Source organism: Henckelia pumila, chromosome 4 (genome assembly GCF_033568475.1).
Source record: "Henckelia pumila isolate YLH828 chromosome 4, ASM3356847v2, whole genome shotgun sequence".
NCBI classification, from domain to species: Eukaryota; Viridiplantae; Streptophyta; class Magnoliopsida; order Lamiales; family Gesneriaceae; genus Henckelia; species Henckelia pumila.
This window is the reverse complement of record NC_133123.1, coordinates 16865629-16929560: the sequence shown is the minus strand read 5'-3', so window position 1 is coordinate 16929560 and position 63932 is coordinate 16865629. Positions and strand designations below refer to the sequence as shown.

At 35.5% G+C, this 63932-nt stretch overlaps 4 protein-coding genes across 7 annotated transcripts; 3 read left to right on the top strand and 1 right to left on the bottom strand.

Annotated features, from left to right (window-relative positions):
* Nucleotides 1-18110: 18110 nt before the first annotated feature.
* On the top strand, nucleotides 18111-24017 carry LOC140861613 (ATP phosphoribosyltransferase 2, chloroplastic-like). 2 transcript variants are annotated; one of them, XM_073264635.1, is made up of 11 exons: nucleotides 18112-18371; nucleotides 18476-18535; nucleotides 19057-19170; nucleotides 20781-20846; nucleotides 20940-21047; nucleotides 21139-21222; nucleotides 22329-22430; nucleotides 22561-22674; nucleotides 22738-22818; nucleotides 22948-23067; nucleotides 23605-24016. In XM_073264635.1, exons 1-11 carry the CDS (start codon nucleotides 18174-18176, stop codon nucleotides 23698-23700), a joined length of 1143 nt encoding a protein of 380 aa, XP_073120736.1. In that variant the 5' UTR covers nucleotides 18112-18173; the 3' UTR covers nucleotides 23701-24016. The 2 variants fall into 2 exon arrangements, with proteins under 2 accessions (XP_073120737.1, XP_073120736.1); XM_073264636.1 differs by lacking the exon at nucleotides 22738-22818 and having other exon boundaries at nucleotides 18111-18371; nucleotides 23605-24017.
* An 8556-nt stretch (nucleotides 24018-32573) lies between these two features.
* LOC140861615 (ATP phosphoribosyltransferase 2, chloroplastic-like) lies at nucleotides 32574-38519 on the top strand. Of its 2 annotated transcripts, XM_073264638.1 has the most exons (11): nucleotides 32574-32865; nucleotides 32970-33029; nucleotides 33557-33670; nucleotides 35300-35365; nucleotides 35459-35566; nucleotides 35657-35740; nucleotides 36843-36944; nucleotides 37075-37188; nucleotides 37252-37332; nucleotides 37462-37581; nucleotides 38116-38519. In XM_073264638.1, the coding sequence occupies exons 1-11, from the start codon at nucleotides 32668-32670 to the stop codon at nucleotides 38209-38211; spliced, it is 1143 nt and encodes a 380-aa protein (XP_073120739.1). In that variant the 5' UTR covers nucleotides 32574-32667; the 3' UTR covers nucleotides 38212-38519. The 2 variants fall into 2 exon arrangements, with proteins under 2 accessions (XP_073120739.1, XP_073120740.1); XM_073264639.1 differs by lacking the exon at nucleotides 37252-37332.
* Nucleotides 38520-47618: 9099 nt separating this feature from the next.
* Nucleotides 47619-56259, top strand: LOC140863222 (ribosome biogenesis protein BOP1 homolog). 2 transcript variants are annotated; one of them, XM_073266501.1, is made up of 18 exons: nucleotides 47619-47905; nucleotides 48342-48410; nucleotides 50764-50934; nucleotides 51289-51443; nucleotides 51588-51705; nucleotides 51821-51922; nucleotides 52563-52716; nucleotides 52855-52963; nucleotides 53060-53162; nucleotides 53279-53429; nucleotides 53503-53635; nucleotides 53716-53822; nucleotides 53897-53967; nucleotides 54060-54120; nucleotides 54611-54838; nucleotides 54962-55046; nucleotides 55628-55806; nucleotides 56157-56259. In XM_073266501.1, the coding sequence occupies exons 1-18, from the start codon at nucleotides 47705-47707 to the stop codon at nucleotides 56240-56242; spliced, it is 2283 nt and encodes a 760-aa protein (XP_073122602.1). In that variant the 5' UTR covers nucleotides 47619-47704; the 3' UTR covers nucleotides 56243-56259. The 2 variants fall into 2 exon arrangements, with proteins under 2 accessions (XP_073122602.1, XP_073122603.1); XM_073266502.1 differs by having other exon boundaries at nucleotides 47741-47905; nucleotides 48342-48417.
* Nucleotides 56260-57061: 802 nt separating this feature from the next.
* On the bottom strand, nucleotides 57062-59478 carry LOC140865382 (nifU-like protein 2, chloroplastic). The gene is made up of 4 exons (XM_073270005.1): nucleotides 59266-59478; nucleotides 59071-59158; nucleotides 58125-58435; nucleotides 57062-57622 (listed from the first exon to the last, which is right to left on the bottom strand). Exons 1-4 carry the CDS (start codon nucleotides 59416-59418, stop codon nucleotides 57431-57433), a joined length of 744 nt encoding a protein of 247 aa, XP_073126106.1. The 5' UTR covers nucleotides 59419-59478; the 3' UTR covers nucleotides 57062-57430.
* Nucleotides 59479-63932: the final 4454 nt, after the last annotated feature.

Genomic DNA, 63932 nt, shown 5'->3' with positions numbered 1-63932 from the left:
AAGGATGCTAGGTTTATATGGACCGATGACCATACTAAAGGGGTAAACCAATTAAAAGAGATATGTAAGAATCTCCCAAAAATGGCTATACCCATAGATGAAGATGATTTGGTATTATTTACGGATGCCAGCGACGATTGGTGGGCAGCAGTCCTTACCAAGATCACTCCAGATGGGGAAATACCATGCTAAAATCTGAAGATTTTGTGCTTATTCATGGTACAAAGAATTATTCGTAAAAATGGTATCAAAGCCTTAGGTTAATTATTCAGACATAATATTATTCGATAATTCATGTTTTTCTTTGTTGAGGAGAAGATTTTTTTAAAAAAAAAGATGACTTCAAATGAAGGTTTGAATCAAGAGGATTTTATTCATATGAAATCCTATAAACAAGTTAATCTATTCACAATAGATTACTTACAACAGGTTGTGATTAATGCTCTTAATTTTGAAAAGATAAAGAAAAATGATTTCTAACTCTCAATTTTTAGAGATTACCCCAGATTCCTCTAAACTCTCCGGAGATCTTAGAGAAATTCAAAAGACGGTACAATATTACAGCAATCAGCTGTATGAAATACCTCAGCAAATTGAAGAAATCCTTAAGAAACAAGAAGAAATTCTTGGAAACCTAAAAGATCTTCAAAATAAAATCATAAATCTAGAACACACTTCGGGTTCTAGAAAAGGAAATACAGGAGGAAGGTTACCACTCTCATTTGGTACCGAACCTTTGTTACATCAGAAATGTAAAACCAAAATGGTCCAAAAACCTTTACCAATGATGAAATGATGATTAATCTTATAAAAGCAGTATCAGAGAAAAACACTATCTGATAACTACTTTAGAAAGATTAAATCTCGAGGATCTACAAGATCTTGCGGATTCTTTTGCGAATCTCAAAGTAGTAGATCTAAAAATGAATTCCCCTGAGGGTGAACAACTCATAGGGAATCCCCCAAGATATGTGGTTAAAACAGAAGAACCACGTAGTGAGTTCCAAGTTGGAGAAAATTCACATCCAGCAGGAATCAGATCAAGAAGGAGTAAAATCTCCCTCCATCAAACTCCTTACGGAAAAACTGTTTTAGATCCAATACATCCTTACGGGGTTATGTTAAACCTTGATGTTTTGGACTTCAAAAACAGAGAAGATCTTATAGATGATTGGACGTTAGCTATGAGAATAGCAGCAGGAACATTAGATCTCAATAAAGAAAGATTCATTAAACTTCTAGAAATGAGTCTAATGGGATCTGTTAAGATCGCATGGGAGATGACTATGCCAGAAACTAAGGAATCAATCTTAGCAGGAGAATCCCTCAGCGAGATTGGAGAAAGAATGACCACCCTATTTAAAGCACAATTCATAGGGGTAGACTATTTCAATAATCAAGATACAAAAAAAAAGAGAAGATATACTCAAGCTCTTTATAGCCTCGAGTTACATGATATCTGCTTAGTTGATGAATACATTATGTTATTCACTAAATACAGATCGAATTCGGGAGTCGAGGAAAATATAGCTATTCAGCTATTTTTTGCAAAAATGCCAAGTCCCTGGAGAGAAATGCTGATTAAAGAATATGTTCCAGGCAATCTTGATACATTAGCAAGACGTGCCTCCTTTTTTGAAAGGAAAATTAGCAGAATGGTGCCATATGGCAGCGTTACAGAAGAACTACAAGAAAATAAGGGGTATAGATAAGCGTACACCTTTGTGTTGTAGAGAAAATGATCTTCCAACGATCATTGGAAACAGATCACAGGGATTTAAAAGGAAGAAATTCAGAAATAATTCCTATAATAAAAGAATGAAAAGTTCTTGGAAACCAAGAACATTTTGGTCCAAACAAAAGGTCAGATCCTATAGATCGGGTAGAAGAAGTGGACCTACAAGAACATCCCCAGCAACAGGCTCATCACAAAGCAGGGGAAAAACACCATCAAGAAGAACTTTCAGAAGAACTCATACAAAAGCAAGTGAAAGTTTCAAGGATTGCAACTGCTGGACATGTGGAGCAAGAGGACATATATCTACAAATTGTCCAGAAAACGAGAAAAAAGGAGTTAAACTCTTTGAAGCAACACCAGATATGGATTATGCGGTCTTCTTTCAAGATCTAGTCCAAGTATATCAATTTGAGGATATCCCCTTAGATGAAAGCATATACGAAGAAGAGATATTGTTTAGTCGAGAAGTTTTTGAAGATGAATCAGAATCAGAATCAGAGTAAAGAGGAAGTGTTTCGCCATGAAACACATGAAAGTTTGGCTGGGTTCTTTAGTCAAACCACGATATCTCATAATATGGTCCAAAGGATTATGAGAGAAAATCCAACATTACAGAAGTACCAAGGATTTTCGGCAGGACAAGTTGAAAGAGTCTTAGGAAACCTAGGGCTAAGACAAAGAAGACATAATTTGATTTATAAGGTATCCAGAAGGAAAATGGCGATCGCTATGGAACTAACCAGTAATCAAATTGAAATGCAGTTAATTCCCTTTGAAGAAATTCGAGAAGAATTACAGAAATTAAAAGCAGAAGTAGTAAAGACAATGTCTTGGATTCATATTAGAGCAATCCAGATTATGATCAAGGCTACTTTTAAAGAGGGAATAGATTCACCCATAGATATCGTAGTATGCGATAAAAGAATGGGGAATATACAAGATGCGGTTCTAGGAACTATCTCGGGAAATTTATGTGCAGGAAAAATTGTGGGAGTTATTTATCCAAGAATAGCCTACAATTTAGCTGATAGAGATTTTAGTCGAGCCTTGACTTTGCATCAAAACTTCAAGGAAAAAAGACTAATGAAGGAAGGTAATAGGCCATATTCTATTACGTATCAAATTTCATATGCTCTTTCTAATACTCACCATTTTGAATTATTTATTAGAAATGAGTTCATTGAAATTCCAGAGATCTTTGGGAAAGTTGCTCAAGTAATATATCTGGAAAGAATCGAGTATCCTTTAATTCAAGAAACAGACATTCAAATTCAAGACAGACCGGTTCTATACAGAGAACTTAAAATAGAACCCCTAAGGTTATCTTTCCAAGGAGACAGAATGACAAGCAGGATATGGGACAAATCTCCTATTCAAGAAATTCCACCAAAAGAAAAAGAGTTTTTTATAATAGAAAAACTTAGATCTCCAGAAGGATGGAAAGAAGTGAAAATAGTATTCGAAATTACAAGTCATCGAAACTTGTTCCCTTGTAACTCGATTTACTATTTGGAACAACAGGAAAAAGGAACTTACCAAGGAGTGATAAATATTGGAGAATTGGAAGTTCAAATCTAGGAAATTCCAAGAAAAGAAATAGATCAACTCATTCTTGGTCTAGAATTCATGGATGACCATAAACCATGGAAACGCCTTGAAAAAAGAATAGAGTTAATGACAAAAGAAAAGACTTGGAGAATTCAATAAGAATTCTACAAAATGGAAAACCAAGAGAATTGGATAAGGGACAATCCCTTAATCAGATTCGAGAACTCTGTTCACAGACAGAGGAAGAAGCAACAGTTGAAATTAGTAAGTCATGAACATGATTTATTAGAACGCATTGAAGAAGTAGAAAGGAGTAACCATACTCTACCTTCTGAGGCCTTAGGAAAACTAAAGGTAAATAGTCTTAATCGGATTATTAAGTTACAACACAGTCTGTTAAAAATGGCGGGGCCATTTAGTAATCCCTTTAAAAAATGACAACAAGTCCTTTCTCCATATACATTCCGATAGGGATGTTATATGAACAATATAAGACTGAGTATTTTGCAGCTTATATTGACTCGGGAACAGGAATTTGTACAGCAAAAAGAGGAGTCTTCCCTGAAGAATGTGAAGAGGAATTGCCAAAAATTGCTAGACGAGATTTCTCTCGAAGAAATTTAATTTTTTGCAAAGGAATAAAACAAGCAGAGATTCTTATGGGAGGTGCAGGTCAAACACCTTGGTACAAGGTAAAAACACCACCAATCTATTTCCATGATACATGAGCTGATATCCTGTTAGGAAATAACTTCTTACAAATGTTTAAGAATTACACACAAGACAATGAGTCAAGAAGACTTATGTTCACTACAATTTGTGAGCATAAAATTATCGTTCAAAGACTCAATGTTGCTTTTTATCGACAATTGCCGATAATATTTTGCAGCCAGCGTGGTGATAAAGGACAACTTTTTCACCCAAAAATGAAAGATCCAAGAAGGTTTGGAGAAACCATGTTGAAAATAACAACAGAACAAGAACTCCAAACAGAGGATATGGAGCTTCTCAAGGTAACTCTAAATCACAGAGATATAGAGTTAGAGAATAAAGTATCCCTTAAAGATGTCAAAAAGAGGCTCAAAGAAAGTTACAACGAGCATCCATTGGCATGGTGGGATAGAAATCAACTTAAAGTCAGTCATACTCTAAAGGAAGACAAAGAGTATGAATTCGTCAGATATAAGCCTATCCCGATAAACATAACAGATCAAAGGGATATGAGAATGATTATCAAGGAACATTTGGACCTTGGTTTAATCAAAGAAAGAGTTTCACCATATAGCAGCCCAGGTTTTCTGGTTAGAAATCATGGTGAAATAAAAAGAGGGAAACCCAGGCTAGTTATTAATTATCAAGGTATTAATAAAATCCTGGAGTTTGATGGATACTTCATACCGAGTAGATAACACCTAATTAGTTGTGTACGAAATGCTAGAGTGTTCTCAAAATTTTATTGTAAGTCTGGATTTTACCAGATTCGAATGGAAGAAGGAAGTAAGAAATTCACAGCCTTCTCTACTCCACAAGGACACTATATTTGGGAAGTTATGCCTATGGGATTAGCTAATGCACCCCAGATATTTCAAAGAAAGATGGATAACCTTTTTAAAGATTATTTCAACTTTATGTTTGTTTATATTGATGATATTCTTATAGCATCAAAAAATATAGACGAACACGTTAAACACTTAGAGATTTTCTCTAAAATTTGTAAACAAGAAGGACTGGTTTTATCTGAAAAAAAAAAGCAGTCATAGCAACGAGGAAAATTGAATTTCTCGGTATTGAGATTAATGAAACTGGAATAATTCTACAACCCCATATTGTGGAAAAGGTAAAGAATTTTCCAGATAAACTCAAAGATGTAAAACAACTCCAGAGTTTTCTTGGAGTAGTTAATTTTGCAGGGATGTTCATTAACAATCTAGCAATGTACAGAAAGGTGTTCAGTCCTTTGTTAAAAAAGGATGCTAGGTTTATATGGACCGATGACCATACTAAAGGGGTAAACCAATTAAAAGAGATATGTAAGAATCTCCCAAAAATGGCTATACCCATAGATGAAGATGATTTGGTATTATTTACGGATGCCAGCGACGATTGGTGGGCAGCAGTCCTTACCAAGATCACTCCAGATGGGGAAATACCATGCAGATACTGTAGCGGTCTTTTTTCAGAATCTGAGACCATTAGATGACATATCAACGAAAAGGAATTTTATGCAGTTAAAAGGGCTTTTGAAAAATGGCCATTATTTTTACTTGCTAAAAAATTCACTCTGAAGGTTGATAACACCCAGGTAAAAGCTTTCCTAAAAAATAAGATTGAATCTAAACCTGAAAAAGCTAGGTTATTAAGATGGCAAGCATTATGTCAAAATTATATTTTTGATATTGTTATTATTAAATCTCATGAAAATATTCTTGCAGATTTCTTAACAAGAGATGGAAGACAGTGACGTGGATTTCATCATGAAAATGCAGAGGCATCTCAGGGAATACCTTGGGTTGCTTCAAAACGAGTTCAACCAGTTAGCCATTAATGCTGAAATGGCCGGCAGGTTACAACAAGCTGATCGGATCAAAGTATCTAATCGAATTACAGGATGTATGCAAGCTCAAACACAACTATGAGCTGCTATTCAAGGGCCAATTGTGAAGGCTATAGAAAAACCATTGGTTTCTCATAAACAAGATATGCTAAAACCATTGGTTTTACAAGAACAAGAAATACAACCACCGATTGTGAAACAAGATGTTGAGGAATCCAAAACTCAAAAAACAAGTGCTAATCTATCATCAGCCTTTGATGATCTGGATGAAGCAACAACTGATGAGAATAACTCATCAAGTCAACCCTCCGCCTCTGGAGTAAAAGAGGAAGAGATCAATCTTAGGCCCAACACTGACAAGGGCAAATCTAAGATTGATACTAATTCATCTATTATTTATCCATTCCAGGTTTATCAACAAAGGTGGAAGAAATTGAATACAAAGAGTGAAATCAACCCGAACACTTGCAGGGTTGATGTTGCAGGAATATATCCAAGGGTTTGGCTAAAAAATAATGTCAATCCTAAAGATGTAAAACTCTGGTATGAATTTGGGGCTTTGGCCTCAGTTTATACAACGTCACCAAGCTTCCCGGAGATATCACAGTTACCAAAATGGATCCAGGAAGCAACCCAAGAAACATGGGCAAATAATTATCATTTGTCCAGATGAGATGTGCTTGAGTTATACTTTTTTAGTGCAGCTCCAGAACCAACATTGAAAGGATCACACGAACCCTTTCATTTCATCAAGCTGAGGAGACCTGATATAAACAGTCATAAATTTATCAAGAATCCTAAAACTGAAGAAATATCATTGGTGTCCACTTTCGGGGAAAATGAAATCTCAACCAGAAGGGCATGGGGTATTTGGGTCTGTCTTACTGAGATGGACAAAGTCAAGTTTCCATTCAAATTTTATCAGAATTCTGTGAATGGATCGTTCCTGTTGAACACAATGACAGAAAAAACTACAGCATTTGCGGAAGAACTCTTCGAAAAGAAGAGAAATCGTTTGTGGAACAACAAGCTGCCGGGGAGTAAAGAAACTCGCCGAAAATTTTGTAACATGGCTCATATTGGACGATGGTCAGAGAATATCTGCCCAGAATGTCCAAATCAGAAGGAGCCATAATTTGGAAAAACCTTTAGACCCCGAACGGATCGAAAGAATTTTTCCGAGACAAGCAAAGTGTTACGCCTTAAACGCATACAAATATCGTGTTATGAGATTAATGTTTTTAATGCATTAACAAGTCTCATAATATTATGTTTTGATGGTTACAAAACTCGGTTAATTGTTACTAACCATTTAAAGTGAGATTTTACAGATTAGATTTATTGATGATTAAATTCTTGGAAGCTATTTTGAAGCTATATGTATTTATAAAGTCTTGTATTTCTCATTGAATGGATGAAACATTGTTAAGAGATATGAAGAAATAGACAAGAAGAAGCCAAAGTATGGAGCAACAACTTCCGAAAATTACTGGGAATTTTCTAGGCATTGAAATCCGATCTTCACTAGTCATAATCGTTATGAGGAAGTTTTACATGTGCTGTCCAAATTTGAGAGCAATCCAACGGCTAGATATGAAGTTATGATTTTTCCACAAAAGTTGTGCAGTACCTATTTCTGCAGAACTTGAAGTGAATGATGAAGAATCAACTTCTGAAAATTACTGGATGTGCTTGCGACATCCAAATCAAATCTCCACCGATAAAATCAATATCAGGATATTTTAAAACTTATATTAAAATTTCATATCAATCCAACGGCTAGATATGAAGTTATGATTTTTCCACAAAGGTTGCACAGTACCTATTTCTGCAGAACATGAAGCAAATGATGAAGATTCAACTTCAGAAATTAACTGGGATTGTTTGAGATATCCAAATTAAATCTCCACCAATCAAATGCAAATTTAAGATGTTTTACAACCTCTGTCCAAAATTAAGATCAATCCAACGGATGGATATGGAGATATGAATTTTTCAAATTTGTTGCACAGAACAAGTTCGAAAACTTGATGAAGTGACTTCCGAAATTTACTGGAAATGTTTTACTTGATAAAATCAAATCTTCACTGTTCAAAATGAATATCCAGATGTTTTAAAGCTTCAGTTCAAATTTCAGATCAATCCAACGGTTAGATTGGAAGATATGATTTTTCCACAAAATCCGCTAAGTGCTGGGAAAAAGTAGGCAGCGGCGCCGAACACTTTTTGTCACTCCTTGACTTCTTAATACACGCTCCAAGCACTCAAATATTTGCCAACTATAAATATAGGGCACCCAAGTTCATTTGGAGACATCCGAACTCATCTCTTCTCTCCTTTGCAAGCAATTTCTCACTATCAAAGTGTTTGTGTGATATATTTGAGAGTGTTTGTAAAAATAGTTTGTGAGTTGATTGTGCTATTGTTGTAAAGACTTGAGTGTGAAGCCAAATGTGTTGTGCTATCGTTGTATTGTAAGCACTTGAGTGTGAAGCCAAGTGTTTGTGTTGAGGCTATTCTTGGAGCCCTTAAGGCCAAGAGTATCGAGTTGTATCAGCACGGTAATCGTGTTGAGTTGTACGGCTATCCTTGGAGCCATCAAGGCCAAGACGTTGAAGTGCTAGTGGATCCTTGGTTAATCGATCGTAACCAAGAAGGGGAGACGTAGACGATTTATCGTCGAACTTCCATAAACATCTCTTATCCCTTTTATTTACATTACGCATTTATTTACCGCACTTATTATTAATTGCTTTAAGTCTTCCGCTTGCGTACTAGCATAATCGCTTTAAATTGCTAAAGTTGTCAATAGAACCTAAATCCCCCCCCCCCCATTAGGTTCTAACAAGTGGTATCAGAGCCATCTTTTTCAAAATATTTTCAAAAAGGCTCTATGGCAAATCTAGCGAGCGATTATGCTCAAGGGCAATCAACAAATCGTCCTCCTCTTTTCAATGGCATAAACTACGGGTATTGAAAAAATCAAATGTCCCTATACATCCAATCCGTAGACTATGACCTTTGGAAAGTAACCGTGAAAGGTCCCTACATACCTACGAAAGAGGTTGAGGGAGTCAAAATTTCTAAGGGAATGGACGACTTTTCAAAGGAGGATATGAAATTGATATCTCAAAATGCTAAAGCTATGAATATTCTTCATTGTTCCTTAGATATGAACGAGTACAACCGGATCTCAATGTGCTCATTCTCAAAAGAGATTTGGGACAAATTGGAGATATGCCACGAAGGGACCAATCAAGTCAAGGAGACAAAGATCGATCTACTTCAACTCAAATACGAGACATTTAAGATGGAAGCCTATGAAGATAGCGATGAGGAGGAAGCCAACATATGTCTCATGACCAAGGATGATGACATCGCCTCCGACGATGATGATGAGGTACCATCTTACGATGAATTACTACAAGCTTATAAGCTTATGTTTGACATGGCTAAATCACTTAGAAAAGAAAATAGAAACCTCAAAAATGAATTAGAATCTAAGGAGCATGAAAACCTAAGATTAAAGGATGACATAGCTACCTTAGAAAAATCATTTTATAAATTCAATGTTAGTAGTAACAAGTTGAATAATTTACTAAGCATGCAAAAATGTAGCTTTGATAAGGGTGGAATATGGTATGGTAAGAAATCAATAGATTTTACTAGCCTTATTGCTAAAGCCAAAATGAGATCACCCCCTACATGCTCTTATTGTTGTAAAATTGGTAATGCTAGATATAAATGTAGATCTTTAAGATTTTAATATGATCAAAAGAGCTATATGAAATGGAGGCCTAAGAGTACTTAACAACTCATCAGTCAGCATTATGAGATCATGATCTAAGGGAGTTCATCATAAACCGGTTTAAACTGCCTTGACTTGCGACTGGTCTTCCTGATGAACGCTGCTCTGTCCAAGGAAATAGGTTTTTAAAGAAGCCATAGCCCTACCTACTACTGGGAGCACTCTTAAAAAGTGGCGATGATGTTGCTATGAGAGACTGAACTCTTAGAAGTCTATTTTGTATCTCTCTTTTCTAACACTGTGGACCCAAAAAAACTAAAGGGTACCAAAATCAATTCTTGCAGGAAAATAGAAAAACTGTTCTTCCTAGCATATGGTATCTAGACAGTGGATGCTCTAGACATATGACCGGGAACAAGGAGCTACTCCAATCGGTCAAACCAAAGGAGAAAGGAACTGTCACCTTTGGAGACAACAGCAAAGGAGTTATCGAAGGAATTGGCTCAATAGGTATATCTGAATCCTGCTTGATTGATGACGTACTCCTAGTGAAAGGGCTTAAGCATAACTTACTAAGCATAAGTCAATTGTACGATAGAGGTTATGAAGTCAAATTCACTCCCCAACACTGCACTATATCACTCATGACTGACAAATCCATAAATTTCAAAGGATATAGAAGTGAAAATGTATACAAGGTTTCTTTAAACAATTTATCTTTATCAAATATTAAAAGCCTTGTATCCTTGAATGTTGATGACAACATTCTTTGGCATAGAAGACTAGGTCATGTTGGTCCTAATACCATAGAAAAACTTTTTAAACTTGATTTAGTTGTTGGTATGCCAAAACTCAATTTAAAATTAGATTCTGTTTGTGATGGGTGCCAACTTGGCAAACACACAAGAGAATCTTTTAAAAGCAAAAATTTTGTATCAACTTCTATGCCCCTTGAACTTCTTCACCTAGATCTATGTGGTCCTTCGAGGAATGCTAGTCTAGGAGGGAAGCTTTATGCATTTGTCATTGTGGATGATTTCTCACGTTACACGTGGACATTGTTTTTAGCCCACAAAAATGATGCATTTGATTATTTTAAAACTTTTGTCAAACGAGTTGAGAATGAGAAAAATCTTTCTATCAAACAGATCCGTAGTGACCACAGAACTGAATTTCAAAATGAGAGTTTTACAAATTTTTGTGAAGAGAAAGGCATCGGTCACAATTTTTCTTGTCCTAGGACTCCTCAACAAAACGGGGTCGTTGAGAGGAAAAATAGGACACTTGTGGAGATTGCAAGGACCATGATTTGTGAGCATTCTCTACCAAAATATTTTTGGGCTAAAGCAATGAACACTGCTTGTTACATTATCAATCGTGTATCAATAAGGCCAATTCTCAAGAAAACTCCATATGAATTATGGAGAGGGAGAAAGCCTAACATTTCATACTTTCGAGCTTTCGGTTCCAAATGCTATATTCATAATAACGGTAAGGACAACCTTGGCAAATTTGATGTCAAATCCGACAAAGGTATTTTTCTTGGATATTCTACTATAAGTAAGACTTTTAGAGTATTTAATAAACACACTTTACTTGTTGAAGAATCAATGCATGTAATATTTGATGAATCTATGTCTATAGTTCCTCGTAATACTAACGACGATGTAGAATTACTCGAAGAAGAGATGGCCTCCTCAAGCTTAAATGATATAGATGTTTCTGTTGAGGAAACACCACTTCCGAAGGATTGGATGCTTCACAAAGATCATCCTATGGATCTTATCATTGGAAGTCCTTCGAAGTGAGTAACTACTCGCTCTTCAATTAATAATATTTGCAATCATCTTGCTTTTGTTTCGCATGTTGAACCTAAGTGCATTGATGATGCTTTATTAGATGATTCATGGATTATTGCTATGCAAGATGAGTTGAATGAGTTTAGACGTAATAATGTTTGGAATCTTGTTCATAGTCCGCATGATAGATCTATCATTGGTACTAAATGGGTGTTTAGGAATAAACTTGACGAGCATGGTACTATCACTAGAAATAAAGCTAGGCTTGTAGCTAAAGGATATAGTCAAGAAGAAGGCATAGATTATGATGAAACTTATGCGCCTGTTGCTAGACTAGAATCTATTCGCATGCTACTTGCTTTTGCTTGCTCTAGAAATTTCAAGTTATTTCAAATGGATGTCAAGAGTGCATTTCTTAATGGTGAATTGAAAGAGGAGGTTTACATTGAACAACCTGATGGCTTTGTTGATACTGCTTTGCCTGATCATGTGTTTAGACTTAACAAAGCCTTGTGTGGATTGAAACAAGCTCCTAGAGCTTGGTATGATAAATTGTCTACTTTCTTGCTTTCAAATGGTTTTTCAAGAGAAAAGATCGACATTACTTTATTCACAAAGAATGTCAAAGATGATTTATTAATTGTGCAAATCTATGTTGATGATATAATTTTTGGTTCTACTAATGAAACTCTTTGTCAAGAATTCTCTAAGTTGATGCAGGAACACTTCGAGATGAGTATGATGGGGAAACTTAACTATTTCCTCGGATTACAAATCAAACAGTGCAAGGATGGGTTCTTTGTGAACCAAAGCAAATACATCAAGGAGATTCTAAAGAAGTTTGGGATGGAGAACACAAAATCATCATTCACACCGATGAGCACAGCAATCAGACTCGACAAGGATGAAAATGATAAAACTGTAGATCAATCTTCCTTTCGTAGTATGATTGGCTCCTTACTTTATGCTACTGCTAGTAGACCGGACATTATGTTTAGTGTTTGCTTGTGTGCATGATTTCAATCATGTCCAAAGAAATCACATTTGTTCACCTTAAAACGCATTTTCAAATATCTTTCAAATACTCCAAATCTCGGCTTGTAGTATTCGAAAAATTCTTTCTTTGATTTAAAAGCTTACTGTGATGCCGACTTTGGTGGATATAAGGTGGACCGTAAAAGCACTAGTGGAACTTGTTTCTTTTTAGGAAATTGTTTAGTTTCTTGGTTTTTAAAGAAACAAAATTATGTTGTGTTGTCAACGACCGAAGCCGAATATATGGCTGCCGGTAGTTGTTGTGCGCAAATTCTTTGGATGAAGCATCAATTGCTCGACTATGGTGTATCTTTTTCAAAAATCCCTATTTTTGTGATAACACTAGCGCCATATGTCTTACAAAGAATCCGATTCAACATTCGCGCACCAAACATATTGACATTCGTCATCATTTTATTCATGACCACATCGAACGAAATGAAGTTGAACTTCAATATGTTGACACGTCAAATCAAATTGCTGATATTTTTACAAAACCACTAGATGAAAATACTTTTATTCGTTTGCGTGGTGAACTTGGTATGATTGAGTTGTAATCACTTGTGGACATAAATAAATTTAATGTCATATTAAGGGGGAGCTTAATATAAAATTCGAGCAACTTAATTTTGGATAATACAAATTAATTGTATTTATTCAAAGTTATAAAGCTCACATTTTATGTAAAATTTATGTGTTGCATCTTAGAAATTATATTCAATTATCATGTTTTGCATTTACTTTTCCAGTTTTTTTTATTATCACAAAAAGAGGGAGAATTAGTTTGGTTAAATACTTTAACTAAGGGGGAGAGTTAGTTCGGTTAAATGCATGGAGAATAAAATTGGTTATTTGATAAATAAATTTTTAATTCTCTTCTTAGCTAATTATTTAATTTAGGGGGAGTTTTATTCATGCAATTATATTGTGCAAATTTAAATTATTTATTTAATATTGTACATTTATTTCTCCTATTTAACCAAGTTTTGTGATCATCAAAAAGGGGGAGATTTTTACGCCTTAAACGCATACAAATCTCGTGTTATAAGATTAATGTTTTTAATGCATTAACAAGTCTCATAATATTATGTTTTGATGGTTACAAAACTCGGTTAATTGTTACTAACTATTTAAAGTGAGATTTTACAGATTAGATTTATTGATGATTAAATTCTTGGAAGCTATTTTGAAGCTATACATGTATTTATAAAGTCTTGTATTGCTCATTGAATGGATGAAACATTGTTAAGAGATATGAAGAAATAGACAAGAAGAAGCCAAAGTATGGAGCAACAAATTCCGAAAATTACTGGGAATTTTCTAGGCATTGAAATCCAATCTTCACCAGTCATAATTGTAATGAGGAAGTTTTACATGTGCTGTCCAAATTTGAGAGCAATCCAACGGCTAGATATGAAGTTATGATTTTTTCACAAAAATTGTGCAGTACCTATTTCTGCAGAACTTGAAGTGAAAGATGAAGAATCAACTTTTGAAAATTACTGGACGTGCTTGCGACATCCAAATCAAATCTCCACCGATAAAAATTAATATCAGGATGTTTTAAAACTTATATCAAAATTTCATATCAATCCAACGGCTAGATATGTAGTTATGATTTTTTCACAAAGGTTGCACAGTACCTATTTCTGCAGAACATGAAGCAAATGATGAAGATTCAACTTCAGAAATTAATTGGGATTGTTTGAGATATCCAAATCAAATCTCCACCAATCAGATACAAATTTAGGATGTTTTACAACCTCTGTCCAAAATTCAGATCAATCCAATGGATGGATAAGGAGATATGAATTTTTCAAATTTGTTGCACAGAACAAGTTCTAAAACTTGATTAAGTGACTTCCGAAATTTACTGGAAATGTTTTACAGTTAAAATCAAATCTTTACCGTTCAGAATGAAGATCCAGATGTTTTAAAGCTTCAGTTCAAATTTCAGATCAATCCAACGGTTAGATTGGAAGACATGATTTTTCCACAAAATCCGCTCAGTGTTGGGAAAAAGTAGGCAGCGACGCCGAACACTTTTTATCACTCCTTGACTTCTTAACACACGCTCCAAGTACTCAAATCAGATTCAAATCTTTGCCAACTATAAATAGAGGTCATCCAAATTTATTTGGAGACATCCCAACTCATCTCTTCTTTCATTTGCAAGCAATTTCTCACTATCAAAGTGTTTGTGTGATATATTTGAGAGTGTTTGTAAAAATAGTTTGTGAGTTGGTTGTGCTATTGTTGTAAACACTTGAGTGTGAAGCCAAGTGTGTTGTGCTATCGTTGTAAGCACTTGAGTGTGAAGCCAAGTGTTTGTGTTGAGGCTATCCTTGGAACCCTTAAGGCCAAGAGTATCGAGTTGTATCGGCACGGTGATCGTGTTGAGTTGTACGGCTATCCTTGGAGCCATCAAGGCCAAGACGTTGAAGTGCTAGTGGATCATTGGTTAATCGATCTTAACCAAGAAGGGGAGACGTAGACGATTTATTGTCGAACTTCCATAAACATCTCTTATCCCTTTTATTTACATTACGCATTTATTTATCGCACTTATTATTAATTGCTTTAAGTCTTCCGCTTGCGTACTAGCATAATCGCTTTAAATTGCTAAAGTTGCCAATAGAACCTAAATCCCCCCCATTAGGTTCTAACACAAAGGTGGACAAGGACCACCGAAGATGCGTTTTCACAGGGGCCTACTTCAAAAGCAAAAGATGCCCCGACAACAATAAAGCAGGCATGTGAGAAGAATAAAGCCAAAAGAAAGTGGCAGACATGTGATTCCTCCACTAGTAAAAGATGCCATCAATAATGACATAAAAATTCCAGACAGCTGCCTCCTCCACTAGTAAAAGATGTCATCAATAATGGCATAAAGAAATACAAGACAGCTGTGAGATTCCCTGAAGTTTCTCGGTGAAACGAGTGGAACTACAGCTATAAATACAGGCATTTGAGGAAGCTGAAGATATCGATCATTTCCTTCAGTTTTCTTACAAATAAATTGTTGTAATATTTCTCTTTCTATTGTATTAAGTTTTTTTTATGTATTTCAAGAACAAGGCTACTATGAGTAGTTAAACAAGTTGTCTTCTCCTCTTCAAAGAAGTTGATTTATGTAATAATATTATGTCTGAATAAATTTCCTAAATCTCTCGTTCTTCATGCTCATATTTTATAATTAAATTTATATACTATACGCCTTAAGGTAGAAAACGAATTAAGGCTGTACTGGGTGTCGTTGAAGGAGCTTGTGCAGAAACCATCTGTTGCGACTGCGTGGTTGGAGTGTGAGGAGCACTTCGTAAAATTCAGCAGGTATAACCCGACGACATTTTGGTCAAAGAGGTATTTAAATTTAATTCATTTTACGAAAGCATTTTGACCCTAATCTGGAGTATATCGATTGGAAACCTTGCGTAACTAATAGTCTTGTATGGCCGGGACTGGTTCGATAGGTATAACAAAGCCACGTACAAAGGATTAGTTTTAATTATATTTTAATTCAAATATGGGGACCACTAGGGAGTGAAAATAAAGAAAAGGGTGGGTAGAGAGTTAAGTTAAAGAGAAGTTTGGTAGTGGGGAGTTTAAAATAATTTGCCCTTATAAAAACTTATATTAGTCAATTTTTTTAAACCTATACCTCTAGTTTCTTCTAATTTATTCGAGAACGCACTGCATATTTTTTTAGGAGTATATTTTCTTGAAAAAACAATTATTTTTAATGAATTATCGATTTTTTAATTAAAATAAAAAAATATGTTTCATTAAGAAAATGTTCCTTGTATTGAATTAATTAATAAAATATATAAAAAATTTCAATGAATCAATTGTCTCCAAGTGTTGGCGGTTTTTTTTTTCCACTGTTTATCGTAAACATTATTTTAAATTATCAAATTATGGTAAAAATTGAAAAGGTTTCCGAAACTAATGTATCCGGTTGGGCGTGAAATAACCGAAGTCATGACTTTGATTTTAAAAACAAAATCTTTTTTTGAAGTCCAGCCATTAGCAGAGGCGTGACTTCAATGTTTAAAAAATTTGTTTTATATTTGTATATATATATATATATATATATATATATATAAACTAATTGTAAATTGTTATTTATTTATAATTAGATATAGGTGTATGTACAACTATTAAAATAGGTGTCGGATAAACTCATTTCATCGTGAAAAATAGGTGTGTTGGAATACTGTTTTAATAGTTAATTTGAATACGAGCCTAGATGGGTCAGTCCTTGGGTCAGGTCTGGCCGTTCCAATAATTTTTTTAAAATGTTTTAATATATTATATACAACATTTTTATGTATGGTTGATATATAAATATATATATATATATATATATATATATATATACAAGAACTTGTAATCTTAATTGAGAAGTAGAAATGTCACGTTAACAAGTGATCCAACCAAAAAAAAATTTCTCAAACACTCGAAGAGCTGTCACGTGGTATGATTGATAATACATTTGTCTTAAAAAAATTTGGCCATCCGAAAATGTACTTGAAACAAATCTACAATAATAGAGAGGTCATTAGCAACCAATATAGTATGTACCCATCATATTTTACAACACCACGTGAAATGAGCTTTTGATCCTATGATCATATTGAGAATGACAAGTATAAAATTACCTTTAAATTTCTAATGCTCCATGCAAAAAAAAAAAAAAAAAAAAAAAAAATATTAAGGTATATTAAAGCTTCTTATATGAAATCTGCTTGACAGAAATTTGATCAAAGGAGTTAAAAATAGCAAACTAATTTTATTCAATTCCCATCGGATTCAATTGGAGAGAACCAAAACCAAAATATAATCAATAAAACAAAATGTATTTACCTATTGTAGTTGAACTTCATCCTTGATCTCTATTGTAGAAATGGCCGAAAGAATAACATATATAGAATCTGAAGTACAACATTGATTCAGTTAAAAAATGAAGAAAAAGAGAAAGAATTTTTGAAATCTGCTTATAATATTCAATAAAAATCTGTTTGTTGAATGGAGAAGCTTTCAAAAAACTATAAACCAATTGCAGTTAATGTTACTTGTTGAGGCAACTTTCGAAGATAAAAGAACGTGGAAGGAAATAGAGTGCGAAAAGTGAAACTGAATGAAGGAAAATAATTTTAAAGTAACTAAAATTAAGGGTAAGGGTACGTGAAAGAAGTTACCATATTAATATAATACTATCGAACTCATATACTGAATTTCACTCAATAGATGATTTGAGTGGAAAAATTGAAACAACATATTTTGGTATGTTTGACACACAAAATCAGTTTATATCCTAGCCTACTTTAATAAAATAGAAAAGATTATAAATGATAGCATATCAATTATTTTCCTTCAATTTAACATATTTTTGGACATTGAAGTCACGCCTGTGATAGCGGCGTTACTTAAATTTTTTTTTTTTTTTTGACAATAAAAACTTGTAACTTTATTATAGAGAGTTAAAATAATTCGTTAAAAAACTTTGAAGCAAAAAAGAAAAAATTCTCAGGCACTCATGAAGTCCAACATAAGCCAACTCACTACTAGGAATTTTTTTAAAGCTGAAGTCTTTGGTGATTTCACGCGAGTTTCCAAAATATTTAAAAAAATAGGTTAAAATAGTGTTTATGGTAAACAGTGAAAAAACAGCAATAGGCAGTATATTCCAACAGCATACGCGGCGGCGCTCAAATCCCCTTGGCTACTCTCGCACAAGAGAGTGCAGAAATGTCGGCTCTGAGAACCATTTTTCTGCTACCGACGTCTTCAATTTCACCTTTCCCGCCGTCCTCTTCTCCAGGTCACTGTTATCCGGCGAAATTGGCCATTTCATGCTGCTCAGCGACGTCTCATGAGAGAAATGAAGTTCGGCTTGGATTGCCGAGCAAAGGTCGAATGGCTACAGACACTCTTGATCTTCTCAAGGTAATTTTGGCTTGTTCATGAGCTTAGTGTTGATTGTTTGCGATTATATTTTCGAGGAATTTAGTAGGCCGACTGACTTTTTGTTTTTTGGGTTGGGACTGAAGGATTGTCAATTGTCAGTGAGGCAGGTGAATCCACGGCAGTATGTCGCAGAAATTCCTCAGGTGCATTCTTGTTTTCTCGAGTCCTTGTTGATTGCTGATATGTCATTAGTCTGTTGTGCCTTTTATTTTCCTCATGCATAAGGTTTGCTTCAAATGAGATTCAGTAATAATTGATACTTTTTTTAGTTCAAGTTTAGTGTGTGTTTTGTGAGTAAAAGCGTGGATTTAGTGATCTTGCTGTCAATGATGGTACTTTTTGTAATGTTACATGACACAGTGTCAACAAGTCATAGTGATTGATGTGGCCGAAATTCGATGAAGTTTAAGCTTATGCAATTGTATGAAATGTTTTTGGTTAATCTTGCTTCTCAATGCTGTTTTTTTCAATGTTGCCCTCAAAAGATTCACAGCTGCCGTTTTGCTGTGTACAGAACTTGAATATATTTCTGCAATGCCAAAGGGAAGTGGTGTATTGTCTAACATAGTTTCATCTCCTCTTGTGTCAACAGCTGTGGAGCTTGTACTTGTTTGTATGACTTCAATGTAGTTTATCTTATAGTAGCCTATTTGTGATATTGCAGATTAGTAATTTGGAAGTTTGGTTTCAACGGCCTAAGGACATCGTGAGAAAATTAATATCTGGAGATTTGGACCTCGGAATTGTTGGATTGGACACAGTGTCAGAGTACGGGCAGGTAAGAGGGAGTCCATGGGGAGATTGTACTAAAACATGATGAATCTTTGGAATACTGTGTATAATTAGCATAAAAGAACTTCGTACAGTCATAATTTGTTGTTGTTATTGTTATAATTGGTTCATTTTCCACTTCTCGATGCTATTTTCTTTATGCAGCAAAACCGTGCACTTATGCGTTCCCGACATTATAAGTTAATTCTGTTTTTCTATTTGATGCCATTCATAGCTGTGCCGGTGTGTCTGAGGTGGTTATATTTGTTTCAGATGTTGTGAATTCCTACTACTGTTGTTGCCCAACACCACAGAAAAAGCCCTTCTAGATAGAGTTGTGAGAACATGCTCTAACATTTTGCAAACAACTTACATGAATTGCTAGTTCACCGTTTGCTATATGAACCAATACTAGATACGTAAGGCGCCCGGTCTCCTGGTCTTGCATAGAAATTTGATGTCCCAGCTGCAGTGCTATGTTCCACTGTATGCGACAAGTCTGTTACCTCTTCCGATTGGGAGTAGCATGATGTAGGATCCGTGTCATTTATAATTCCTTAATCCTATTCGTTCCACAACTCTAAAAAGTTACCCTGGAAAGCTAGGTTATTATTAAAAAGTGTTGATTCCATTGTCTACTTGGATAGGGAAGAGCTTAGAGTTTAGAAATTTTTCGATCTCGGATATTTTGAGGGAATGGAAATTTATTTGCTGGTGATGTGATAGGGCTTTGGTTACCCTTTCGTCTGCGGCGGATTTCTTGCCCGCTTTTTGTAATTACTAATTATTAACTTTCTATATTAATATATCCTCGGTTCTTATTTAAAAAAAAATGTTGATTCCTTTGTTACTGGTGTTCAACAGGGGTGTACATGCATAAAAAGTTTTTCTCATCTTCAAAGTTCAAATAACCTAAAGAGACGATGATTTGACACCATGGAAAGTAGTGGTGTTAAAGTAGTGTTTAATTATTACCAGTTGTGGCAAGGCTCATCCTCATCCATTATGCATAATCATGTTGTAAAAACAGGAACTATAGTTGCCGTAGATTTGTCATAATGCAGTTTAGGCATTGATATCCATACAGTTGTTTCTGTCCTAATACTCTGACCAAAATTTGAAGCTTTTTACTTTTCGAGCAAGTATAGAAGTGGACTTTTGCGCATTTTCAAAAATCCAAAAGAGATGATGACATGACACCACGGAAAGTAATTTATAGCATTAAAAGCTTATTCTTCATGGCTACGCTCTTCCATTATGCATAATGCTCGCTGTGAATACATGAATTTTTTATTTTTTTTTTACATTTGCCTATAGATTTGACATGATGCAGTTTGGGCATTGATATTCATGTTTCTGTTGAAATACTCAGATTAAGTTTGAAGCTTTTTTTACTTTTGGAGCAATCATTCTAGAATAAGGCCTTGGGTTATATGCAACCACTAGCTCTGATTTGATTGCTATACACAAAGATAACTTCCAGTATTTGGAAATGTGCAATTTTTTCTAGTTATTATGGGCAATTGATTGTACATAATGAATTGTGTATAATTGTATTCAGGCTGTTAACTTGTAGGATTTTGTTTGGATTTTTAACATTTATATTTTTCTCTGTAGGGGAGTGAAGATCTCATCCTTGTCCATGACAATCTGAACTATGGAGATTGCCGTTTATCCCTAGCAGTGAGTCATTGTTTATAATTGTGATCAATCATTTGCAACTCCTTGTTTTTGAATTTTTGGATAGTGGGTGTATAGTCTCTCTCTCTTTACTAGATTCCCAAGTATGGCATATTTGAGAATATAAATTCTTTGGAAGAACTAGCGCGGATGCCACAGTGGACACCTGAGAGACCTCTGAGAGTTGCTACTGGCTTCACATATGTACGCATTATTTTGAGAACAATTTTGGTCCTGGTTTCCATTCTTAAAAATCTTTTTATGGTCAAAGTCTTATTTAAAATAATTTTTGCAGTTGGGTCCTAGGTTTATGGAAGAAAATGGATTGAAGCATGTCACCTTTTCAACTGCTGATGGCGCTTTGGAGGCTGCTCCTGCTGTAAGAATGAATATTCTTCCACAATTGAACACTATGTCTTCCTTAAAAGAATTTTGACTTTTATATTTCTTCTTCTGCTTGACACTTTTCTCCTCATTTTGAGTCACGAGATCCTGATTTAAGGAACACTTTGTTTGCTGGAGCATGAACCCTAGGGAAAGGTTTAAGCCATCGGCAGAAGCATGAAACATAATTTTAAAAAGTTCACATCTATAAATTATGCTCATTAGAATAATTTAGAGAAAGTAGAGCTTCATACAACTGTGTACTATGGTATATGATACTGCTAGTTGTCAATGGCCATCTTAATTGAGGGTTTGTTCATAAGACAATACATATAGCTGTGGTAAAATTATCGGCATTGAATGTTTCACAAAACAATTCAAGCGGTTTTCATCTTAATAAAGTCTTGCAATAGTGCAAACCAGAGAAGCCACTACTTTCTTGCAATTTCTATCACAGACTTGCACCTTAAACCAGTTCTTGTTTTCAGCAAAGAACTAAAAGCCGTTTCCAGTTTTATGCCATATTGAGGTATTTTGGAGGAGTGCGTCCTTTGACCACTATGCTAGATCTTGTTACTGTCTTATGTTTTATCTGCTTATCATTCAGATGACTCATCATGTTAACATTATTATTTCTCACCAAGAATTCCTGAAAATCTAAGAGCCATGTTAATACTTAATACCACTATGCAAATCCATCAGCAGAAAATTTAAGGTAGAGATAAGAACCTTGAGATGAATGATAGCAAATTTGGTCAGTGTAAAAAATTCGTTGGTTAAAAGAAGAGACAAAAATATCTGGAAGTTTCTGTAGGGTGAAATGAGCTTCGAAATGCCCTTCCCAAGGGAAGAAGATGTTGGGTCTTGTACATATATATTAATTTTTTTTAATTACTGACTGAAACGATAGCATTTACCATATGAAAGTTAGCTCACGTCCACCAAGCAAAGGTTTGTAGAGTGATACTAGCTCATTTAACTCGAATAAACTTTTGTCCAAGTTCACTTCTAAGTATAACAAGTTTTTCTGCTTGGATGGTTTCTCTTTAGCTTTTAATCATGCTTTGCAAAATGATTGCTGATTGTTTCCTATTCTTTCAGATGGGGATTGCTGATGCTATTGTGGACCTTGTGAGTAGTGGAACAACATTAAGAGAAAATAATTTAAAAGAAATTGAAGGTGGAATTATTTTGGAAAGTCAGGTGATTACTTCATGTTGTTGCTGATCTATACATGTCTTCAAAAGTTCAGGATCTGGTTCAGGAATGGTTATGTCAATTGATTTATAGTTATTGCTTTGGAATCTCGTTTGACCTTGGTTTGCTATTTCAGGCTGTTTTTGTTGCAAGCAAAAGGTCATTGATCCAACGGAAAGGTGTGCTTGATGTAACACATGAAATGATTGAAAGATTGGAGGCACATTTAAGGGCTGATGACCAGTTCACGGTATGAATCGGTTGCTTTCTATGTTCTTCTCGTTATGTCTGTTCCTTGACGGTCTCATTGCAGTTAACTGCCAACATGAGGGGTAGAAATGCAGAAGAAGTGGCTGAGCGAATTCTGAGCCAAACCTCTCTATCTGGTTTGCAGGTCAGACCAACTTGTTACATTGTGTCATTGTGTGGTATTTAACGATGTTGATAACATCCGATGGGGCATCAATTAATAGTATTCTGTACTAGATCTAAAGCTTCTTTCTTTATGTTTACTTGTATGCAGGGACCCACTGTAAGCCCAGTTTTTTGCAAGCGTGACGGGAAGGTAGCAGTGGAAATTTATGCTATAGTTATTTGTGTACCAAAGAAAGCGCTTTACAAGTCTGTTCAACAGCTTAGAGCGGTGAGAATATAATCTTGCTACTACATCTATGCATGTTTGTTCATGCATGGGACCATGGGCAACTTTTCTGCTATGGTCTTGAGAAAAACACATTTATAAGCTTTATTGGAACTAACAGCTTGATTGGAATTGGATTGTCCCTTTAACGAACCACATCCCATCTTCAGTTGACAATTTTCTAGCATGATCAAAACCTCTTTTTCCACGTTTACATACACTTTAAGTATATTTTCATTTTACACCAGGATTTTAATAGTGTTTGTACGATCATTTCCTCTTCTTCATCTGGCATCAGTATCATATTGTCATGATGTTTATTTCTGCATTGTGGCTGTAAGGAAGATTTTCTCCTGATCATACTTAAATCTTATCCTGCGAAGATATGTTCTATATGTGCTGTGTGAGTGTATTTACAGTCTCATTTCAACCTTCTAACTTGTGAGTTTGCTTGTGATTCCCATTTGTTTGCCTCAAGTACAATCTCTCTCTTTGGGGAACGACAGAAATATCTTACATCTCATTTATTGTCTGATGCAGATTGGAGGGAGTGGGGTTCTCATTTCTCCTCTGACCTACATTTTTGACGAGGAAACTCCAAGATGGCGCCAACTCCTGTCAAAGTTGGGGCTTTAGGGCACCAGTGTATCTTGTACTTTCTTTGTCGTCCTCAACTGTAACGGGAAGCCATATCATGAAAATTCCAAATATCAACAAATTTCTTATCGTCTCGTATCAGTTAACAACTAATTGTCTGCAACATGTGGAGAAAATGGGTTAGTCTCCACTCGCATTAGCACTTTAGGGGGTTGGTGGCTGTACCATTATTTATGAACATATTTGCGTCACTTACATAGATTTTTGGTTGAGGAATATTTGCGGTCACTTTGTTGAGGAATGTATGATATAAAGGTGTTCCTTGTTTTAAATTTTTCGCGTTAATATTTCTGCCTACGATTACCAAGTAGATAGATATTATTGTGCGTTTATGTATACAAGAAATCAAACGTTCGACGTTAATGTTCTTCTTTGGGCAAGAGCCACCAAATTTAGCAAAAAATAATCAGTATTGGTGCTGCACGAGTCTCTTCCCCTGTCTTGTGTTAGATGTGGTAGAAACTATATATTGGTTAGAGAACATCATGGGTGATCCTAAGAAAAATAAGGTTCAGGGTAGACCTGGCCAAGGTCCGGGTTGGGCCCGGACCCGGACCCGGCCCGTGGTCAACGGGCCGGTTAATTGGGTCAACGGGTCCGACCCGGAATCGGGACGGGACCGGCCACTAGGCGGTCCGGTCCCGGTTTTCCCAAGGGAAAACCGGCAACCCGGCGGGTTAAACCGCCGGGTTGAACGGATCCAACCCGCCGGGTTGGACACGTGGCGCCCATCAGGGCGCCCAGATCCAACGGCCACGATCTTGTGGCCGTTGTCAACCCGCCCGACCTGGTGGGTCGACCCGCCGGGTCAACCGGCTATTTTTTTTTTATATTTAAAAAACCTACTTTTTATCTATAAATACCCCCAACATCCTTTAATTTTGTTTACACAATTCTCTCTTCATTCTCAATTCCTTTTTAATTTCTTGAATTATCAAAAATATCAAGTTTCGATTATTGGTTTATTGTCAATTGTTGATTTATTTTCATATTTATACAATTACAAATGTCCGGAGAGGGATCAAGTCGTAGGGGTGACAAAGGAAAAGGAAAGGAAAAGAGCATCATACCACCCGAGGTCGAGTATCCTCAATTCAATGTCGATGGATTTGATCTTGAATATTACGATGATGAAATTCAAGAAATTCGACAAGAGACGCAACAAAGACAACAAGTTGAACAACCACCACTACCACCACGTCATCATGCAAGTCAAGAAAGTATGAACGATCCGGCGGCCTCTCAAAGACAAACTCGAGCGGTGCCTCGCCCGACATCCGATATCTTCACCAAACACTTCGACAAGGTGACGCTTCCCTCCGGTGATTTGCAAGCCAAATGCAAATATTGTTCAAAATGTTATAAATTTAAACAAGGAGGTGGTTATGGAACTTTGACGCGGCATATCGAGAAAAATCATCCGGTGGAAATTGGTATTGATCGTGGTCAAACTCAAATTCCGACATTCTCTTCTCAATCGGGTAATGAATCTCAACTATTTAAATATAACGAAGCTAGATTTAGAGAAGAAACAGCTAAATTTTGTGCGGTTGAACAACTTTCTTTTAGTTTTAGCGATAAATTATCTTTTGAAAATTGGCTTTCTACAAGTGCAAATCCTTCTATTAGACGTATTCCAAGAAATAGTCTCAAACGCACAATGAAAAAGTTAGTCGTTGATCAAAAGAAAGAATTAATTAAGGAATTTTATAGTTTGAATAATAAAGTTTCTTTGTGTTCCGATATTTGGAGTGATCATTGGCAAAGCTGTTCATATATGAGTATTACATATCATTGGATTGATAATAATTGGAACATTCAAAAAAGGTTGCTTGCATATAGATGTTTCAACGAATCACACACGGCACAAAATATTTCGCAACTTATATTTGTTATTTTAGAAGAATATGGTCTAACTAACAAAGTTTTTTCAATGTCTTTTGATAATACTAGTGCAAATACTTCAAGTATTAGTGAGCTTATTGAAATATGTAAATCATCACTAGGTGGCAAAGTTTTTCATATTAGATTCACATGTCATATTTTAAATTTGTGTGTTCAAGATGGACTAAAAAGTTTAGGCATACATATTCAACCAATTAGGAACGCTATTCATTATTTATGGACGCATCCTCAAGTTATGAAGCAATGGAAAAAATTTTGTAGAGTAAATGGTATGAAGCCTAAGCGGTTTGCACGAGATGTTCCAACTCGTTGGAATTCAACATATAAATTGTTATTATCCTCTTTTGAATATAAAGATTTATTATGTACATTTTTTCATCAATTTGTTCAAGCTCGTGATATTTATTTGTTTTCAAATCAATGGAACATATGCACTAGTATTTGTGAAATTTTAAAAGTTTTTAATGATGCTAGTGACCAATTATCCGGTGTTTATTACCCTACTTCACATTTAGTTTTAACACATTGTTGCAACATTGCTTGTATTTTTCATGAACATGTTAATTCTAATAGTGCTTTATTTCAATGTATTCTCGTCATGAAAGCAAAATGGGAAAAATATTTTTTGCTCATTCCTGAAATTTTTTTATGTGCTTTTGTTTTAGATCCTATACTTAAATTAGATGGCTTAAGCGACATGTTAACATTATATTATGAATCTTTGGAGCCTATTGCGGAAACGATTCCTTCTATATCATTGATTTTGTTTAATATTAAAACTCATTTACTTGATATTAATAATGAATATAACATCAAATATGGTGGACAAATTGTTTCACATGAAACACAATCCACTGCAACTAGTAATGTTACTTCTAAACTTACTAAAGCACAACTTTTTTAAGGGAACGGACGAAACGTCCACGAGGATCCTCAAGTACCAGTCAGGAACTTGAGAATTATTTTACCACTAATTTTGATTTTAGTGATACAGATGAGGAAAATTTCGACATTTTGAGATGGTGGTCGCAAAAAACACAAATATATCCAATTTTAACTATAATGGCAAAAGAAATTCTAGCTTGTCCGGTTTCAACAGTTGCAGTGGAGCAATCATTTAGTATTGGAAGAAATACATTGGACGAGAGACGTTCTAGCTTAAGGCCGGAAAACTTGGAAGCCCAATGTTTTCTCAATGATTGGTCAAAAACCGCTACTCGAACACAATATATTCAAAGTGATGAAGAAGACCAAGATGATACCGAAGGAACATCCGGAACTACGACGGGAGGAAATGCGAGTGAAGTAGAATAAAATGTAATAGATTTGTAATATTAAGTCATAAGATATTAAGATGTTGAAATTCTAATATATTGTTTATTTAATAAATGTAATAGATTTTTATTATGGAGATATGAAATATTTGATTGAGATTATTTAAAGAATATGTCTTATTAAAAATTTGTTTAAAAATTTAAAAAAAATTAAATTTCGAATGTGCAGCGCCCCAGCACTGCATTGGCGCTGCCCTTCGAATATAATTCGAAGGCTTAGCGCCCCAGCGCTGCCAAATAAGCGCTGGGGTGCTGCACCTTCGAATTAAATTCGAAGGGAAAGCGCTCCAACACCGACAATGCAGCGCTGGGGCGCTGCAATTATTTATTTTTTTAAATGGCACGGTTTAACCCGAACCCTGAACCGAAGGTTAACCGGACCCGGACCGGAACCGCCGGTTCACCGACCCGGATCGGAACCGGCCATTGGCGGGCCGGTTAAGGGTTGGCTAAATGCCAACCCGGACCCGAACCGGACCCGGACCGTGGTCAGGTCTAGTTCAGGGCGAAGTTAAAATATGATTTTTTTATTAATTATGTTTATATAAACTAATTGTAAATTGTTATTTATTTATAATTAGATATAGGTGTATATACAACCATTAAAATAGGTGTCGGATAAACTCATTTCATCGTGAAAAATAGGTGTGTTGGAATACTGTTTTAATAGTTAATTTGAATACGAGCCTAGATGGGTCAGTCCTTGGGTCAGGTCTGGTCGTCCCAATAATTTTTTTAAAATGTTTTAATATATTATATACAACATTTTTATGTATGGTTGCTATATATATATATATATATATATATATATATATATATATATATATATATATATATTGTACAAGAACTTGTAATCTTAATTGAGAAGTAGAAATGTCACGTTAACAATTGATTCAACCAAAAAAAAAATTTTCAAACACTCGAAGAGCTGTCACGTGGTATGATTGATAATACAGTTGTCCTAAAAAAATTTTTCCATCCGAAAATGTACTTGAAACAAATCTACAATAATAGAGAGGTCATTAGCAACCAATATAGTATGTACCCATCATATTTTACAACACCACGTGAAATGAGCTTTTGATCCTGTGTTATGGATTATGCCGGAGCGAACATGACGATAATAATTGCGGAATAAAATAATCAACAAGAACACCAAAGATTTACGTGGTTCACCCAATATAGGCTACGTTCACAGAGCTGTTGCAAATATTTATAACCGGAGAAATATCACAAGTGTATACAAAACACTATATCTCTCACCACCCAAACCCCGAGTATTAACGAGAAAATAATTTCTCTAACTCACACAAGAGAACACTCAAGAAAAATACCAAGAAACTCTCTTTGTTTCTTATCTCTCTTTTCTCTCGATTGTGGGATGATACAAATGAAGGGCTACGGTGCCTTTTTATAGGAAAACTTCATTGTGTGAACATGAAAATTGCTAGCTTTATTCCTTTTCCATTTCACACGTTTTCCTTCAAACTTGGAAACTTTGACAAACCGTGCCAGACGCCATCATTGAAAAGATTGGCCCATCAGCTTTGACATTTCACCTAACATTTCTCACACTTGAAGACTTGATTTCAATCATGGCTTCACACAGTCAATGCAGCAACTCATACCTTCCTTATTTACGCTTGTAGTCCAACTGAAGTCGAGCACAACTTCAGTTTGTCAGTGATCACCACCTTTGTGAACATGTCAGCAGGATTTTTACTTCCAGAAATCTTCTCAAACTTCAAGACTCCATTCACCCGATCTCTATGGATCCCGATTCCAAGGATTTGTTTTGCAGCACGCAAATCCTTCATAGCAAATTCTATCTTTAGTTTATCAATCTCCTTCAGACAAACTCCTGCTATCAACATATCATCTACATATACCAGTAGCATGATATAAGAACCATCAAGCTTCACATAACATCAGTGATCAGCACGATACCTTGGGAAACCATCATTATTCATTACACCATCAAACTTTTTGTACCACTGTCTTGGAGCTTGTTTGAGACCGTACAAGCTTTTCTAAAGTTTGCATATCATTTTCCCTTTCCCTCGTACTTCAAATCTCTGTGATTGATTCATTTCTTCATCTAGCTCATCATGAAGAAACACAGTCTTTACAACTAACTGCTCCAGATTCAAATCTTCTTTTACCATCAATCCAAGTACAGTCCTGATAGTAGTTAACTTTACCACCAGAGAGAAAATATCAGTGTAATCAATGACTTCTTTTTCACCTTTTACAACAAGGATTTCTTTGTACCGCTTGCTACCATCGTGTTCTAATCGGTACTCCCACTTGCTATGTAAAACCTTTTTACCTTCAGGAAGTTCTGACAACTCCCACGTGTGATTGAATGACAGTGAATCCATCACATCTTTCATGGCTAACTCCCACTATTTAAAGGTCTAATAAACATCTGATTTATTTTTCAAAAAATAAACCCAGACCTTCCTGCTCGAATCATCGATAAATGTGATATAATATCATGAGCCTCCAAGGGATGCCACATGAGATGGCCCCCAGACGTCAGTATGAACCAGCTCCAACTTTGCTGCTTTCGGTTCTCTACCGCCTTTCGAAAAGCTCACCCTTTTCTATTTTCCAAGAACACAACTTTCACACAATTTGTGTTCGACAGTTTTTAACTCCGATAGTTTCCCTTTTGATATCAGCATCTTCATTCCTTTCTCACTCATATGTCCAAGTCTACAGTACCATAGACTTGAGTTAGCTCCAGCATCCACAGCTGATAACATGTCTCTGCAACTGAAAGTCATATAGAGGGTTCCAGTTTTCTGTCCTCGAGCAACAATCATGGCTCCTTTGCTCACTTTCCAAGAGCCATCACCAAAGGTCACTTTATGGCCTTCGTCATCGAGCTGTCTCACTGAGATCAGATTTCGGGTCAACTTTGGTACATGCCTCACTTTGTTGAGTTTTCAGATAGATCCGTTTGACATTTTCAAACTGATATCACCCATACAAACAATCTCCAAAGGTTTTCCATCTGCCAAGAAAACTTTTCCGTAATCGTCATCAATGTAACTATCGAATACATCGCGATTACCCGTGGTATGAAACGAGGCTCCAGAATCCATAACCCAAGAGTCAACAGGGATTTCCATGGATAACACTAAAGCATCGTGTACTTCCTCGGTCACAATATTTGCATTATTCTTGTGTGATCTGCAGTCCTTTTTCATGTGACCAGTTTCACCACAGCTCCAGCACTTTAATTTCTTTTCGAATGTATTTTTGTCATTTCCACTCCTTGAGCCACGCCATCGGTTAGAACCTTTTTTGCTACTCCTGCCCCTACTTCTGTTTTTGAGATTAAGGGCAGATGATGATGTCCCTTCACCAGAATCCCTCCTTCGAACTTCTTCGCCAAGAATTCGATCTTGGACATCATTGAATTGTAACTTACCTTTTCCAGCAGAATTGCTAACCGCTGCCCGCATTGGCTCCCAAGCATTTGGTAAGGACGCCAAAAGAATAAGTGCACGGATCTCATCATAAAACTTGATTTCAACCGATGTTAGCTGGGAAACAATCGTGTTAAATTCATTGATGTGTGCCGCCACCGAAGCACCTTCCTCTATCTTCAAGTTTAATAACTTTTTCATGAGGAACACTTTATTATTTGCTGATGGCTTCTCGTACATGTCCGACAAAATGGACATCATCTCCTCCGTGGTATTTGCCTCCGCCACGTTGTGTGCCACGTTCTTTGTTAGGGTCAATCGTATTACCCCCAACACTTGTCGGTCAAGAAGCTCCCATTCATCATCCTCCATCTTTTATGGCTTCACCCCGGATAGAGGTTGATGTAGCTTCTTGCTATATAAATATAATCTTTAATCTGTAACCGCCAGAACGTAAAATCTGTATCGTCGAACTTATTGATTCCCGGTCCCGATCCGTCATTTTCGGCCATCGTTTCTACTGCCTTAATAAAATTTCAAAAAATCTTTTCTGATGTGGAAGATCAGACAAAGCTGCAACCACAGAGCATACTCAGAATTTTAAGAAATTTTTCACCAAGGATCCCGGACACCGTAACAGCTTTGATACCAGTTGTTATGGATTATGCCGGAGCGAACATGACGATAATAATTGCGGAATAAAATAATCAACAAGAACACCAAAGATTTACGTGGTTCACCCAATATGGGCTACGTCCACAGAGCTGTTGCAAATATTTATAACCGGAGAAATATCACAAGTGTATACAAAACACTATATCTCTAACCACCCAAACCCCGAGTATTACCGAGAAAATAATTTTTCTAACTCACACAAGAGAACACTTAAGAAAAATACCAAGAAACTCTCTTTGTTTCTTATCTCTCTTTTCTCTCGATTTTGGGATGATACAAATGAAGGGCTACAGTGCTTTTTTATAGGCAAACTTCATTTGTGTGAACATGAAAATTGCTAGCTTTATTCCTTTTCCATTTCACACGTTTTCCTTCAAACTTAGCAACTTTGACAAACCGTGCCAAACGCCATCATTGAAAAGATTGGCCCATCAGCTTTGACATTTCACCTAACACTATGATCATATTGAGAATGGCAAGTATAAAATTACCTTTAAATTCTCTAATGCTGCATGCAAAAAAACAAAAAACAAAAAAAATAAACAAACATATTAAGGTATATTAAAGCTTCATATATGAAATTTGCTTGACAGAAATTTGATCAAAGGAGTTAAAAATAACAAACTAATTTTATTCAATTCTCATCGGATTCAATTGGAGAGAAACCAAAACCAAAATATAATCAATAAAACAAAATGTATTTACCTATTGTAGTTGAACTTCATCCTTGATCTCTATTGTAGAAATGGCCGAAAGAATAACATATATAGAATCTGAAGTGCAACGTTGATTCAGTTAAAAAAAGGAAGAAAAAGAGAGAGAGAATTTTTGAAATACGCTTATTAATATTCAATAAAAATCTGTTTGTTGAATGGAGAAGCTTTCAAAAAACTATAAACCAATTGCAGTTAATGTTACTTGTTGAGGCAACTTTCGAAGATAAAAGAACGTGGAAGGAAAGAGAGTGCGAAAAGTGAAACTGAATGAAGGAAAATAATTTTAAAGTAACTAAAATTAAGGGTAAGAGTGCGTGAAAGAAGTTATCATATTAATACATTACTATCGAACTCATATACTGAATTTCACTTAATAGATGATTTGAGTGGAAAAATTGAAACAACATATTTTGGTATGTTTGACACACAAAATCAGTTTATATCCTAGCCTCAACTTTAATAAAATAGAAAAGATTATAAATGATAGCATATCAATTATTTTCCTTCAATTTAACATATTTTTGGACATTGAAGTCACGCCTGTGATAGCGGCGTTACTTAAATTTTTTTTTTTTTTGACAATAAAAACTTGTAACTTTATTATAAAGAATTAAAATCATTCGTTAAAAAACTTTGAAGCAAAAAAGAAAAAATTCTCAGGCACTCATGAAGTCCAACATAAGCCAACTCACTACTAGGAATTTTTTTTAAAGCTGAAGTCTTTGGTGATTTCACGCGAGTTTCCAAAATATTTAAAAAAATAGGTTAAAATAGTGTTTATGGTAAACAGTGAAAAAACAGCAATAGGCAGTATATTCCAACAGCATACGCGGCGGCGCTCAAATCCCCTTGGCAACTCTCGCACAAGAGAGTGCAGAAATGTCGGCTCTGAGAACCATTTTTCTGCTACCGACGTCTTCAATTTCACCTTTCCCGCCGTCCTCTTCTCCAGGTCACTGTTATCCGGCGAAATTGGCCATTTCATGCTGCTCAGCGACGTCTCATGAGAGAAATGAAGTTCGGCTTGGATTGCCGAGCAAAGGTCGAATGGCTACAGACACTCTTGATCTTCTCAAGGTAATTTTGGCTTGTTCATGAGCTTAGTGTTGATTGTTTGCGATTATATTTTCGAGGAATTTAGTAGGCCGACTGACTTTTTGTTTTTTGGGTTGGGACTGAAGGATTGTCAATTGTCAGTGAGGCAGGTGAATCCACGGCAGTATGTCGCAGAAATTCCTCAGGTGCATTCTTGTTTTCTCGAGTCCTTGTTGATTGCTGATATGTCATTAGTCTGTTGTGCCTTTTATTTTCCTCATGCATAAGGTTTGCTTCAAATGAGATTCAGTAATAATTGATACTTTTTTTAGTTCAAGTTTAGTGTGTGTTTTGTGAGTAAAAGCGTGGATTTAGTGATCTTGCTGTCAATGATGGTACTTTTTGTAATGTTACATGACACAGTGTCAACAAGTCATAGTGATTGATGTGGCCAAAATTCGATGAAGTTTTAAGCTTATGCAATTGTATGAAATGTTTTTGGTTAATCCTGCTTCTCAATGCCGTTTTTTTCAATGTTGCCCTCAAAAGATTCACAGCTGCCGTTTTGCTGTGTACACTACAGAACTTGAATATATTTCTGCAATGCCAAAGGGAAGTGGTGTATTGTCTAACATAGTTTCATCTCCTCTTGTGTCAACAGCTGTGGAGCTTGTACTTGTTTATATGACTTCAATGTAGTTTATCTTATAGTAGCCTATTTGTGATATTGCAGATTAGTAATTTGGAAGTTTGGTTTCAACGGCCTAAGGACATCGTGAGAAAATTAATATCTGGAGATTTGGACCTCGGAATTGTTGGATTGGACACAGTGTCAGAGTACGGGCAGGTAAGAGGGAGTCCATGGGGAGATTGTACTAAAACATGATGAATCTTTGGAGTACTGTGTATAATTAGCATAAAAGAACTTCGTACGGTCATAATTTGTTGTTATTATTGTTATAATTGGTTCATTTTCCACTTCTCGATGCTATTTTCATTATGCAGCAAAACCGTGCACTTATGCGTTCCCGACATTATAAGTTAATTCTGTTTTTCTATTTGATGCCATTCATAGCTGTGCCGGTGTGTCTGAGGTGGTTATATTTGTTTCAGATGTTGTGAATTCCTACTACTGTTGTTGCCCAACACCACAGAAAAAGCCCTTCTAGATAGAGTTGTGAGAACATGCTCTAACATTTTGCAAACAACTTACATGAATTGCTAGTTCACCGTTTGCTATATGAACCAATACTAGATACGTAAGGCGCCCGGTCTCCTGGTCTTGCATAGAAATTTGATGTCCCAGCTGCAGTGCTATGTTCCACTGTATGCGACAAGTCTGTTACCTCTTCCGATTGGGAGTAGCATGATGTAGGATCCGTGTCATTTATAATTCCTTAATCCTATTCGTTCCACAACTCTAAAAAGTTACCCTGGAAAGCTAGGTTATTATTAAAAAGTATTGATTCCATTGTCTACTTGGATAGGGAAGAGCTTAGAGTTAAGAAATTTTTCGATCTCGGATATTTTGAGGGAATGGAAGTTTATTTGTTGGTGATGTGATAGGGCTTTGGTTACCCTTTCGTCTGCGGCGGATTTCTTGCCCGCTTTTTGTAATTACTAATTATTAACTTTCTATATTAATATATCCTCGGTTCTTATTTAAAAAAAAAAGTGTTGATTCCTTTGTTACTGGTGTTCAACAGGGGTGTACATGCATAAAAAGTTTTTCTCATCTTCAAAGTTCAAATAACCTAAAGAGACGATGATTTGACACCATGGAAAGTAGTGGTGTTAAAGTAGTGTTTAATTATTACCAGTTGTGGCAAGGCTCATCCTCATCCATTATGCATAATCATGTTGTAAAAACAGGAACTATAGTTGCCGGTAGATTTGTCATAATGCAGTTTAGGCATTGATATCCATACAGTTGTTTCTGTCCTAATACTCTGACCAAAATTTGAAGCTTTTTACTTTTCGAGCAAGTATAGAAGTGGACTTTTGCGCATTTTCAAAAATCCAAAAGAGATGATGACATGACACCACGGAAAGTAATTTATAGCATTAAAAGCTTATTCATCATGGCTAAGCTCATCCATTATGCATAATGCTCGCTGAGAATACATTAATTTTTTTTTTTTTTTTTTTTTTTTTTTTTTTTTACATTTGCCTATAGATTTGACATGATGCAGTTTGGGCATTGATATTCATGTTTCTGTTGAAATACTCAGATTAAGTTTGAAGCTTTTTTTACTTTTGGAGCAATCATTCTAGAATAAGGTCTTGGGTTATATGCAACCACTAGCTCTGATTTGATTGCTATACACAAAGATAACTTCCAGTATTTGGAAATGTGCAATTTTTTCTAGTTATTATCGGCAATTGATTATACATAATGAATTGTGTATAATTGTATTCAGGCTGTTAACTTGTAGGATTTTGTTTGGATTTTTACCATTTATATTTTTCTCTGTAGGGGAGTGAAGATCTCATCCTTGTCCATGACAATCTGAACTATGGAGATTGCCGTTTATCCCTAGCAGTGAGTCATTGTTTATAATTGTGATCAATCATTTGCAACTCCTTGTTTTTGAATTTTTGGATAGTGGGTGTATAGTCTCTCTCTCTTTACTAGATTCCCAAGTATGGCATATTTGAGAATATAAATTCTTTGGAAGAACTAGCGCGGATGCCACAGTGGACACCTGAGAGACCTCTGAGAGTTGCTACTGGCTTCACATATGTACGAATTATTTTGAGAACAATTTGGTCCTGGTTTCCATTCTTAAAAATCTTTTTATGGTCAAAGTCTTATTTAAAATAATTTTTGCAGTTGGGTCCTAGGTTTATGGAAGAAAATGGATTGAAGCATGTCACCTTTTCAACTGCTGATGGCGCTTTGGAGGCTGCTCCTGCTGTAAGAATGAATATTCTTCCACAATTGAACACTATGTCTTCCTTAAAAGAATTTTGACTTTTATATTTCTTCTTTTGCTTGACACTTTTCTCCTCATTTTGAGTCACGAGATCCTGATTTAAGGAACACTTTGTTTGCTGGAGCATGAACCCTAGGGAAAGGTTTAAGCCATCGGCAGAAGCATGAAACATAATTTTTAAAAAGTTCACATCTATAAATTATGCACATTAGAATAATTTAGAGAAAGTAGAGCTTCATACAACTGTGTACTATGGTATATGATACTGCTAGTTGTCAATGGCCATCTTAATTGAGGGTTTGTTCATAAGACAATACATATAGCTGTGGTAAAATTATGGGCATTGAATGTTTCACAAAACAATTCAAGCGGTTTTCATCTTAATAAAGTCTTGCAATGAGTGCAAACCAGAGAAGCCACTACTTTCTTGCAATTTTTATCACAGACTTGCACCTTAAACCAGTTCTTGTTTTCAGCAAAGAACTAAAAGCCGTTTCCAGTTTTATGCCATATTGAGGTATTTTGGAGGAGTGCGTCCTTTGACCACTATGCTAGATCTTGTTACTGTCTTATGTTTTATCTGCTTATCATTCAGATGACTCATCATGTTAACATTATTATTTCTCACCAAGAATTCCTGAAAATCTAAGAGCCATGTTAATACTTAATACCACTATGCAAATCCATCAGCAGAAAATTTAAGGTAGAGATAAAACCTTGAGATGAATGATAGCAAATTTGGTCAGTGTAAAAAATTCGTTGGTTAAAAGAAGAGACAAAAATCTCTGGAAGTTTCTGTAGGGTGAAATGAGCTTCGAAATGCCCAAGGGAAGAAGATGTTGGGCCTTGTACATATATATTAATTTTTTTTAACTACCGACTAAAACGATAGAATTTACCATATGAAAGTTAGCTCACGTCCACCAAGCACAGGTTTGTAGAGTGATACTAGCTCATTTAACTCGAATAAATTTTTGTCCAAGTTCACTTCTAAGTATAACAAGTTTTTCTGCTTGGATGGTTTCTCTTTAGCTTTTAATCATGCTTTGCAAAATGATTGCTGATTGTTTCCTATTCTTTCAGATGGGGATTGCTGATGCTATTGTGGACCTTGTGAGTAGTGGAACAACATTAAGAGAAAATAATTTAAAAGAAATTGAAGGTGGAATTATTTTGGAAAGTCAGGTGATTACTTCATGTTGTTGCTGATCTATACATGTCTTCAAAAGTTCAGGATCTGGTTCAGGAATGGTTATGTCAATTGATTTATAGTTATTGCTTTGGAATCTCGTTTGACCTTGGTTTGCTATTTCAGACGGTTTTTGTTGCAAGCAAAAGGTCATTGATCCAACGGAAAGGTGTGCTTGATGTAACACATGAAATGATTGAAAGATTGGAGGCACATTTAAGGGCTGATGACCAGTTCACGGTATGAATCGGTTGCTTTCTATGTTCTTCTCGTTATGTCTGTTCCTTGACGGTCTCATTGCAGTTAATTGCCAACATGAGGGGTAGAAATGCAGAAGAAGTGGCTGAGCGAATTCTGAGCCAAACCTCTCTATCTGGTTTGCAGGTCAGACCAACTTGTTACATTGTGTCATTGTGTGGTATTTAACGATGTTGATAACATCCGATGGGGCATCAATTAATAGTATTCTGTACTAGATCTAAAGCTTCTTTCTTTATGTTTACTTGTATGCAGGGACCCACTGTAAGCCCAGTTTTTTGCAAGCGTGACGGGAAGGTAGCAGTGGAAATTTATGCTATAGTTATTTGTGTACCAAAGAAAGCGCTTTACAAGTCTGTTCAACAGCTTAGAGCGGTGAGAATATAATCTTGCTACTACATCTATGCATGTTTGTTCATGCATGGGACCATGGGCAACTTTTCTGCTATGGTTTTGAGAAAAACACATTTATAAGCTTTATTGGAACTAACAGCTTGATTGGAATTGGATTGTCCCTTTAACGAACCACATCCCATCTTCAGTTGACAATTTTCTAGCATGATCAAAACCTCTTTTTCCACGTTTACATACACTTTAAGTATATTTTCATTTTACACCAGGATTTTAAGAGTGTTTGTTCGATCATTTCCTCTTCATCTGGCATCAGTATCATATTGTCATGATGTTTATTTCTGCATTGTGGCTGTAAGGAAGATTTTCTCCTGATCATACTTAAATCTTATCCTGCGAAGATATGTTCTATATGTGCTGTGTGAGTGTTTTTACAGCCTCATTTCAACCTTCTAACTTGTGAGTTTGCTTGTGATTCCCATTTGTTTGCCTCAAGTACAATCTCTCTCTTTGGGGAACGACAGAAATATCTTACATCTCATTTATCGTCTGATGCAGATTGGAGGGAGTGGGGTTCTCATTTCTCCTCTGACCTACATTTTTGACGAGGAAACTCCAAGATGGCGCCAACTCCTGTCAAAGTTGGGGCTTTAGGGCACCAGTGTATCTTGTACTTTCTTTGTCGTCCTCAACTGTAACGGGAAGCCATATCATGAAAATTCCAAATATCAACAAATTTCTTATCGTCTCGTATCAGTTAACAACTAATTGTCAGCAACATGTGGAGAAAATCGGTTAGTCTCCACTCGCATTAGCACTTTAGGTGGTTGGTGGTTGTACCATTATTTATGAACCTATTTGCGTCAATTGCATAGATTTTTGGTTGAGGAATATTTGCGGTCACTTTGTCGAGGAATGTATGTTATAAAGGTGTTCCTTGTTTTAAATTTTTCGCGTTAATATTTCTGCCTACGATTACCAAGTAGATAGACATTATTGTGCGTTTATGTATACAAGAAATCAAACGTTCGACGTTAATGTTCTTCATTGGGCAAGAGACAACAAATTTAGCAAAAAATAATCAGTATTGGTGCTGCACGAATCTCTTCCCCTGTCTTGTGTTAGATGTGGTAGAAACTATATATTGGTTAGAGAACATCATGGGTGGTCCTAAGAAAAATAAGGTTCAGGGCGAAGTTAAAATATGATTCTTTTATTAATTAAGTTTATATAAACTAATTGTAAATTGTTATTTATTTATAATTAGATATAGGTGTATGTACAACCATTAAAATAGGTGTCGGATAAACTCATTTCATCGTGAAAAATAGGTGTGTTGGAATACTGTTTTAATAGTTAATTTGAATACGAGCCTAGATGGGTCAGTCCTTGGGTTAGGTCTGGCCGTCCCAATAATTTTTTTTAATGCCCAACGAAAAACACGGGGAAATTTCCTAAAACTTGCCTGAATAGCAAACAAAGGTACACTCTCGTACAACCATGCCTACGTTGAAATATTATTAGATTAAGTATGAACAAGAAGAAAATGTTAGATGATTAATGTATTAATGACAATAAATACTAACCATCAACCCGACTAAACAACCATCTAAGTACTTCTTTCGTTCCACTTCACCTTGTCCATCACCGATATGGGCAGCAATTTGCTTGCAAAGGAATCGGTAAGCAGCAACACCCCACGAGTAATCAAAAAATGATCCAGATCATCAAGATATGGCATAATAAATCGTGGAGTCGAATAATTTCCAACCGAAAAAATCACACAATTGAATAAATATAAGATAAACATCCTCGCAAAGTCCTCAACATATCTTTTCTTCTTCTTACATGCTAGTTCAAGAAGTTTCAAACGAATACTTGACCGGATCACCTTGCTTACATTACCCCCAAAATAATGATTTACGAAGGAAGATTTCATTTTCAAATCAATATTCACTGGCTGTCCAATATATTTTAACCCCATCACAATGGAAAACTCTGACGATTTAAAAGGAACCGATACACTACCATCTCCAAATTTGAAGGACAAAGACTGAACATCAAACCTTTTTAACACTGCCTCGACCTTCAAAGTACTAAAGCTAAGGTTTGGAATCTTCAACCATTTCGAGAATGGAGAATCTTTGATCCACTGTAGTTGTCTTCTCTCGATTATAGGCGAAATGTCTTTCATCGTATTCCGAAATACTGAAGCAGAACAACGGCTTGGTGCCTCATACGGCCTCCGGGTATTAGCTTTCACCTCAAATCCTACTTTTTTCGAACCATTTCTAAATAAAAAAAATAAAACAGTGTGTCATAAGTCATAACGAAAATTAACATAAAAATCAATAACTATACCTCAATATACATAATAAAAAAACAAAATCATGTTCAACTGTCATTGAGTTCTCTCCAACTCACACACTAAAAACATCAACAAAAGGGAATTTCAGTTACTGAAGCTAAAAAAACAGCTTCACCACCACTTGAACGTGCTAGAATATTTGACACTCTAGCACCCAAATTCATCCCTCCCTTACATTTTCAAGGAAGAAAAGACTAGGAATAAAAATTTGAGCCTCAAGATTAAGCCAATGAAGAATTTCGGAAGCTATCTTCAATTCTCAACAGATGAGCAGATTGACTTACTTTGTAACATATGACAGTAACAAGCAATATTAAGTAAATTTCAAGATTTTTGCCTCGACTACAGTGAATGGAAATTGGCAGAGACGAGATAAAAGGTAGGGTTAGGCTCAACCAAAGTTTCTGTCAGTATCGTTTTCATGTGTGCACTCACCGACAAATAAAAAGACTTTCACATTCCAATTCCAAATAAAGATAGTGACACTGGTTGATACACTAAGATAGGTGAAAAATATTGATATTTTGACATGATTGTCATAAACTCGATTCTAGATTATCAGGACAACAACAAAAATTATATGTGAATTATAAAGATTAATGCATACTTGTAGTATACCTTCTGAGAAATATAAACGGGAGTTGTTTTGAGACAACTGAGAGAGGACTAAATACATATTTTAGCTTCAAATGTTTTGGCTAGGGACCTTGAGGCTGATTTTTTGATGGATTGTATTACTTTAGTCCATTTCATGCTCTTGTTTTATTATTGTTATTATTACAACTTTGAAAACAAGCTTAAATTCATTTCACTCCAAAGATAATGTTATTAAACCAACAGATTTCCAACAAGTAAAGTGACAAATCATCACCAAAGAAAAATGAGAGGATTTGAAGCGAAACACTGATTAAACTAATTAAGCACAAATCTCATAAGATATTGGACAAATCGAACAATTAGATAACAAGAAACTCATTTTCCTCGCTTCTTGGCTTCCCTTCGTCTCCTGATTCTTATTGTTTCCCGTAGGTGTCACAAATTAGTGGGTTCTTGATGTTCACTAGAGGATAAGAAAATTGGTGGCAAAAAAATTAGTTTTCTTGACCGGACATTGTAGAAATTGGGAGGAAAGAAAATAGATCAAATTGCATAAGTGGGGTTGGCTAGGGATTGATATGAGGCGTGAAATTGGGTGAACAAAGTAGGTGGAGGAATAAGAAATAATATAATAATAATAAAAAAAAAAGGAAAAGTGAGATAAAAGATGAAAGAGGGATGTGGATATAAATTTTTTGGGCCAACGGGGAGTGCAGAATAAAAAGTTATGACACAGGGACTGATCTTCAACTTTTGATTTTGATTGGGGATTTATTTCCAATTCTCCCTAAAAAAATCACATTGAATTGTTTATAGTAATAATTTTAAATTATATAACTAAATAAATGTTTATGATAATAATTTTAATTTATATAATTTACTTAATCATATATCAATTTTTAATAATTTAGTAAATTCCGCTTACGTGGCGGTTCATGATTGATCAGCCGTTTTTTGTAAAAAAAAATAAAAAATTTGTGTGGTTGTGGGCGCGCCACGTTGGCAGGCGCCCACAGGTGTGCAGGGTATCATTTCTGATATAACGTAATAAGTAAAAATTGTGAAAAAATTTCACAAAAGAAATGAGGTTAAAAAAATATTTTAAAAAAAAGAAAATAAAAGATAAGCATTTTCGTGCACTCTTCCATAAAAAATTTCAGAAAAATACATATATGAACATGGTTCATATATTTGAATCATGTTTTTGTTTTGAACCATGAACCCACTACCCATAATGGTAGTGGGTTCATTTTTTTTGGTTCAAAATTTGAACCTTCAATTTTGAACCATCATTGGAGATGCTCTAAGCAATCATATGATAGATTTCGATAAACAAAATTAAAGAAATAAGGAAAAAAAATTACAACTTACGTAATCTAGAAACACAGATTCATTCTATGTTTGTTGAATGAGGGGTATAAACACAAAACCAATCCTCCAACTTCCAACCCATCCTATGTTTGGAGAAGCCTGCTTTGGGGTTGTAGTTTGTTGAAAAAAGGGCTGAGATGGAGGATTGGTTCTGGCTCCTCAGTTCGAGTTTTTAAAGACCCTTGGCTTTTGAGGCCATACACATTCAAACCCATCACAACTCCGGCAGCACAATCTGAAAATATGAAGGTGAAGGACCTAAGAACAGATACAGGTATGTGGAATTGGAATCTTATCAAGGAAATATTTTGGCCTATTTATCAAGAAGAATTTCAAAAATTTCCCATCTATGCTTTGTCTGGTAGTGATAAAATCATTTGGCATTACAATTCTAATGGTATTTACTCTGTGAAGTCTGGTTATCATCTAGCTATGGGAAATGAGGTGGGGATGTAGCGATGGATCTGAGGGAGGGAATTCGAAGTTTTCCAGAAACTTTGGAAGTTAAAGCTACAGAACAAGATTAAAATCTTCATCTGGAAGGCCATTCATGCAATCTTACCCACTTATTTCCACCTGGAAATGAGGGGTATAACCACCAACAATCTTTGTCCACGCTGCTCTGAATTCCCAGAACACAGCTTTCATGTTATTTGGCTATGTTCTTGTGCACAAGCTGTATGGTCTATCTCTTCCTTATGGCCGATCTTGTCTCGATTTAAGGGTCTATCGTTCATGGACCTATGGTGTTGGGTCTCATTACATGGGAATGAAGATGATCTTGGGAATTTTTCAATGATATCTTGGAGCATTTGGCTTGATAGGAACAATTTCTGTCATGAAGGCCGATCGCTATCTCCACTCGAAGTCCTCTCGCGTGCCATCTTACTATGGCGCCTCAATTTTTGGCCTGTCAATATGTGGTTTCATCAAGAATCTCATCCCAATATCAGTCTACTTATTGGCTTGCACCTTCGCCTGGTTTTATTAAGATTAACGTGGATGCGGCGGTGATGCCAGGATTTCCTCGAGTGGGCTTTGGGGCTGTAATTAGGGACGATCATGGTATAGTTCTGAAGACACAATTCATGAGTATTGAAGGTACATTTACAGCACATGTAGCAGAACTTCTAGCTGCTCGAGAAGGATTGTTGTTGGCTTCAAAACTCCATTGGACTCACGTCATTCTCGAGTCCGATGCTAGCAACGTGATTGATTCTATCAATCTCAATCTCCAGATTGCAAATGATGAACCATTAATCTCTTACATTCGGCTTCTCGGATCAAAGTTTTCTGAATTTCAGGCCATTCATTGCAAGCGTTCAGCTAATGGTGTAGCACACCTTTTGGCCTCACATGGACTTCACGGAACTTTGGATTTCAATGACTGTAATCCTTTGTTTATTAGTAAGCTTGTAATCGGCGATCGTTCTTGATCTTTATGAAATGCTTGTTTCTTTCAAAAAAAAAAAAAAAAGAAACACAGATTCATTCATTATTAATAGAATAAAAAACATTATAAAGCATAGATAAAAGTGTAATGATCCCATTTTTTTAAAAAATACAGATAGCAAGCAAACAGAAAGGGGAAAAAACAACATAAAACAAATTAACTGTCTCAACTTCCTAATTTTAGTTTAACTATTCAAAATTTCATTTCAATCTGCTCACAATAAGGGGAAGAGATTAAGAGAAAAATACTAAAATTACTTATAGTTCTAACGTCCATCCCACCTCTTTATATGAAGGATTTTGTTGGTGCTTTGATGCTACCAAGGCTTACAATTTACTGAAAGAGTGGGTGCCCTGTTAGCCAACTTGTGGCTAATGGCCTTTTTGACTCTATTTGTAAACAATCTTTATTTAATATAATTTACACTATGTATTGGAATTTACTTTATCTTTTATCATATTGTTATGTTGTGACATGCTATACGATGTTTAGATAAAGACCTTGAATATACTAAAGTGCATGCAAGATATGATAGTGGATATGGATGACTATCATGAAACACATCTTATAATCACTGTATATTCTAAACCAGTTCCTAGTCAATTGAGTCGTCCGCAATAAGGATAAGGATCGCTCAAGATTGAGACTAACATTTGCGATGCCAAGCACCACGTTTCATTGGTATGGAACATAGAGATTTTCGAAGCATGCAAATGGATATTCATTGGATGAATGATCGAACTACCCTATTCGGACTTTCCAAGTGATTTTCACTAATTGAGTGGAAAATTTCGTGATTTTGGTTGTACATCATTAGTCCTTACTACTTGAAACATCATGGAGACTCTATATGCTAGTACTGTACTTTGACTCGTTTACCGACTCTATGAGGGTCATCAGGTGTCGGGATTGGGTACAGTTACGACACATAGAGGAGTCAATGATTTGTTGTCAAGGATTCACCACACGCTTACGAGTGTGGATATCCTATGCGATCTGAAGAGATATTAGTGTGACAAATCTCTGGCCAGAGTACATGATGTGCTTTAGGTTACTTGGTTTCCTAGTTGCACATGCGATGTCACTATTTGATTTTCAAGATGCATTGCATAATTATCGAATCTCGAACGACTCTCGATATACCAATGGTTGTTGATTCGATCAGGATATATGGATGAAGAGACCGTACTGTACGCTAACCAAAACTCACTGGTTCTTGCAGGCACTATCAGTGATACCTAGGGAATCATGAGGCGATGTTGCTAGGCGCTCTTACCATGATTCGATGGGCAAGTCGGAAATTGTTGTTCTGAGTCACAAAGAATTTGTGGGCCCACGGCTAGCTGTATCCCTGAACCATTGAGGGTTACACAAGTAATAGATTTCTAATCCCCGTTGAGATAATTAAATTTAATGAATTAAATTTAGTGAATGAGAAGTATGACTTCTGATTAATGAGTAGAGGGAGTGAGATTTCCTAAAATGATATATGGATGTCATTTTTGGAAACCACTGAATTCGGATTCAGAAAATTTATCTTGACTTTAAAATATGCAAAAAAGGTTTATGTACACATTGCTAAAATTGGTTTATAAATTTGAGTCACGATGAATTTTATATTAATTTCTGAACATGCGGGCTTTTCTTGTCAAGTTTGAACTTATGACTAATGTGCCCTAAGCTGTTAGCAGCCCATGTTATAAATAAGTTATTGAAGTACAAAAATTACACAATTCAGCTCATAAATTTCGAAACCCTAGAGAGCACTCTCCCTAGGGTGGCCGAAATCTCCCCTTCCCCTGTTCGAAATTTTCAGTCTGCAAATTTTCGAATTTGCAGTCTGGTTTAACAGATCAAATCTGTTAATTCTCTTCATAAAAACTTCTGATAGACTTTCTAGTGCAGTCTGTCAGAGGGTTTAGATTTCTGTTTGTGGACCTGATTCGGGAGTTGATCGATCGAGTCATCAGTTCCTGGGATATACAAGAAGAGCAGATTTAATCTGTTGGAGTCCATAACCTCAAGTTGAGACTTGAGAGGTAAAAATTAATCTTGTATTATTTTACTTATTTGTTTTAATCGTAAGGATTTGATACCCACGATCTGGAATCGTTCTAAATCAGAAAATAAAAATTTTAAACCTTCCGCTGTCTTGGGTATCATATCTACGGATCCGAGAACGTATTCCAACATTTACAACTGGACATTTTTCTTGTAGTTTTTGAATTAAAATTTTCCTTAACAACAAGAAATTCTTCTTGTAGTTTTTGAATTAACATTTTTTTTTAAAAAAATAGTTTTTGAATTAACACTTGAGACATTAACATTAACAAAATTGGATTTTGTGGGTGAAACCCGTATTTAATTTGAAGTTTATGTGTCTTTTATATTAGCATTATTTCTAGGATACGCACGTAGCACAATAAAAAATAAAGACACAAGATTTTAACGTAGTTCGGTCGAAATACTTACATCTACGGGGACCACGCCTATATAGCAAATTGATCCACTAAAATTGAATATGTTACAATCACGTAAGGAATTATTTAATAACAAAAAGACTCGCTCTTTTTATGACGCCTCTGTGATATACACTTTCAACAGATTCACTTGGAGAGCACCACTCATCTTTGATTTCGCTCTCTTCGAAATCTCTTCGATGCGATGGATTGTTATCTCCCGAGAACGTCACCTTCCTCTCCGGATGAATGTATCACAACCTTCACTTGTAAGTCTGTACTACGATAAAGCTTGTACTCTGAACTCAGAATGAATTTTCATGATATTTTTCTCAGCTCGTCTCACTGTATGTTGGGACACTTAGTAGAACACAACATGTTTTTTTATCCAAAATTCGTCCTGCACTCATCAGTCTGTTTCAAGAGATATCTTCACCATATTTTATCTTCATGCTTATCAATATCAAATTTATATCACCTTGATACTTTTGATAACTTGCTCAATGCTATAAGATTATCTTCTAATCATATATCACATTATAATATCATGATAACAATATTTGTCATCAACAATTAATCATTACTAATCCAAACAAATCAAAACAACTAACTAATCTAGATAATATCCACACTAGGATGACAACGAGGCAGGTTTGGGGCAATTTGGATAAATCCAGGACCTGCCCCGCCTCCCTTTGGACCCGCTCCGCCCCATCCAACGAACCCGGTGGGTCCAATCCGGGTTAGACCCATTGGACCCGCCATTAATTAAATAATTTTAAATTTATTAAATTAAAAAATTTAAAAGTTTAAAATTAACAAAAAACATTAAATTTAATTTTAAATATATATTTATAATATTTAAGACAAAAAAATATTCTCACAATTTTAAATTAATCAAATTGTAATTAATTAATACTTTTAAGCTAAAAAAAACATTATAATGATATATTTTTATACTAAACATATCATAATAAAATAAATTCATTTCAATTCAATAATATTATACACTCAAACTATGGATAAAATATTAATTATTTAGTATAAAAATATAATTATATATTATTAATATTACATATATATTTTATATTTATATATATACATGTATATTTTAAATTTATATATAAATATATACTTTGGCGGCCCCGGACCCGCTTGTGGACCCGCATAGGCGGGTTTGATGCGGGATCGAGTTTAAACCCGGCCTATTGCCATCCCCAATCCACACAACAAGATAATCAAAACAAGACAATTAAAAGTTACGTGTAAAAGTGAGGATGCCAACCTTATATGATGTCAATTGGTAAATTATATACTTATCTATGATGTTATATCAAGCTCCGAATCCAAGCGCGACTGCACAGAATGTGTGACAACACAATGAACTCTTATAACAACCATTTCGTATTCGTCCACACTTTACAAAAAACAATTAACTCAAGTTGTCATAAAATTTCTTTGTAGAAATCATCCTCAACGCTTTAATTTTTCTCATTTGAGACAGGAACATCACAAACATCCCTTTGCACAATACTTTATAAGAAAATAAAACTCCACCATATGGAAAAAAAAAAATTCCAATATAATTATATTTTTTTATAAAAATTTAATATGTATACATTTGTATCACGCAAAAAAAAAAAAAAGAAAAAGAATAACTTCTATAAATAATTTAGATCTTGACCCACTAGACGAATATTATGATTTTATTATCACAAACAGGCCCGTTGTCTTACAATTGGGCCAACCCAAACATGTTTTCCAATATTGATGGCTCAAAGCAAACAAATTTGGGAAGCCCTTTGCTAAAACCTCTGTTAGAACCCTAATTCCTCTCACTCCCCTGCTTCCTACCCTTCATTCACACCCCAACCCCCCACACGAACTCAGACGCGCGGAATGGGGAGGAAGCCGCGAAAGGAAGCAATTGATTCCGAGAAGCCGAAGAAAGATGATAAACAAAGGAAGAAAGTTGAACATTTGAAAGATAAAAACATTGAAGAGACTCTAAGCAGAATAAAAGAAGCTGAAGAAGCCGCAGCAGAAAGCTCGGAAGATTCGCCTTTTGATTCGGGTTCTGAAGATGGTGTCGATGATGAGGTATTGTTCATGCTTCGGCAATTACTGCGGTGAAAAGTATTGCGGTCATCTGATTTTTGTTTGGTTTCTGACTGAGCTCACGGAGCTTACTGTTGAATGGTGCGAATATGCGTTAGTTGATTTTGAAAGGACTAGGCTTCGAGTGATGATTAATCTTCCGAAGACCGTGTTGCTGGAGGTCCCAGTTAGCTACAGTATTGAAATTTAAAGAAGTTTTCAATTTGATTGTTAAAAAGCGGAAGAAATAGTATTTCATTTCAGTTAAAATTGTTGAACTAAATTGGTAATTGTTTAGATAGGCTATTATGCTACTGAATATTACCTCTTAGTTCTATTCCATTCATGTGATACCCCGAGTGAAACTAAGTTGAAGGCGATATTCCATTTGTAAGCAATGACATTTTTTGTGATTGTGATTTGTTTTTATTTCTTGTAGAGCCTATCTGAGGGTGAATTCACTGCAAGTGAATCTGGATCAGAGCTTAGCCAAGTCTCTGAGGATGAGGTACATGGTAATTCCCTTGGTTTCGATTTGTATTTGATTTCCTCGCGATCCATATTCTTCGATGTTTATTTTATGCTTTAAATTCTAAAGTTAAATCTCGAGTCTTGGATATGTGAAATTTACTTTACAGTTGTTTTGATAACACTATCGGATGCAAACAAAACCTTTGGTACCGACAACTTGCAATTATCAGTGAACTTGCAAATTATGAAGTATTTGGTTGAACATTTTCGCCCCTCATTTGCAAGTGTCTGCTTGCAGTAAATGTGCAGCGTATAGTTTAAGAGGACTTTAAAACTAAAACTTGTGTGTGTACTCCACATGGAAAAGCCTCGACTGAAACTCAATATATATTTGTGCATATTTGTTCACTCTCTTGTGTATTTATGAATGCCATGTAATATTGAGTGTAAAACCTTTGGCACAAATTTTTTGTTTTTTGTTTCGTGTTTCTCTTTCTTGGTTTTGTGTTCATGGAAATATAATTTTTTCCTCAAGAAACAAATAACATGCGATGTGTGACATGTGTCTAGCAAAAATCTTTTTTTAAGTTGAAGAAAAAGGGTTATTTTTTTGAAGAGTCAACAAAATCTCCTTGATGGTTAATTGTTTCTGATTGAAAAAGAATAAAAGATACTGGTAAATAGGTTTTATTTTAATAAAATCAGCAGCAATTCCTATTGCTAAAAATAAATGCTGATGTTTATAAAAATTTTACATGAATTATTAATTGAAATAAGGAATGAAATCAATCATATGCTTAGTCATACAAATCATAAGAAAATCTATTTTAATGGAAATATTAAAATAATTTAACATTTAAAATATAAAGTAAAAGGAATGGTTATCAAAGAGACAAATATTAAACTAAACTTAGAATAGCTATGATTCACGGGCCACGGTTTATTTCTGTGCTATTTTCATTTTTGATGCCAAATTGATTATCAAGAATTACAGTAGTTTTTCTATTTCTAATTTGAGTTATATGAAAGTGGTTATTTTGTAGAAAAATGACGAATAGAGGAGGCATTTTATATTATAAAAACAATAAATTGCCACATTTTTGAAATAAAAAACATGGGAATCTGTTTTTTGACATGTTTTTATTTTTCCTAAGTAGGTGCCCAAACATAGTCACTTCCTTTGTGCTTTTTTTTAATGTTCTGAAATTGGATGAATATATTGTTAGTGAGCAATAGTTATTTCTATGGGGGTTCATTTAATCCGTACCGAACCGGAATTTTGGTTAACCGAACTAAAATATTCACTCGAAATCTGAAACTGAAAACCGAACCGAATTTCACGGTTCAGTTTGGTTAAAAACCGAATTTTCGGTTCGGTTTTCGGTTACCCGAATTTTCACTTTTTAAATTTTTTATATATATTTATATTTATTATTAATTATTAATAAAAATAAATTATTTAAAAATATAAAAAATTATTTTTAAGAAAAACAAAAAAAAATCAAAAAAATGGAACCGAAAATCTGAAAAACTAAAAACCAAACCTAATTTATGGTTCGGTTTTCGGTTTAAACCGAATTTTCGGTTTCGGTCGGTTAACCAAATCGTGAACACCCCTAGTTATTTAGTTCTGTTATTTGTCTGTTTGTCCCATCTTAATCGTCTTTTCGTTTAGAGCCTACGGATTGGTGAGTGGATAGTGAAGTTAGAAATTCCATAATTCCACTGTAAGTTTTACCTGGAGCTGTAAAGGCGTAGAATAATTAGAAATTTCTACTGCATCTCTCTCCCTCTCTCTCTCTCTCTCTCTCTCCCTCCCTCTCTCTCTCTCTCTCTCTCTCTCTCTCTCTCTCTCTCAGTTTCAATGCTCTTTCTTGATTTTCTCTCAGTTTTTTGGTAATACTCACTAATTTTACTAAAGACTTTTAGAAATTTAACTCAAAGAGCTGCTGTACTTCCTTCTATGCTCGGAAGTCTTACTTCGAAATTTGATGGTCACAAATCTTCTTTGCCTGCCTGCTGACCTTTAAACCATTTACCGTTTTTCTTCTTCTGGATGGGCGTCCCATTCAATAATGAGCTTTTTCTACCACAGGGTTTGAGGAATGAGGATGTCTAATTTTTTTGGAGCTGAGCAATTTCATCTCATGGTTATTCCATACACAACAGTTTTAGGCGTTTGTGTGATGAATTGTGGACTGAAAAATGTTCACTTAGTTGTTTGTACATTAATTTATGAAAGAACTTATGATTGGTCCGTTATCACAAATAAATAAGGATATGTTTGTGCAGATGATGTGCCTTTTTTGTTTGAAAGACGAAGGGTAATCACTTTTGTTTCATATTTGGATTTTGTATTTATATTGATCTGTTTTTGGTAATAATGACAGGAAGTTGTTCACTCTGGTGATGGTGATAATCCTAGGACTGGTAGTGATGATGATGGACATGGGAGTGGAGGTAGTGCCAGTGATGATAACAATAATGATGGTGAAGGCAAGCTTGATGAAAGTGAGAACTCCCGTGAAGTACTTGAGGAGAGTGATTCCTCAGAAGATGAGGTTGATTTAATAATTTAGTTTTATACTTGATCAGTTTACACGAACTTTCATATATATGCTAGAGGGGAGTGATTCGTCAGATGATGATGAGTTTGATTTCATAATTTAGTTTTATACTTCTTGATCAGTTTACACGAACTTTCATGTGTATGCTATATAAAACCAATTTTTCTCGCATCCTCTCATTAATTTAACATCTTTCGGTTATTAGTTGTCTTTTTCGTTTAACTTATTGACATGGTTAATGATAGTATATAGAGAGTGAATTGCAGCATTTTACTTGTTACTGCCTTTCCTGTATATATTTTTTTAGTTGTTGAAAGTTGTTTCCTTTTCTTTTTTGGACAAAATCAGGTTGCGCCTCGTAACACTGTTGGAGATGTTCCACTGAAATGGTACAAGGATGAGGAACATATCGGATATGATCTATCTGGAAAGAAGATCAAGAAAAAGGAAAGACAAAGTAAATTGGATTCCTTTCTTGCAAGTGCTGATGACTCAAAGAATTGGTGGGTTCATAAATTTAAATAAATTTATTGATTGTATCTGAGTTTCTTATTATACATTCGATTGTGTGGCAGATATACGTGTTTGGATTGCTGATGCTTTGTTGATGATCAACATTCAATTGATCTTTGGTTTCTTGTGTTCAGGCGTAAGATATATGACGAATATAATGACGAAGAAGTGGAATTGACGAAAGAGGAGACTAAACTTGTTCGCAGATTATTAAAAGGAAAGGCACCACATGCGGAGTTTGATCCATATGCTGTGCGTACATGTCTTATGTTTATTTTATTTTTGGATTTGGAAATCTTCTGTAGATTATGCATTAATTTCTCTCTTTACCAAGAGAAACTTCTTATAATTATTCTCTTTGCCGCAGCCTTACGTGGATTGGTTTGCTTGGGATGGTGCTAAGCATCCAATCTCTAATGCACCAGAACCAAAGAGGCGTTTCATTCCTTCCAAGTGGGAAAATAAAATGGTAATTAGCCATGGAATTTGCCGCCGTATCATAATATATACATAATGTCTCTGGCAGAAGTTTTTTGTGTTTCCTTTCCTTTTATATGAACTATTGGCCAGATGGTAACAAATTAGTCTTTGCATGTCCCTGTCCCTTTATTATTTACTAATTATTTGGCTTGTTTAACGAATTTCTGATGTATGGGATCAAATACATGGTGAGATGATAAGGCTGTACTTCGTTTATCTTGTAATGATGTTTTCCTATTTATTCGGAACCCCAAATCTTTTCCAAAAATCTCATTTTTTTTAACCAACTTGCCTTTTCAAATTTCAAATGACATTTATAATACAAACAGTAATAACCCTATCACTGTTTGTATTACAAATGATGAAGAACAGGAAAATATCGAAGAGTTGGTTAAAAAAATGGTTTTAGATGATCGTACTTTGAGGCTCTTTTGTCTTTAGCATGTTTTGTTTATTCAAATGGTTTTAGATGATCGTACTTTTTCTCTTCGCTTAGGTTTAATATCCTAATCCACGGGCATGCTCAATGGGTATGTTAGAGTGACAGATGAATTTCATATGTTGAGGTCTCATTGGAACTGTAGCATTTATGCTTAAGCTGATTCCATCTTTTTTTTTTTGACTTACAGGTTCTACGGTATGTCCGTGCCATTCGAAAGGGGTTAATTAAATTTGATGACAAACCTAAGGAAGAGCCTCGGTTTTATGCTTTGTGGGATGATGATTCCACTGCTGACAGACAGGGATTGGCTTATATACCTGCGCCAAAACCTAAATTGCCAGGTATATTTCTGGTAGATATGGCTTGGGATATGAAAAGATGTCACTTATTAGTTTGTTGCATAATAAAGAATTTACATCCTTTCCCTACTTATCGTTTAGATATACATTTTTTGCTTCTAATCAAAATTATTATTTCAGGTCACGATGAATCATATAATCCCTCTCTTGAATACATTCCAACACAAGAAGAAGTAAATTCTTACCAGCTTATGTTTGAGGAAGACCGGCCTAAATTTATTCCTAAACAGTATTCTTCATTTCAATAATCTTTCTTTTATTTGTATCCCTTTACGTTTATGTTTTGTGTTAGAAATTTAAAATTTTTGTTTGTATGAAAATGTAGGTTCAAGTCCTTGAGAGCGGTTCCTGCATATGAAAAAGCTGTCCAAGACACTTTTGATCGCTGTTTGGATCTTTACTTGTGCCCTCGAGTTCGCAAGAAACGCGTATGTATCAGGAAGAATGATTTTTCAAAATTCTTCAGACTGATTCTTTCTTTGGTTTAAAATTTTAGCAAAAACCTCTAGTTTATAGCAACTTATTTTGCGGTCAATTTTTCCAGCTTAACATTGATCCCGAGTCCTTGAAACCAAAGTTGCCTAGCCGGAAAGACCTTAAACCATATCCAACAACACGTTATCTTGAGTACAAGGGTCACAAGGGTCCTGTCACATCCATTTCTACAGAACCCACGGGACAATGGATTGCTTCTGGTTTGTCATTTTCTTGTTCAAACTTTAAGAAATGCACAAACAACAGGGTTTAACCTAATTTGTCGTTATCCAGGTTCAAAGGATGGAACTGTTCGTATTTGGGAAGTTGAAACTGGAAGGTGTCTTCGGATCTGGGATCTAGGTGATGCAATCGAGGAAGTTGCATGGAATCCTCTGCCTACTCTTTCTATATTAGCAGTGGCAGTGTAAGAGCAATAAATGAGATTTTAGTTGCATTGATTTTAAATGGATGTTTCTGTATTTATGAGTTCCTGCTGTTTAATAGGGGACACGATGTATTTCTCTTAAACACCAGAGTTGGAAATGATGAAGAACAGGAAAATATCGAAGAGCTTCTCCATTTTGAGCCCCAAAAAGCAACTGGTGAAAATGGTCTGTACGAGTAAGATACTTTGGTTTTTATGCAACCTTACAATTTTGACATTCACATTTTGTTCTCTTCCCAGATATAAGTGCATCCATTGTCGACTGGTGTCAAGATGATAAGCATGGTGGAATCAGGTTGAAGCACTTCAAGGTAATTCATGTGTTTTATTGTTTTGATATTCAACTTAGATTTGGGTAATGCAATTCTGGTTAATATTCTTTATGAAATGTCGTGGATTGCAGGCTGTAACTAAAGTGGAATGGCATCGCAAAGGAGACTATTTGTCAACACTCGCGCCATCTGATATCCTTTTTCTAACTATGATTTTTTAAGTACATAATGCTGACCACTTTTTGATTAATTGAAATCTCCCTCTGTTCTTTCTCCATGTTTCGTCATTATGTAAAGGCATACTCTGGTAAGGCTTCATTTCACCGTGTTGGGTACTTGGGTGTGGCAAGTATCTTGATGTTAAGGGGTGGAATGAAAATTATGGAATGCTGTCTCTCAAGAGCCTTCAGTTCCTTTGGCAAAACTATAATTACAAATTCAAATGCCAGTAATCACCTTATTGAAGGGAATGGCTGCAGTGGTGGGGAAGAAGTATGCACTCTGAAGAAGTTTCTTGATTGCATTCTGCAGCAAGTGCAGTTGGCTATGCATACTTAGTGTGCTAGTTGCTTCTTGAATTTGAATTTTTCCGTTCTTTTTGGGATTTGAGATCATGATGTAACTTTGAATATATAAATATATGTTTCACTTTGGCCATAGTCGTTTCTTAACTTAGTTGAACGTGAATCAAGATCAGTGTTGATCCACCAGCTGTCCAAAAAACTTACTCAACGAATCCCATTCAGGACAAAAGGAATTCCAGTGGCAACTGCTTTTCATCCAACTAGATCCATATTTTTTACTGCAACAAAGAAGAGTGTGCGCGTGTATGATATGTTAAAGCAAAAACTTGTTAAAAAGCTTGATGCCGGAGTCCGTGAAATTTCTTCCATTTCTATCCATCCTGCTGGTACATCCTTATCTCCTTGTCATTGTTTACATTGTGAATGCTCTTCAGTTGCAACATTTGGTGATGCATTATGAGACTCGCGTTTAGGGTACAATTTTAACATTTGTGTCTCATGGTTTGCAGGTGATAATGTCATTGTGGGAAGTAAAGATGGAAAATTGTGCTGGTTTGACATGGACCTTTCATCTCGACCTTACAGAGTTCTCAGGTATGTAGCTCCATAAGTTAATATTCTTAAAATTTAGTTATAATAACGGAATGAAAGAGTTGGAGTTTTTATTGATCCTCGTGAAGTTCTTATGATATTATCGGTTGATATCAAGTTGTGGAGTTATCTAGCTGGCTATAGAAACGGTAATTTAAAGTATGATTAATTAGGATTCCGCAATAATGAAAACAATGTGGTGATACACTATCTTCTGGCTTTAGGTTGTAAAAGCAGAAAAATGTAAAATATTTAAAGTTGGCAGGTTTATGTGTCACCCAATCAGTATTTTTACCTGTGCTGTACATGTATTCGGTCATTGTTATGTAGATTGGGATTTTTACAAAAGGCCTTGCAATGTTTCATTCAAGATTTAGATCATTTAGGTATCTGGTCAAAATCCTCATTTTGTTCTGTGAAATCCGGAACCTGAGAAAGGTGTCATTCACTTGCTCTTTTGATTCCATTTTTTCCTCTTGCTGGAAAGAAGCCAGAAAGAGAATTTAGAAACTGGTTCCCAACTATATTTTATATTCCCTCAAAAAATTGTGGTGCAACATTATAACATTAGCCTAAATTTGCAGGTGTCATTCAAAGGACATTACTGGGGTGGCCTACCATCGTTACTACCCTTTATTTGCCTCATGCTCTGATGATTGCACTGCATATGTATTTCACGGAATGGTTTATTCAGATCTGAATCAGAACCCATTAATTGTCCCCTTGGAGATTCTTCGAGGGCATGCCAGTGCCGATGGAAGAGGTAACTAATTTTTTAAAATCCGTTGCTTAGTGTTTGTTGCAGTAATCCAAGAGCTAGTTTCTGTTCTGAATCAAGCCTTAATAGATTTGTGCCCGGACAATTTGACAAGTGCCCGGACAATTTGACAACCCTTAGCTTTGCCAATTCGCCATTTTATATATGCATCATGTTGGCTGATAAGTCATTATTAACCTGAAATATACGGTTATGTCTTGGACAAAATTCAGGTTGATCTGTAATTAGCCCAGAGATGTACCTCTACTATTAGAATTTTTTTTTCCATAACTACTTGTGATTGGTATTGGAATATTTCTTTTTTATTGAACAACTTGTGGTTGTCACTTTTGCAGGTGTCTTGGACTGCAAGTTCCATCCAAGGCAACCTTGGTTATTTACCGCGGGGGTGGATTCTTTGATCAAGCTCTATTGTCACTGAACACCACACGTGTGAAAGCAGTCTAGATAGATAGTCCATCTAAATCGGGCATCACTTGTTTTTCGAGTATGGATGGGGTGGTGTCATTAAATTAATTCGCTCACATAATATGAGGTGAGGAACAATTGTGTGACGAGATCTTAGAATTGGTTTAGTTGAGATATCATGAAAACGTCGATTTGGCCTTGAGTCCGCATCATACCAGGCCACTTGAGTTTTACCGAAAGGGGAGAATGTGGCCAAACACATTCCTGGACAGTACGTGTGTTTAGATTACATCGTTTGGTTCAAGTTTTTATTCGCGCATCTCCTTTCTTCAGAAATGAAAATGTTGTCTGGATCGACCAGTTTTTGCCTCAGTTGAAATTGATTATTTATTCTTGTAAACAACATTGTTATACGACTTATTTGCGATATTGTAAGCCACAGTTTACTGGAATTATTTGAACCAAGAGTTTCTGTTTGGTGATATAACTTGTGACTACACAGGTCAAGTTATCATTCAAGAATCAAGAGTTCTTGGTGCTTACTGCTTACTAGTTACTACCAAAAGGCCACCGTTCCTTCATATAGAAAGGTTTTGAATTCAAACATAGAATATGCTCACCATGGTGCTTTCTGTTTTCTTAATAATGTATTTTTTTACGTACGGAATATCATTTTCGGTGTGTAACTTTTTCATTTGGCGTGCAAGCAACAAAATTGGTGATGGCATGACAAAAAGCAAAACAAAACAAGCCAACCAACCGTTCGTGTTATTAAAAAGAAGCCACCGACCACTATTGGTGGGGAGGACCCAATCATAAAACGAAGACAGACGAGGAAAAGAAAAACTGATTTGAGTCCAAAACTTACATAAGCCACTATTAGCGCAGACCCAAAAAAAAATTGGTTGTCCGCATCCAAATGTATGGGCCGTTCCCCATTTTTACGACATGTAATAAAAAAAAGATGCAAACTTGCGAATTACCCGTCGAATAAGTTTATTTAAGCACAAATTCCTGATGTAAATAATGGCACGATCGATATACACGTACAATGCAGCGTTTGACGAAGTGTGCTGCATCTAAATTGTACAACTCAGATGCATGATTCTTATATAAAAGATTAACCTTCCAGTCAGCATCCCAGCAGAAATCTATGGGTCTCGAGAAATACTTGGCATAAAGAGAGCTTCAAGTGATTGATTTACGACAAAAGTTGAACAGCTGCAATTGCAGGAATTTTTTCTCGAAGTTTCTGAGTCACAGCCACCCGAACCGTCATGACACCAGCTGCAGGACCAGATATTCGTACCTTAATTATTGGCTCATCAATAGCAACTAGCTCCAAATCTCCGCCCGCTGCCCCAACGAGGTAAGGTCTTATTTCTTCAAGTACCTGTAGAAAGTTTGTGATAATGTACAAAATTAGGTCAATCATTTCTCTAGCATGTCCATCAAAATTGAAAAAATAGATGGTCCGAGGAAACATGGAATCAACTCTCAAGAGGAAGATTCTGGAATTATTATTGTCATCAACTGCTATTAATGCAAATTATGAAGCATGTACGAAACCCTAGTAGATTTAATAGTCAAATAACAAGGCATGGCGGTAATCGAATTTGCCTAAGGTATGCGGCATCATTTGAATTGTTTTATTACCTTAAAACATCACTTATCACACCCAAGATCTTAGAATAACTAAGGCGGAGCATATTCATGTGATAAAATTCAACAAACGGAGATGAATTATAGCAAGCTTGACAAATGATGGAAAAATAATAGAGTCGAAATACAGTAAAAGTTAAACAATTAAAACCACCAAAGCAATTTTTAGTAGCTGAAAAATAACTCAACAACAAACATTTAAGGATATAGAACACGAAAAATGAGAATTTTACCTTCTCTATGTTTTCTTCATTCAACTCAAGGCCAGTTTCTCCATCAGGTATTGCCTCAACCGCAACAACTTCAGGAATCTTCTCCATAAGTCGACGCTCAATGCCCAGTTTCATCGTCATTGTAGAACTAGGACATGAGCCACACGCACCTTGTAATTTCAGTTTTACGACATTTCCGTCAATTTCGTGTAACGCAACATTGCCTCCATCCGCTATGAGGTAAGGTCTAATTTCATCCAACACACTCTCGACATTAGCCGCCGTGAGTGGTAGTTCCACGGCTGATTCAGGAATGGCAACTGCTTTTACGCCTGCACGAAATATACAACTCGGGAACTTTAACTTGGCAGTCAGCAGGCAGAGCAACAGTTTCAGCAGAGTGGGTGTCTGCCAACTCCACACTATTTGATGCACACAACAGCTAAGATGCAGAGAGTACAAGTGTACATTCATACCACTCAATAGGATATCTTATGGAGCAACGAGGGATCAGCTAAGAAAGTCATCAAACTTTAAGAACTAGAATCAGGATATAAATTTGCATATGGTGCCAGTCATGCACAAACAAAGCGGCCAATTTCATTATCAGGACTAAAAGAACCCTTACTTAAAAGTTAAAACCTTTTTTTTTTCCCTACAACACAGTTCATATGGTGGAAATATATAAAAGAATATAATCGGAAAGCATAACTACTTCCACCAAATTGATTGAGGACAGGTACACAAAATTGCTAAAAACAACCCATGCTTCAATCAGTTAAGAGTGTGCATAAACTATATACGAATCAATTTTCACTTCTAGCGAAACGTGAAATTAATACGGTAGCTAAATTAATTCGACCGTAACAAACTCCACTAACTTTAAAACTCACTCCCGTGATCAATAATCTAATTTATGATCAACACAGTCATGAATACCGTAGTCAAAGAAAGCAAAAGCACTCACCAATCTTCCGCAAACCACCCGCTGACGCCCGCCGCACCTGATTGAGCCTCCCCGAAAGCGGAACACGAGAGCCGAAGAAACTCGAAACCTGCCGAAATCAAATCAACAGCCATCACCTCAGTAAAAATTGGAGAACAGCCGATACCGATGAATTGGAAATACAAATCACAAAAAGATAGACAGTAACAAGCTGACCTCTGCTGGCGGCGGGACAGAGCGACGAAACAGAACAACGGCGGCGGGTGTGGTGGACGAAGACGTTGAAGAGGAAGAGGAGGGCTCTAGGGTTTGATGGAGCCTGGAATGGCCTGAACAGAGGGGATGATTCATGGCCATGGCTGCGTGCATCGTTAATCGATAGGCTGTTGAATTTTCTGATTCTTATTTGCTTTCTTTGTGAGAATTATAATTTCACATGCTTTTGGCATATATATTGTGCGTGTATGTATTAACACCCGCGCGCACACATTGCGTGTATATAATGTTTTATGTGTATATACATAATTTTTTTAAAAATATTTTATTTTATTTATTTATTTATTTTTGCAAGTTGATAATTTTTGGAGGGTTTTTTTTTTTTTTTATTTAAAGTAAGCATATCAAGGGATCACTAAGGTGCTATTGATTTATATATACTAGCGATTTGTTGCACGCAATGCGTGCTAAATAATTTATTTTATAATAAAATTAAATTTCAATAAAAAATTTCAATTAAAATGATTTTATTATATATTAAATAAAAAAAATTGAGATAAAAGAAAAGAAATAGTTAAATTAAAAAAATTAAATCATAATGATGGAAAAAAATTGAAATAGTGGAGAGTACTTTTTTTTATAATTTTTTAATTGTTAATTTATTGGCTCGTACCAAGAGACCATAAGACCTTCTTACTTAATATATAGGTATATATATATATAAATATATTTGCAAGTTGATAATTTTTGGGGTTTTTTTTTTTTCATCTAGAAAAAATAATAATTATAGCATTTTATAATAATTTTGCATAGTATTTATAGATTATGGGAGTCACCCCTTTATTCCCTTTAATGTATATTGAGTAAATCGTCATGCAAACTCTGTTAATTAGATAAAACGCATAGGACACACTTATTTCATCCAAAAAGATATTGATAAGGAGAATCGAATATACTATTATTGACCAAACTCATATCTTTTATCAAATGAGAGCGTTCTTTTAAAATATCGCCTCTTTGTTTTACAAATATGAGAAGTGATGTTTTACCCAAATCTCAAACTCGAACCTAATTCCAAATTGTCTTAATGTGATTGCAGGATCGAGCAAATATTTGATGATCGCGCTTTTATTTAACCAACAATATCTTGAAGTTAGAAGCCAAAAAAAGGAATTAATCATTATAGAACTAAATAACAGAGGAAAAACCACAATTGGTGTTTTCTTACTCGTTCCACTAAGAGGATCAACACCATTAATTTCTGAATAAAAAAAAACACAATATTTATTTTTTACTTGCACGGACGGAAATAAGGTGGATTTGACTAAGCCTGAGACTCGTCTCGTCTTTCTTTGGATGCACCCCATCCCGCCCCATGACCCGCCGATTCAACCTGGATTAGACTTGTTGGAGCCATCAAAATTTATATAATTTTAAATTTATTAAATAAAAAATTTGAAAATTAACAAAAATGATTGAGTTTATTTTTGCAACTTTATATTAATATACAAAACAAATTATTTTCACAAACTTTGATTTGATTAATAACTAATTAAAAGAAAGAAAATTATAATGATATGTTTTCATATTAAACATATCATAATAAAATAAAAACTGAAAGGAACGGTGTACGTGGTTGGTTATGTAAAATAGGCAGTGTTGTCTTTTGTGTTGTAACACCACATACAGCACAGTGCAGCGGAAATTTAAAGCGTAAATAAAAACACAAGTAATTAATTTTGCACGAGTATAAAAACTTGTGCGGGTGCCTTAGGGTTAAATATTACTAGTAAACGTAAGATCGGTCTTACAAAGCAATCCTAGTAATTTTACGAAAAGTCATTAAATCCTAAATTTCTCAATAAGTTGAGAAATCAAACTTGCATCATAAAATACAACATAGTATAAAAGATATTGGATGCAACTCCCGTAGCCTAAATTGAAGAGACAGAAAAAATCTTCAACAACACAGTTCCCACAGTGTTGTCTCTGATATCTTCAACACGAACGGCAACACGGGGACATGCAACAACGATGGTTGCAAACCTTGCTTCAGAATCTTCGAATTCTTCAATGAAATTCTTCAGTCTTTGCGCAGAGAATTGTACGTCTGAAGTCCTCTTTCATCTTGTGCGTGAAATCCCCTTTTATAGATTAGCATTCATGAAACGACCCTAACTCTATAATAAATAAATATGCGGAAATTTTTTTTTTTTTTTATACTACTAAATAAATATATGTACATATATGCCCATACATATATGCACTAAATAAAATACTTAAAATAAAAGGCATTCTTTAAATTAAATAAATATCTGAGTCAACCCTATAATTTAAAATATACCGCATAAATAAAATAAATAAAAATTGTGTGCATGCACTAAAAATACTTAATAAAATATTCAAACATCTCAACCCATAAAATATTAAAAATGTATCATAACATCATGCACGGTGACTCAGAAGCTGTCACGGTCACGGGGCTACTGCAGCACGGCTCATACATCCTCACCACCGGTAGGAGTAACCTGTTCCTCTACGTACTCACCTGCACCATATCAGTGTAGTGAGCCTAGAGGCCCAACATGCATACTAACAAGGGTTCAAAATAATTTAAAACAATTTAATACTAATACTTACATATACATGAATGAGCATGCTTAAAAATTAATAACATAAATTACATAAATAAACATACATAACATACATAATATCATACATACATAAGTTGTTGAGCATTTATTTTCTGAACATCGAATGGTCCTATCCGTAAGTATGACCCATAGTGCGACTGATCAGTCTAAGAAACCATCGTACGAGGCTGGTGGCGAACCACCCATACATAAATGGCAGAAAACTGCCCATACATAAATGGCAGAAACTGCCCATACATAAATGGCCACACTACTTCAATTTCCACCTAAAATATTTTATTTGCTCAACCATAGGAATTAAATCATAGCATAAAAATTGATTTCATGAATGCATGTACTTAAATAAATTGTGTGTCCTTCATATATATTTAATTTAATTTTTCTTACTAACATATAAATATTAAAATAACTTAAATGCATAAAAATAATTAAATATATAATCAGGACACATGCAATTTTCTCATGGTTTGATACAGCTGCTGGCCCTAGACATGCAAGCCCATTAACTTAAGACTTGGCCCATAAATCAACCAAAGCCCATTAAGACTAACTTAGGCCCAATAACACTGTCCCTGGCCCAATGGGCCCAAAAGCCCAATAACAGGCCCAATAACTTTCATGGGCTCCCAAGCCCATAAAAATTTCTGGCCAACTTAAAAAAAAATTTAAATAAAATTTATTACAAGCCCATAAATAAATAAATTAACCCAAAAATAATTTAATGGAGCCCAAATAAATTAAATGGTACTAATTAAATTTTTTGGGAATTTAATTAGTCCATTTAATTCCTAATTAACTTAAAAACTTAAAAATAAAAATACCCGAGCCCATATAAAATAACCCGGACCCGGACCCACTTAACTTAACCCATATTATTTTAGACCCGACCCGGACCCAAGACCCGACCCGGAACCCACTAGAAACCCTAAAAACCCGATTGTCCCCTCCTCCATTCTCCTCGGCCGAGAGCAGCAGGCCTTCTTGGCCTGCTGCCGGCCGGCTCCGGCCGCCCCTGGCCGGGGCGCCGCCGCCCGGACGTAGCCCACGTCCGGGCGGACCTAGCCTGACCAGGCCCCAGCCCCATGCACGACCAAACCAGGAACCCGAAGCAACCTCTTCCGAAACCCTAAACTGTGCAGAAACATGGGCAGTCATGGTTCAGTCTGAACCAGGCCGAACCTAGCCCCTTCCAGTCCATGTCCGACCCCACCCTTCGATCCTAGGGACCCCAAGGTACCCCTCTAACCGTGGACCAGCAGCCCACCTAGCCATGGACATGAAAACGTGAGCATGCAAACACCAATGTCAAAACCGAGAGCAATTTTGGAGGAAAAATCGAAAACTTGCTGTCAAATATGTTCGATTCTGATGCTACACACCCACACGCATACATACACTGATATAGGTCTGAAAAGTGAAGAAAAACATGCCTTTCACCGAGGGACGAAGAGAAACGAGCGTGAGACGACTTCCGGGACGACGGGACGACGAGCAAACTTGAAGCTTCGAAGAAAAATGGCTATGGAGTCTTGGAGATGTCTTGAATCGATGAAGAAGAAGGTGATGGGGGTGAAAGTCGGCTGATATGGGAGGAAGAGGTGTCGGCTAGGTTGTTTGGTAGATTAGGTTTAATTAGAAAAATAGGTTGAATAATTAAATAAAAGGTTTTAAAATAATTAAAATACAAATTAACTCTTAAATAAACATTTAAAAATCTGATCACCTAAATAAAATCTCGAAATAATAATTTAGGGGAATTTTAAAAATACTAAAAAGTCAATATTTTGACTAATTTTGGATAAAAATGACTCCTAAAATTAAATAAAATTAAATACTTAAAATTTTGAGATAATAAAACTCAAAATAATATTTTAAGGCTCCAAAAAGGCTCATAAAATAATTTGGGTGGAAAGTTGTCATCTCGTCCGTCCACGGTCCCGTCTACGCGATTAAATAATAAAAATACTAAAAATCATAAAAACCACTAATTATGGGTTAAATGCTTAAAAATAA

Coding starts and splice junctions, on each gene's coding strand:
- LOC140861615 (XM_073264638.1), top strand. CDS start 32,668: ATGTCGGCTCTGAGAACCATTTTTCTGCTACCGACGTCTTCAATTTCA. Junction 36,945..37,074: donor GAATTATTTTGGAAAGTCAG/GTGATTACTTCA, acceptor TTGCTATTTCAG/ACGGTTTTTGTTGCAAGCAA. Junction 37,582..38,115: donor CTGTTCAACAGCTTAGAGCG/GTGAGAATATAA, acceptor CGTCTGATGCAG/ATTGGAGGGAGTGGGGTTCT.
- LOC140861613 (XM_073264635.1), top strand. CDS start 18,174: ATGTCGGCTCTGAGAACCATTTTTCTGCTACCGACGTCTTCAATTTCA. Junction 18,536..19,056: donor ATGTCGCAGAAATTCCTCAG/GTGCATTCTTGT, acceptor GTGATATTGCAG/ATTAGTAATTTGGAAGTTTG. Junction 21,223..22,328: donor CTTTGGAGGCTGCTCCTGCT/GTAAGAATGAAT, acceptor CTATTCTTTCAG/ATGGGGATTGCTGATGCTAT.
- LOC140865382 (XM_073270005.1), bottom strand. CDS start 59,418: ATGCACGCAGCCATGGCCATGAATCATCCCCTCTGTTCAGGCCATTCC. Junction 58,436..59,070: donor GGGTGGTTTGCGGAAGATTG/GTGAGTGCTTTT, acceptor TATTTCGTGCAG/GCGTAAAAGCAGTTGCCATT. Junction 57,623..58,124: donor ATGAAGAAAACATAGAGAAG/GTAAAATTCTCA, acceptor AACTTTCTACAG/GTACTTGAAGAAATAAGACC.
- LOC140863222 (XM_073266501.1), top strand. CDS start 47,705: ATGGGGAGGAAGCCGCGAAAGGAAGCAATTGATTCCGAGAAGCCGAAG. Junction 53,968..54,059: donor TCAGGTTGAAGCACTTCAAG/GTAATTCATGTG, acceptor CGTGGATTGCAG/GCTGTAACTAAAGTGGAATG. Junction 54,121..54,610: donor GTCAACACTCGCGCCATCTG/ATATCCTTTTTC, acceptor ACTTAGTTGAAC/GTGAATCAAGATCAGTGTTG.